This window comes from Pocillopora verrucosa, chromosome 13 (genome assembly GCF_036669915.1).
Source record: "Pocillopora verrucosa isolate sample1 chromosome 13, ASM3666991v2, whole genome shotgun sequence".
In the NCBI taxonomy this organism is placed as follows: domain Eukaryota; kingdom Metazoa; phylum Cnidaria; class Anthozoa; order Scleractinia; family Pocilloporidae; genus Pocillopora; species Pocillopora verrucosa.
The window spans coordinates 1,385,227-1,446,573 of NC_089324.1; the positions used below are offsets into that span (position 1 = coordinate 1,385,227).

A 61,347-nucleotide genomic window follows, 5' to 3' on the forward strand; every position below is an offset into this window, starting at 1 on the left:
AAAACAGTGGATTTTTTGCGGATTCAAACTTACAAATTGTTAAGTTTCACTTGTATTCAAAATGTGCCCAAATGTCATAGTTTGTGAACAGCGAAGGATAACGGTCAACAAAATTGTTACGTCTGTTTTCATTGCGTAATTTGACCAAGTTATGGAAAATGCTAATCGTGAGTTGGGATTTATTATTGGGTTATCAAGACTAAATTTGAACGAACGTGTGTAAGTTATTTGGGAAAACAAGAGTATGAAGTTGGCTATAAATAATTTGAATGAATCGTGATCACCACTCCAAGGGAAATAGAAGTGCATGATAGACAAAGGATTTAAAAGAGCCCCTGTCAAGCATATTGACATAGTTATCAATCTTAATTCCGTTAGCAATTATTTCTTTTGTATGTTAACATGTTTGTTTACTAATTGTGCTATCTTGTATTTCCATTGTCGATGCTGATCATAAGCATGGAGAGTCGAGAGACTTGGTTAACGTTGGGGATTTTTTTTCGTCCCGCCTAGATACTTACCTATTACTGTTAATTTGACTACAACTTTTATATTGTTGTAAACACAGATTGTAATAGGTAATAAAAACTTGCAGACAAATAAAATACTTTATTTCTACTTTTGTATTATTTATTCCCTTTATTGAATAAACAAATTTAAAAAAATCCGCACTTTCAAAAGGACCTGGAAACTAGTCAAAATATAGGCTATCTCTTTTACTTTTATTTGCGTATGGAGGGTTGCCGAAAGGAAAAAAATTCTGCGAATTTGAACGGGTGTCTGGCATTAAAACAAACCATATACTGGAATTTTGATTGGAGAAAATCTTTTGCATGATGCAAGATTTTTCCCGCCAAAAGACTTAGTATATTTTTTGTTCAATACTAGACACTATTCAAAAGGGCAGACCTTTTTTCCATCGACAAATTTCCCGCCAAAAGACTTGGTTTTTTTTACTGATTATTTCATCTTAACTTCTTAGTCTTTCTGAGAAAACTTTCCTGCAATAAAACTTTTCTTTTCGATATTGAGATGGCCCTTTTAAAAGCCATTGTGCGAAATTTCTTGTTACGCAGAAGTTGCTCTTCATCACCAAGTGCGAGTGACCTTTTCTCAGTGACTATTTCTCATGAACAATGAATCAACTTTATTTCGTTCAACGAAATGCATCTAGTCTTGTATCTTCATCCTTTAAACCTGAAAGAAAAAGAAGTGATCAATGGCAATGGTTTCGAGTGTCCTCTCAACTGAGGGAGTCACATCCTTAAACCTAAGACATTAAAGACAGCGAGACTCTGGGATGAGTTCGATCACAAGCACAAGATTTGATTTCAAGTTCTCAACGGAATTTATTGGATTTAATTGAAAGCTTTCGTGATTGAAAACTAGAAAATTTCTCTATCGTTACAGCTTTTTTTTGATACCGAGCTCTTTTTGCAAAGACGCGTAATCAAATTCAGTGCATTTTCCCCCCAAAGTGAGGCTGACAGAGCGTGCCTGCTATTTGACTATTTGGAAATCTTGCACGCCCTTATTCTTCTTTAAATCTAAAGGTTTACTCTTTCTTGCAAATCAGTTTCACCTTTGGATGAATGATATCTCCTAAAAGCCTGATTACGTAACGAAGCTCTTTCAGTATGCTCATAAAATACGAATTTTTGTTTCATCTGAGAAAGTTAAGGTAATATATTACGGTGGCTCGTAATTTTTTACATCTTTATCGCGTAAGAATTTTGTGACAAATTCACGATTCGTGTTGTCCAGATATGTTTAAGTATAAAAGTTATGTTGCATCTACTAAATTAAGATCCACGAGAAGCAACTTCAAGAGAAGCCAGACTGCCCTTATTTCGACCTTTTAGAAAATTAACGAACATTTTTTCTTGAATTTTTGGAAGCACCCATTTTTTCAAATGCAAAAAAAGTCTTTGAATAAGATTTAGAGACAACATGAAAAGCTATAAAATCGTGTATTTTGTTTTTGTCGCCGGTAGCCATCAAATATTAAAAAAAAGTTTAATTTTACAGAAGGCTATCAAGTTATTTTCGTAAAATAATCGACATTTGGACATATTAATTCACTTTCTGTGTTTCCACGGAGACAAATTTTGAAGTTTTTCTTCATACGGTTTTTTGATATATGTTTTATAGCTTCCGCGAAAGGGTTTTGAAAAATCATCACCTACTCGATGCAAAACAAAGCCAAATACAAGAGCGCTTTTCGATTTAATGTCGTAGAACCAAACCCAAAGTAATCACGACGGCCTGTACCAAATACCTTTGAGAGCCAATGAACAACTTAAAGTAAAAACAGCGAAACTGCCTAAAGCGCGGGAAAACGTTAGTGACGAAGCCGCGATTGGTCGAGAAAGCGGCGCAAGTTTTCAATCACAGTCACCCAATCACGGAGCGAAGTAAACCAGAAACAAATCAATCCCGGATTAGTTTCGATACCCAAATGCAAATTGACCCTTCAACTCCCAGAAGTGATTAACATGTAACTTCTCCCTATAACATCCAGACATTATCCTGATGGAACACTAAAATCTCGTGACCAATTTACGAGGAAATGTATAGCAGCTATGGGAGAGAATTAACAATCAGATCTTGGGAGTTCAAGGGTTAAAGGGTTCAGTGATTGATCACCAGCCACCCATGTTCTTACTCGGGTCGTTTAAAGTAGGATTCTGTTAACAAAGATTACGCGTTGTTTTTGTTTGTTTGTTTTTTCTAACATCATCATCACCATCAGTTTAAACTAAAACTCGTACAGCGAATTCCATTTAGGGTCTAAATCTTCTTAAAATCTAAATCTTTCGTTCTGACTAAGAAGAATCTTCCACCTCAGGAAGCTTTGGTAGATGGAGGTGTGTTGCACTTGTGTACAAAAAATTCGGGAGCATTCATAGATTGACGCTCGCTGGTCCACAACGGCCAAGACATATTATTCAGATTATTCAGGGGAATAGTCTTCATTTATCACCGGGGTAAAGGGGATGGGGCTCGAAGGAATCGAGGGGGGGGGGATCTTTTGATTCTCAGGGGGAACGGGGCGGAATCTTTCGTAGCCAACAAAGCGTAAAAGGGGGAATATGGAAACTTTATTGCCAATTAACTGCCAAGAGAGGTGCTGGTGGTGGTGGGGGGGGGGGGGGGGGGGTCATAGGTATATTTTAGAGCCTTACTGGAGGTTAAAAAAGATATTTTCGTGACACGACCAAAATCTCCTGATCCCTTCCCCACCTTTGCCAAAATAATGACATGGTTTAAAACGTTCAATCATTAACTGACCTGTATTGACAGAATTTGTCCTTATGACGTTGATCTTGTTCCTGATCCACAGTCGTTCCTCCCTTTGGGATGTAAGATTGATGGATAAAGGACACACAAACCATTAGCTCAAGCGCAGATTATGATAAGTGGTAAAAAAGTGATCATGAGAAAATTGGGTTTACTACCGGCGCAAGAACAAAGTTTCATTGAGGGGGGAGGAGGTTTCTCGCATTAAATTGACGGAGGGTGATATATCATTTCAGTAAAATTCTTCTGCGACATTTTAACCCCTTGACAGCTGAGAGTGACTAGTATCCGATCTCTTCTCACAATATTACCCCTGAATCATACAGTAAAGCCACGAGAAAATGAAATGATCAACAGCTAAAGAGGCTCTTGATTGTTAAACAAATTCTCCCTGTCAGCACCTTAGGAAATGTATAGAGAACAGTATGGAGAATATGCATACTGATGTTAGGGTGTAAAGTGTTGGTCTGTCTGGACATGCATGAAGATGAATCAGAGTAGCTCCAGTTGGTGGGACAATTTAAAATCAAACCTTTCTAGTGTCTCTAAATTTCTAACTGGCTTGCCTCCTTGCGTCCCTCAGGGGGGGAGGGAAGGGTGAAGAGGAATAAAGAGGGTTTAGTGAGTGAGACGTATCTTAACATTCTAACTCCCATGAGTGACCAAGACAGAATTTCTCCTTACAATATCAATACAGTATCAAGCAGACAAGTGATGAGAATAAATAAAAAAGTAAATTAGGGGATTATTAGTTGTTCCAATACCTAATTCTCCGAACTAACATCTTAAGAATTGTATGGCAGACAGTAAGGAGAAGAACTGATGAGATCTTGGGAGTGAAAGGGTTAATCCTAGTCCGTACATGAAACGCACCGTGTCTTCTACACGGAGAATTATTGATGAGAACGTAAACTTGTGTCGTTTAGTGTTTCGTTGTATAATTCATTCCGGTACCAAGATTTGAAAGTTCCGCTTAATGTAATCAATGCAATTCAGTCCTCATAGTTTTCCTTAAACTAGCGGTGGCTTTCACAGGATGCAGAAAATTATTGATAACTAAAATAAAGATGCTGGAGATTGAAGTTGATGACTTACATAAACTCAAAGAAGACAAAACTGTTCTCAATTCACGACACGACTTCGTTGGCTTAACGATGACGGTTCCAAACCATTTGAGAGGTCCGCGTTGCACCAAAAACCGACATTTGAAACCATTCAGCGCTTCAGCTTCATCTCTCAGTTATTACGAATGTCTAGTAAATGGAGGACAACGTCTCAGACCAAAAACTGTGATTTAAAGCAGGGAGTTTTAAACTACACAACCAAGTGAAATTCTAAGCTCCACGTGTAAAGTTGACTGAAGAAAAATGAATACTAAATGAGAGTTCTTATATTTGCATTTCAAATCACACATTTCACTTGCCTCTCAATATACCATGCGGGAGGGGGACGGGGGAGGATAGGGTACGAATGGGAGAGGAGAGGTATGAGAAATCACCTTTCTTAGTGTAAGTGTGGTCAGGAGTCACATTTTGAAAATAAAAAGATATATATTAAATTTTCTCCTCTTTTTTTTTAACCACATGGCTTTAATTGGCGGTCGTGGACTTTTTCGAATGGATTAAACGAGCGTAACCACGCACACACGCGTATGCGTGCGTAAGAGTAGTTTGCGTGTGAGCGTGTACGGAAGGGTGGCACTACTTTACAAGCGCACCTCTGGGGAGGGGGGGTAGTCACGGTTGATTTATTTATATGCCCCCATTGGAAACTGGAATCGAAGTTTTTTTAGAAATGAATAGGTGAGTAACTTGAGGCTTATAAGCGGGGGTTAGGAAGGGGGAGGTGATTTTTCCTTGAACACGACACCGAGGCCAGCGTTACAAGGTACTGCTGGTAACGCATTGTGGGAAGGCAATGATAGATAGCAATGCACTCTTTTATGAATACCATCCTCTTCCCGAATCGACGGCTAAGAACGTATGGTCTGCAATGCGTACAAACATGAACTGATTCACCGAGAACTGTACGCTCTGATAAGATATTTATTTAAATACATCAATATACATGTATAATATACACTCTTGTCACTCTATTTAACCGCCATGGGCGGATTTTTCACACACATATAACAATATACATGATCATGGTGAATTATCTCATTGTCATATTTTATTGATACCAATCAGGGAGAGCTTTGATGAATCAGACTAATTAATACGTAGACGATGGTTTTCTTACTCAATTGAAAAACGCGATCTTATGTTTCAGGGATCAAAGTTTCACTAAATTGGATTTACCTCCTGTGTAATGCTACTGCAAAATAATCCGTATTGGACATATCAGGATCTCGAATGAAATTTCAAAGGAAATCTCTAATCACCACGTATCAGATATCGGGAAAACTTATTCTAGAATGGGCACAAATATGAATAATTTCCGACAGACGGATTAACATGTGCCAAATAGCATTTCATCAGTGTTTAATAATACCATAAAACCCCACGAAACGGACAATTTCTTTTTGCAATCAATTCCACAGTACTGTGATTGTAAAAGCCCTCTAAAAACCTGATGCACAATTTCTCAATGAACGTTGAACAGACCATAAGTTTACGCATATATGATAAATTCACTTAAAAGTGTTGGGTATTTTTAGTGCAATGATCACCGATAGATGAATAACAGGCTTGTGTAATTTTGAATGCGCACAAGACAACTTGCGGGGGTACAGAAATAGAGAATAGGACCCATTCCCCTCGCAGCGCCGACAATCAAGTTCTTTTTTTTCTAACTGATTACTCAGCTAGACACAAGTACATAATTTATTTAATCATACGTTCAACCATTCCGTAACAGTTTCTATAATTTGCGTCTTACCACGTGTCGCCTATGCTCGCCCAGCCGAGCCCATTTTTTTCAGAGTTCGTAACAACCGTTTGGTGTTGATCCATAGAAAATTCCCTCAATGCTCTAGATAAAAACTGCACCTTTGCCATGTGATTGTAGTAACGTAGAAATGGCCTTGCTTCTCAGTTTTTTCCACATGTCTTTGAACGCCGCTTTAAAGTGTTTGTCATGGAACGGGTACAGAAATGGATTAAGGGCTGAGTTGAGGAAACCAAGAGCTAGGAATACTTCGTAGAGAACAGGAGGAACGCGCGCCATGCATGATACACAGATGTTGCCTATAACACTTAAGCTGACGTACGGAAGCCAGCAGAAATAGAACAGTACAACGATAAAGCCAATGAAGCGAGATCCGCGAACGTTACGCCGCAAACGTTTTTCCTCCGTCTTTTCATTTCGCGCCGTAAGCTGAGTCATTGCATGGACTTCTCCGTTTGTGTTGTTGCTCGAATTCGAGGAGTCGTTAGTGTTACGCGAAAGGCTTCTCTCTATTTTCAGAACTCTCTTGCGATGCTTGCGAACTATTGAATAGATTAACACCCAGAAGATAGCCATGAAAACCATGGGAAATAAGAAGTTTATAACATTCATTAAATTATTGTATAAGTTTGTGGACGAATGGTAACAATACCCGTTTTGCAACACAGATGCTCCGTTCGTAACATTCCAGCCCAAAATAGGCAGGCAAGACCACACTATAGCGTAAATCCACAGAAAACAGATGATGCCAACGGCTCTTCTTGGCGGCATAAGGGTCGTGTAACGTAGGGGCATCCTCAAGACTAGGTATCTATCCACTGTGACGGCGCACAAGTTGATTACAGAGCTTGGTAAGGCTAGTAAAAACATTGTTGTATAGAGATGGCACATGAACAAACCATGTGTCCAAAGGTAACGTTTAGAGTTCATGTCCGCTTTGAACGCAGTGACCAGCCCTGAGGTTAAGATGTCTGATATTGCCAGCGATATGACAAAATAGTTCGTAACGCTCGTCCGAAGTTTTTTGTAGGCAACAAAAGCGTACACGACGAGGAAGTTGCTGACCAACGATACAATTGCTATGATAATCTCGGCTGTAACCAGGAATATCATAAAATATCGATTCCCGTATTCTTCTGGAGTCGCAGTCTGCAAGGGGTCAGTTGCATTCGAAGAATTTGTGTAGTTTGCCATGTCTCCTTCCTCGTAGGTTTGTCAGCTTCCCTCACCTGAAAAAAAGCGTTCAAAAAGACTAGTGTTAAATTATGATCTTTCTGATCTAAAAATTGCTCTTTAATTCTCTATCAAAACATGACTAGCTGCGGTTAGCTTTCCCTGTAAAAGAGATTAATACAAATCTGATTATCAGATTAACATATATTGCGATATTTGCGAGTTGTTGCCTATTTTGTTTACCGATAGCATTGGTGTTGTTCCTGCCGCAGCGGTCGAACATGACGCGATGAAAGGAATTTTTTTTTCCTTCAAGAAAAAACCGTGAGGGAACCCTTGGAATTTTCGTCTTAAGATGTCGTCATTCGTAAATTGTCAGCTACTTGAAATCATGTTCACTTGATTATTGACGGAAAGGATCAGCAGATCTCTTAAAAAGAACTATTCTAAGTAATCAGTTTAGTAAGATTTCCACAGAAATTCTCGGCAAGAAATAAAACGCATTAGCGCGCTGTTAGCGGCGTTCCCAGCATCCAAAAAGTCTTTTTTTAAGCAAATCTAATTTGGGCCAGTTATTCACGGCATTTAAAAAGTGTTACCGCACTGTCAAAGGCGCGACAGGTCGAATACAGTAATTTGTCTCTCTGCCAGTTATTGATTGACATAAAATTTAAGTTTTTGCAACAAAATTTTGGCCTTATGAGAATATCAAAGGTCTCAAATTTGAACTTTTTCTCATTTCCTAGCACTCAGTTGGTCATTTTTGTAATATTACGTTTGAGGAAAGTGCTTTAGAATCATAGATATATGTATTACATTATGCATAAAAGCCCCGGAAACACCTTGAGAGGTTGACAGATGCAAATAAAAATATTAACATTTTTAAAATCTCTATTTTCGTCATTCTGTTTGGTATCTTTGAGGATAACAACTCCCAGAAAAATCAGTTATTTCGATAGAGTATTTCTCGCTTTTTCGAATTATTCCAGAAATGCTCTTTCCATCGCTGTCAACATTCGCTAAAGCAGATGGATTTCCAACGGAAATATATTTCCAATGCAAATGGATTGCATGATGTCGATTATAAGAAGCAGTTGACCGTGATTAATAATGTATTTATCTTAATATATTTTAGCTTTCTATATCTAACAATCTGGCTGATGTACATGTTATCACAGTTTGCTTTCATTAACGGACATTATTCCTAGCCAGTTTTTATTTCGAAGTGAAACTTCGCTGCCAAAATGACTAAAAACACAACAGGTGAATTCATTCATACTTATTTTTGAGATGACAAAGTCTTAGCCTGCTAAAAACAATTTTTATCATAACTAATATAATCAAATCACAACGAAAGCTGAGAAAGCTTGAGACAGAATAAAAAACTAAACCGCGTTTTGTCCCACTTAAAAAACCACACAACTAGTAAGTAAGAAACATTTTTAGAGGTTACGTCCCGTTGCCGCAGAAACGCTGAGAGCAGTTGAATGTCGCTAGTAATCTAGGTGCTTTGTTTTTTTTTTAGTTCGCTCTGTGAATGGTTAAGAAAACAAGCGCTGCTCTCTTAATGTAACCAATCAGAGGTAAAACTAAAACCAATCAAGACTTGGTCGCCCGCGTTTTCCCGCGCTTTAAGCAGTTTGGTTGTTTTTACTTCAAGTTTTCGTTGACTCTTAACGGTATTTTCCTTTGCAGTTGTGATTATTTTGGTTTTTTTTTTATACGGCACTCCATCGAAAAGTGCCATACTAACGTTCGCGCTTTTTTTTTTGCTGTTCGATCTTGGAACTTAGAAAATAACCAACCACGACTTAGCCATGTGCGCCTTCCCGCGCTTGACGCAGATCATGTAAATTTTCACACGAATTTCCGTTAAGTTATCATTGGTCACAATTGTTCCGAATAACCACCAAGTTATATTCAGCTAATGACGTCAGCAAAAACCGTGTCACGTGGTACAAACATGTAACTAGCAGAGTATATAGGGGAAACTATGAGGGAACTATGAAAAATTGACGGGGGGGGGGGGGGAGGAGGAGAAGGGATGGATAAGTAGAATATTACAGATCCTTAAGAATGGGGGGGAGGAAATCAGGTTTATTTTAAAATATATTTTCGTTACACGCCACGAGCTGAAATTATTCAAAATTATCCTCAGTTTTCTATGGGCTTTCGTACAAGGTAACAATGAAATTAACACCTCTGGCCACGAGAATTGATGAACAAAATAATTGAACAAATGTAAGGTAGCTTTGAGATTACGCCTTCCAAAAGCTTTTATATCAATAGGGCACTTAAGAGCTAATTTACACGAACATGAAAAAAAAAAGAGGAAAAAAATTGCTCGCTAAAATGACATGGATAATCACGACGTACAGCTAAGCTTACTAAAAGAGCGACATGAACGCGCTGCTTGATCGCTGTAGTTAAGAATTACACATTAAGCCATGAGTTTTTTTCACAAACTGTGAAATCAGAATCAACCTGTACATAATAACAGTCAAAATAAAATGACCAACTGTTCAGAATAAAGGGGGTAAGTTTCTAAAGAAACTGTGATGCTGTGTCGGTGGGAGAGTATAACAGGGTAATTTGGTATTATCAACTGAGGTTGATAACTTAAATTGGCTACAGTAAAGAGTTTCATAGTTGACGTTTCGAGCATTAGCCCTTCGTCAGAGCGAATAGCAAAGAAGAAGTTTAGGTAGATTTTGTCACAAATAAAATTCAACTTTTTAGAAGTTTTCCTTTGAATAGTCACACGCTAGAATTTTTTCCTAATGCTGGAAAGCCCACGGTAACCGAGTGATTTAAAATGACATCATAGAGTTCGAAGTTCACGGGCTTTCACAATGGATAGAAAATGTCAATCTGACCTTACCCTTTTTGTCGACAAGTTCTTCACCAAAGTTTTTCAAACACGCAGTTTCTTGTGGAATGAAAAGTGTTGCCTCGAAGGTGGAATAAACGCATAGCATTTGACAATTTAATCCGATGTGATGTATGGTAGGCGTCTGAGCACTTTCTATTTTGAAGCGATTCGACCAACAATAACAGCTGGAAGCAATAACGAAAGGAAATAACATGCCTTGATGACAACACTCAATTGGCCGCAAAACATCGCCTTTGACTCACTCGGAGGTAATGATGGGCGAAAACAAAGAAAGCTAAAAAGCATGTTATCAGTGCGTTTAATTGTAAAAACCACAGAATATATTCATTGCCGCTGAGGTTTCATTCAATGTACAAAATGCAAAAAGGCAGGTTCAGCTCAAGGGTAAAGGAATAGAGAGATCTTTGCAAAACATTTATTAATGGTTCGTTGATTTCAGACACGCTCAATACAAATCAGTCTGACTTTCTTTCCGAGTATCTACCTTTGTGGGCGTCCTGTAACACAAACAACGACACGCGATTAGGGCATGCAAATATCAAATTATTTCATGAGATTGCTTATTTTCGGCTGTTATCTTCCTGGTGGCAAAAGATATGAATATGTGACGATCAGAGAAGCTAATCCTAGTCTTCGGAGCAACTCCAACCACGATTTTGCATTTCATCTGTCTAAAGCTTAACTCTGGTAAAAAAAAAAAAAAAGAACAAACGACGAAAAAAATAAATTTCCAAAACTTCTCTACGATGACTTTTAACCGCTAGTAAAAATAAAAAAAAAACTTTGAACCACGTAGATAAGAATTTATCAAGAACGTGATCAAAAGCTACGTTATCCAGTTTTTGCTGAATAATTTGTAATCGGCTTTATCTTGCGAATTTCTGGCGAAGTTGAGTTGACATTTCCATTCATAAGTAGAATGTAATCTGTTGTGCTGACAAAATCCATTTTTTAAAATAAAAAACAGAACTTGGGCTTCTCTAATTTCCACGTTTATACAGGAAGATTTGGCCATTTTAATAAAATCGTCCACAGTATTTTTACAAGAATCAAGTATAATTACAGCTGTTCGTTTTCCTGTTTATCTACTCCGTTCAAACACCGACAATTTCGAAATTTCTAAAGCTCCAGTTTTTTTGCCCGTGTTGTGGTAATTCTGAGATGCTGAAAACAAAAAAGCCCCCCAAAAAAGATTCTGCTCACGCAAATGTCTGTATTATAGAACAATGCAACTGCGTCTGTAGTGTATTTGTTTTTGCGAAACCACAGCAGCGTTCAGGTTTCATAAAAGATCCACCAAAGTTTCTCTTACACCTTTGATACTCTGTTTCCGGCAGTGCCATTAGTCATTGTAAAATTTTTAATCGTGTAATCTCCGGCAAACGACTGAACAAAACACAACAAACATGAAAAGTTTGTCAGGAGTGATCAAATTATTGCACCTCGTTCGCACTTATGAGTTTCATCCACAGAATTGATGGAAGAACCACCTTTTACGTCGCAATAAACAGCACCAAATGCAAAGACAGCTTAGTATACTTCATTTAACTGGGTCTACCATTAAATGGTAGAACTACCATGTATGTCGTAACAAACAGATCAACGCTAAATTAAAGCTCGGTTACTTTCATTTTAAAGGTATAATCCGGAAACTTTTAAGTTAGAAACACCTTATACAGCATGATAACCAGTACCACATAAAAGAGGATCTGGATGAGTTTAACGGTTATCGCTAAAAAATTAGCCGTTACGCATAAAAACTGACAAGTTTTAAACGTTAGATGAAAAGAAAGTTAACCGTGAATGGTTTTCCTTTAAACCGCAACAGAGAGAAATTAACCGTTAGGCGTTCTATGTTTACTATGGAAACTTTCACGGTGAGAATGAAAAAGAGGAATTATTTTTTGTTTTAAGTTCAAGTTCACAGGAAGTTCAAGCTATTGCCTGACAGTTTTTAACTTTAAGTCATCTCTACGGGATGTGTCACTTCGTAATAGAACCCGAACCTGAAGTCTAAATATGCACACTATTCCGGCTTCGAAAAAAACTTAATGCATTGCAAAAAAATAAGGAAAAAAAAGTAAAGAAAAAAAGTGGCAGATGTTTCTTACCTGAGCTGATTCAACACGTTTTTGCCTCAGGAAATGGAAGCCCTTGATTACATTTGATATTATTAATAAGTCCGAGGATTTCGCTCGAGCAACATTCCTAATACAGCGCGAATTCTCTTCATGATTCTTCTCTAGGGTAGAAAATTTCAAAATGTCAATTTATCAGCTTAGAGACAAGTTACGACTGCTACTTTTGGAGGCAACCGAAAGTTCTGATTGGCTACTAGTCACAGGTTTTAGCTACTTCAAGACCGAAAAAGAATCCTTTATATTGATAACATTATCACATTGAGAAGGTATCATATATTTTTTTCGGTTTTCATATCACTCTAAGCACAGCTGTAAACATGGCGATCGACTTCTGTATTTTATCAACCTAAAAGTTCTCAGTTCCCTTCACGTGCAACGCTCTAAGGGCGCGTTCTTTTTGAAACGCATGACAGAGACATGAGAAGCCAGAGGCAAGTCACGTGGACATTCCGCGAGGGGACATGTGACAGGTTTGCGTGTTCGTCCCCATTACTAACCCTGAGACATTGACCCGTGTCCAGGGCTCTTCTCCCTAAGGATTTAGAGTGACTTGGGGGACGATACTGTGGAGAAGTTGTTTTCTAAGTTAAGTTAAATTTGCTTATTTTTTACAATAAATGCTTTATTCAAACTTCGAGCTAGAACACATGATCTGATTAGCAAGATCTGTGCCCATTATCTCATTTAAAAGCCTGACACGACCTTAACTCCCGTGTTTTGATCGGCTTAAGTTTTTTATCGGCTTAAAAATAATTTTTTTTCGTCGAGTTTTAGTGTTTTTTTTTTAATGTGGTAGGATTTTTGCGGAGCATTAAATCGGAGATAGAATGGACTAGAAAAGCAGATTCCTCGAGGAATTTGGAAAATCGCAAAGCATTTGAAAGGGCGTGTTTTCGAGTTCTTAGTTTTCCCTTTTTTTAGCCTTTTTGGCAATGGATGGATATGCCCATAGGAAAATATAGTAATTTTCTCCTGTCATATGGGGTTATCGTTCGATCAGTAAACATGTAGAAATATCTACCTCAAAAACGTGTCAAATATTTCCAAGTGTATGATATCCATCACTGCAATTTTTTGAAAACAGACCCCAAATCACAATGTACGTAAATCAAAAAATATCACAATGTCGATTTGTCACATATCTGTAAGTTTTATCGCATTGAGGTTGATATGGGATTTATTGACTGGTTGTGGATAATTTACACAGGCATATACACCGCAAGAATAAAACAAAACACCTACCATATTATGGTTTGAATTTCTCACACGTTTTGTTCTGAATCGGCTCAGAAACATTTCCATTAGAAAAATGTCCGTCAAAGTTTGTTGAGTTTGAATAAACATGATTGACACCAGCTATATATGTATACGAATAAAGTTGTCAAATTAAGCCCTCATGTGACATGTCAGTCTAGATACGCATGCTTGTAAGGAAAGTAAGTGAAATTCGGTACTTATTGAGGAGACACAAATGATTTTGATAAAAAAAATACATGCAAAAATCTGAGCATCTGAGAGCGCCCCCATAAATCCCAGAATAAAGTGATTCCCTACAGGATATTTTCTTAAAAAAACACTCGTAATTCAGTTTCTCAGATTTAAAGATTTGTTTGTGCTTGTGTAAATAAAATTCCTATCGAAATCTTTCGATTGCATACACTAATAACTTAAAAAAACTGGTGAAATTAGCCAATCAGTTCTAGTCATTGTAAATTAAAAACTCAAATGTGGCCTTTGGATATGTTTCTACTCTATACTGATGTTTTTTGCAACAATTTAGAACAGATTAAGTTTCGCGTTTGAGTTCTTTTGCTACGTTACCATCAAGTTTATATCTGTAAAATCTAAAATGGCAAAATGTAAACGAGTTCTTGCAGTTTTTTCCTATATAATTCGTGCTTCCGTATTTAAGAGACTGACAGCAATTTCATTTTTCCCCGACAGATTTTGGGTGTGTGCGTTTAAACTCTTATAATTTGCCAGGTATTTCAGATATTTACTCTTCATTTGTGGTAAATTACGAAACTGTTTAGTGTTCGCTCTAAATTTGAAACTACAAGCACGACGTACACAGATTAACGAAGAAATGTTTGCTTTAATCAAAATTAGGAGTTCATGATGTGTATTCGATTTCCGTAACTGACAACTTCAGAGCAGAGATTGAAGTTTACCACGTTAACTGGGCCACAGGTAGCCCAAGCTCGCAAAATGAGCCTTCGTAATGGTGGTTGAATTATAAGGATTGGAATGGTAATAAATGTTTACAACCTCAACCTAAAAATTTGAGCTCTTTTTGATCCTGAACGGAGCAGGATATCAGAGCAAGGTAGAAAAGTTAAAATCATTCGCGAATGGCAAGGGTCGCACAGGCCCGTCAACACTTTTTAAATGACCACGAAAGTATTATATAAAGGGCAAAGCAGATGAACTGTAATCGAGCTAAACAGCCCTAAATCAGCCCAAAAAATTCACACGATGCAAATGAACAATGCTTAAGCGAGGCAAGTTTGTTTTTATTCAAGAGTACTAGTATTAGTACAGATTTTTAGTTCAAGTTGGAAGTGCGATCTTTCATACAAATTCTCATCTTTTGCTTATTGCGCAAAGCACACATATTTGCATATTTACGGAATCTCGTTTTGCGAGCTTGGGCTGCCAGTGTTGTCACGCTTATAATTCAGGATAATTAATTTTCACTTAAATTTCAGTTTCAGTGAGAGTTTAACGAATCAGTTTGGCACTGATGCAAGGTAGGATTTGGAGAAGCGGGCAACACAGCCCTATTATGAATTCTAGAACAACACTCCCCCGGATTTGTTATGAAGCCAGAAAACCTCATCCGTACCCTATATCATGTCACAATCTGAAAACAACTTTTATCGAAGTACTGGATGTTATTTTTACACAGGTAAAACAACAAACATAAGTACCTGAAGCGTGCGTCAAGGCGAGAAGTCACTCGTTTAACATCAGCTAATCACGCAAATAGCTGCCAAAAAGCTTACCATTAATTTGGATCGCCCTCAAGAACAAGTCCATCAACAGACAGTGTATTAGATTTTCTACGTAAGGTAAGGTAACTTCAGTAGTAAAAAAACAACTTGCATTCCGTACGTTAGCTGTTCAAGAGGATAAATACGTGTTCCGTGCGTCAGCAAAGAGGCTGAATGTTTGAGGTGCTGTCATTGCAAAGTTATGCCTGATTAAGATCACCTGCACTTTCAGGAATATTTAGTAAGGAAATCTGTCAACCGATAACGATATGAATGTAGAGACACCGTTTTACATAAAACAGAAACAACTTATTTTTGGTAACAATGACGATGGGGGCAAAAACGCTGTATTGTATTTTTACCTGAAATAAGAAAAAGACTCGAATTTAATTAGCTAATCCTCAAAAATTAACGCCCCGAAATTTTGACAGAGAAACTACTGAAGAATAAAAAAGATACTATTTTAAAAGACCGTTGAGAAAATGAATTGGACGATCGACCCTTTCCGGTCGGCTTTGCTCTTTGCCCTTTGGCCGATCAGATTTGAGAGGATGTAAGAGGATGCAATTTCCGTCTGACAAAGTCATTTGCAACATTAAATGAGAAAGGGAAACGGCACTTGTGCTCGTTCCAATATCAGCAGGAACAAAGCCGGGACAAGATTGCGAATCCGGAAATTCTCCTCGATTCCAAAGCAACATGGTAGCAGATTAGGGTCGTTTTCAAAAGTTGGAAAATAACATTTGTTTTTACTGTCGCACACAGCGACTGAGGAAAGAACCTCATTGAAAAAGAATCTACAACTCAACGAGCTTCGATGAAAGCCATGTGTGCTAGAAAAGAGCGCAATTACCAACCTTTACAATATTGCACAGTCATATAACAGCTGTCCGTTATGGAAGTACAATGTCACAACTGGCTGGCTAGGTGAATGTGCCCCTAGCCTTAGCGATTCAGAAAATTAGCATTTTCGACATTGCTGCAGGAAGACTGGTCTCGAAAACACACCCCATTCTCTCTAACAATTAGATGCAAATTTTTAAGCCAATCTCGGCTTCGTGTCTGACGTTCTCCCGCGCTTCTGGCAGTTCAGTTGTCGTTTCAAGTTGGCTTCTAATGATCCCCTGTGGTATTCTCATTGTTCCGTTTGCCGTTGTGATTACACGAAATGCTTTTCGAGAAAAACAAACATGCAAAAAAAACAACAAAAACACAAAACAAAAGTGTACCGTTTTAAAGGGTGTTTTCCCCGTTCCATTGAGAACATTTTATCGAATCTAACAACATGCGTACTTCGTGATGTTTTACAAAATAAATTAATACAACTATTTACGGTGTACCTTTTCTTAATTTTTATCCAAAATGGGTCAGACAGGATTAATGTTCTTAACGGCGGAGAGAGCCCTCTAAATAAAGAGATAGTATTTGTCTAAGATATGTTTATTAAAGGAAGAAAAAATGAAGTCTGCCGAAGTTGTTGAAGAGAGATATGGACTATAAAGAGCCGATTCTAAAGCGACTTTTACCTGAATAGCTATTCCACTTTTTTCGAAAAACAAACGTATTTAAAATTACGATTTTCGAGAGAAGGAAGTATTTAAGCTCGTCAAAGTTGAAAAATGGTAACACTTCCTGCTTGGCGCGATTGACAGCAGATCTAAAGATCTAACGATACAGGATAACTTTCCATAGTATGTCATCAGACAAGAAAGAAATTCCGGCAATCGGAAAACGGGGTTAAAAATTTTAACTGCGCGGCGATTTTCGCTGTAAGAATGACATATAGATTATCAAAAACTTAGATACGGCTTCAAGCAAGAACTAGGCGACGCCACAAGGGATTCATGTGTCATTGTTAAAACTTCATGCCATAATTATTTCACCCTAAAGTCACCGAATGTTATAGGCTATGTTGCTCACTATCATCAGAGATGGGCTTCCACCATACTTCGAAAACCTCCTCTAAACGAGGAAAACTTCTTCGACAAGCAGAGTTTAAAATACTGCATTTGGTGTTGCGATTTTAGCAACAGCTTTCACGACGCAAATCAATCAATATCATGTCAAATATCTAGAGCATGAATCACTTTTGTTGCATATAAGTTTCAGAAAGATAATACGTTATTTTAAGGTAAATTAAACGCAGTAAAGTATTACTAAATTAAGCTTACTTACGGCTGAAAACTGAAATAGCTCCCGTGTAAATTTTCTAAGTAGTGCAGGTTAGGAAAATAGAAATTCTCAACCTCCGCCCACAATATAGTGCCTCAGTTGGGCATGTGTTCTGACTGAGTTTTCACTCTTGTAATGTTAATATAATGCTTCACGCTGGGCGATCGATTTGTCGTACTCGCTAAACAATTGACAAAGAAGGGTGGTCGTGTTTTTTATCTGTCAGACGAAGGTCGCTTGGCTAGACCAAAATTTGGCGGAAAGCTCAAAGTCTAACATCAAACGAAAACTTTTGATGTCGTGAACAACTAGTCCTAAAGTTTCCCACAGTCCAACGTACAACATTTATGAGGATCGTTCATTTCGTACCGGTATCGTTTGGTGACGATTATACCTTAACTGTTAGAGAGGATAATGGCAGACTATTGAATACAGAACAAAATTTAAAAAAACTTATCGTTCTGTCCATACATAAACCACCGACAATTATAACCTTTGATTTCTGAAAATAACTTGTCTGATAGCAAGTCCAAGGTCATCTGATTGTTCCACTGAGGTTTACAAATGATATCTGGGCCTTGCCAATTTTTTAGGCATCGATTGTCTATACAAAGGGTACTTCAATTTCCTAATAAAGATATTTTTACACGTTTTCGAGCACAGCAGGGAATGATAAAGACAAAAAAAATAATAGTAAAATAGGATATAAAGATTATTTTTTATTTTTAGCTATGTGGTTGATAAATAAAGAGTTAGGTTAACTAACGGCAAGTTCAGAAGTCTGGAATCATTGTCATCAACATACAGGCAATCAATCATAGTCACAAAACTACCAGGGTGCTCTAAGGGCTCTTCTCTAAGCTATTGTGTCTAAAAAATTGTTACCCAACCACTGTGTCAATATCTTGTTGATATGGCCCTCACAGAAGCGGTTCTTTTTAACTCTCTTGTATGGAATAATTGTCTAGAAAACCAATTTATAACATTCAATTAATTGGGTCTGCCCTGGTTACCGTTTGTCGAAAGTTATTTAATTGAAATAAACCATCACTTTTCACATATTCACATCTAGCCAAACAAAGAACGTATTGTTAAATTCTCATCTTGATCGATAACGCTCGAAGATGGCTTCGAGATGCTAAGATTTTAAAGTACTGTTTTGTTGCCAGGAACCACTTGTAACATTTGGGAGTGTAACGTTGAATCAGTGATCAGTGTACTTGATTTCAGCAAGTACAATTTTCAGGTACACTGTTTGACAAAGGAAAAAAATCAAATGTGTTGTTATAATGATGAATAAATAAGGAAAAAATTTAAGGCTGAAACGTTGAAGATTTTAATACTTCGCTGAGTTTTATAGTCCATAGACCAACCACATCTTACAAGTACGATAGGAGTCTGGCAAAAATATCAATGGAGAGCGAAGATCTGTACTATTTTAATTCACTCGTAACCTGTATGTTAATTAATTTGGTTTTATGAAAGTAAAACAGAAACAGCTCTGTTTAAACCTAGAGGCAGAGTCATGCCCTCAAGCGTTTTGCAAAAATGTGTCTCTTTCTTGACAGTAAGTCTGTTACCACAGATTTCAAAACCCATAAGTAACTCGCCTTTGTTTTACTTAATTCATAAGTAAAATCGCGTGATTTTTATTTACTTTTTCCAGTTTTAAAGACATGTACAAACGGTATGTCATGCAAGCGCATGATAAAAGATTTGCACCGATTCCTGACACGAACTTTGTACGCCCTAATTAAAGTTATCTAACTATGAATATTCAAAATACCGAGTTTCAGTTTTTATCTCTAAGATCAAAACTGAACTTCTGACGCAAAGGCTGATTTTTGCTTGAAATTTTTTTCCAGCTTCGAAGACTAAGGAAAATTATGGAGTATTTTTAGGAAAAACAGTTATAACTGCATTTGATTGTTCGAAAAGTGTGAAAATCACGAGAATTCGCTGTCGTTCAAAAATCTATTTCAGAACAAAAATAACATCTGGGTTAGTTTACTAAAATAGCTCGCTAATCGGTGAAGCACAACTGGAAGATTGCAGAGGGTATCGTGTGTTCTTCGTAATCGAGACAGTGCTACATTTATTTCACATGGGGACGTTTCTGAATCGCGTGAGGTTCTGTGTAGAGAGTTTGGGAGATGACAGAAACACACTTTATAAAGATATACTTGGTGACGAGCTAATCGGATCAGATTTTCATTAAACAGGCTTCTGCTAGCAGCCTTTAACAATTGATGCATAGTTGTATTGTTTACATGTGATAACGATAGCCCGGACTAAATAGGAAAGGTTTGAGATTTCAGATTGATGGCATCTCTCATGACAAGTAGAAGGGGCATATTTTAACATAAATATTGATTAGATAAACACAATTGAAGAAATGATATTATTTTATCGCATCTTAATCAAGAAGTTACTGGAAATTAATATGAAAGAAATCATAAGCTTATTTAAGTTGGTTAAATTTTGAGAACAAACCCCAAATTGGTTCCTCGCAGCGCAAAAACGCAAACTAAACATTCCTTAACGTCAACCTGTATTCGACATAAGAACACCACACCGCCATCTAAACTGACTTCGAATGTCCGCCCCCTAATTTAACACATGCAAATGAATTGGTAAGTGGTTTTGCGGTCGAAATGCCTAGAACAGATGGAGGAGTCTTTGCTTTAGGGGGGCTATTTTAAGTAACGGCGCTATTGAACTTCTAGAAGGCCGACCTCGAGTGCGTTGTTTTGAAAGCTTTTAATTGTTATTGTATCACAGAGTCAAACACAGCACGTAAAATAATTTGCCTTTTAATGAGTCGACGGGTGAATAGATAAATTAGAGCTTGGCTCTTAAAATAACCTAAAATTTGGTGGCTTGCCCGAATGCTCGTATTTTTGAATTCCAGCGCTGTATGTCAAGACAATACACAAACTCTGGTTCGTTTACACAGCTTAATTTTAGTCCTGTAATTATATTTACACGGACCCATGATCTATCAACAACAATTACCCAGACAGAAAAAAAGTGTGCGTTCTGCATACATGGGCCCTGTCTACAGGTTCTCGATGCTGCGCTTTTCCAAGCTGCCTCTATCTTCAAGCGTTCAATCAAAACAATGTACAACGCCTTTAATCATAACGTCAAAATACATTCTCCACCGGACTCAAACGATGGTTGCAGTCTAAGTTTCAAATGAACCATGCAGAGAACAAAACACCTTTCTAATGATGCATTATTATTATTAATAGAAGACTGGTTCATATACACCTTCAACTGTTACACTGTAGCTCACAAATTTCTGCCTTATTTTTGTTTGATTCCATCTTAAAGCTTTTTATTTTCCATTTATGTGATATTTGTTGCCGAAATAGTTCTTCCAACATCTAAATTAATGCGATTTGAAATAAGTATTTTGTTAGGCAGCGGAACAGGCACAGCAATAGGATAATGTTGTTGTAACTGACGGAAGTCTAGAGTACATAACAAAAACTCTTTATAGACAAACTTGATACTAGCAAGCTCTTGAACGAAAGTCAAAAAACGAGTTATTACACAAAGAAACAAACATACCTCTTTGGAAGTACTTCAAATCAATTCTTGCGGTAAAACTCGTGTTCTTGTCACAGAGCAGAAGTCACTAACGCAATATCGCCAAGATGTTGAAGCTTGGCTAGAGAAACACCAAGCACAGAAAGGCATTAACACTACACTGAAGTTATCGCAGAACAGGAAAAAAGAAAATTTCATGCACTTCTGACAACAATGTGATAGCTGGTTGCTGCTAAGTCATCTCGTATAATCTCATTAAACCGACGGTTAGTCATGCGAGGATTTTTGACATCCTGTTTCCCTCAGGCGAAAGGTCACGGCGCATTTGTGACGTTCGAATTCACAACGAGGTTTGCTGGTGCAGCAAGCACGTTTCACAATGGATCTGAATACCAAATACTAACATTACCAATGAGTTATTACAGCATGGCTTAACTCCATCCATAATGACTGTGATTGTCGCATAATTTGCAGTAAATTGTATGCAAATGTGACCCTGTTAATAGCTTATCACCTTGGCCAATGCTAAAATATCATTTTGTCACTTGTTTAAGAAACGCGACTGATAGGCCTCATCTGTTTTGAGCATCAAAAGCGAAATATTACGTTTCAGAAGCCTGCATCGATAAAATCAGATGTGGTTTTCAGAAAATGAGGCGATAACATTTTTCTTTTCTCTCTTTTCATGCATGATAATTCAGTGATTGCGAAAAATGTACCGAACGCTCCAATATCAGACTTATCCGGCACGGAGACAAACAGAAAGCCATCAAAAAGTTCGATTAAAAATATTGAACGGGTCTGAAAGCCGTAGATGTGAACACCGGAAATGTAACGGTCAAATAGTTATTATTAAAGGCATTTTGGCCATTAGATGAGCTAGCCAATACCTCTCTTCAAATTTCCTGAGAAAAAAAACCTTGCGTTAGATGCCGAAAGTTCAAAAGTTTTCTTCAGTGTTAATGTTAACATTTTTTCGTAGTTAAGAATTTATTCATGTTTAGTGTGCGTATATCGAGTTATGGTGCACGTGGGAAGTTCGGAGAGCACGAAAAATGCGTAAGAGTAGCTCGAGGCGCAGCCGAGAGCAACTCTAGCTTTTTGAGTGCTCTCCAAACTTCCCCGCGTGCATTCATAACTCGATATACGCACAGCTAAAAGCATGAGCAAATTCTTTTATAACAGAGCGACAACAAGGATCTGCGCGAAAAAGCCTTTTATTGTGATAGAGTGCAGTTGTGATTGTTTTGGTTTTGGTAAATTCCCAATTAACAACTGTGTACTTTATTCCCCAGGTTGAACAAATTTAAAAAAAACAATAAAAGCGGAAATTTTACCTCTACATGTTATTAATGACCAATTGGTGACTTTTTTTGTTCCCAGTGAATGTCTTTCGGCCAAAATTTGCTGCAGCTGGTCTTCCGACAAATTTGCGAAACGTGCAACTTACGAGTTTTTTTCGGCTTTATTTTTGTTGCTTGTTGGATCAGGACCTAAGATTTCAAAGAGAAGGAAAACTGCACTGCAGCCTAATAGGACGGAAACTCTTAAGCCAGGTAAAAAAAAAAAAAAAATGTTCACGTCATCTTATTTACACGCAGGCGTGCGTAAATAAAGATTTTGTTCATTGCACGCGCGCTATGTTATAAAGTTGAATTTAAAATAATGAAAGAAATTCTTATTAGGAAAATTCAAATTCTCTTAGCTAATAGTAAAAAAAAAACCGGCTCACTGTTACTGCAACCAGACTGAAGAATTTTTTGCGTGATGAATTGCAACATCAATATAATTTGTAAGAAGTTTAGTCGTTATACCGGGATATCCGCTCGATGCTCTGATTATAGCAATATGTCCAAAATTATGCAGGCATAATTTATGTGACCCTTGTATACATTCCTTTGAGTATTTGTCTCGATAAGGGAAGAAGTAACATTTCGCGATCTTAGTTTTTCCATAGAATAATGGATATAGATGAGGATAGAATAATACTGACAGCAAGATGCATAAAGCTTTGCCAAAGTTGCGATTATTTTATTGAGACTAAATCATTCTCGTCGCTGGGCAACAGGTTGGAAATGAACACATGCTTGGTGAAGTGGAGCACGTTGTCTTTTGATCTGTTTTTAGACTAATTTTCTATTCGTTGTGCTAAAACATAGATGTACTCGAAACCAAATATTGCTCTTTTTGAAATTAAAAATAAATGATTTTATTTTGAGCTGTCGGCGGAAAACGCAAGATTCTAAAGAACTATAGGATAATTTTCGGATTGCCTTATGATTAAATACAAGAAAAGATTGCAAACAATGCAAAGGATGTAGAAAAAATATGCAACACATAGCTTTGACGAATTCGTCAAATTTTTATTTTGTGAAGGGCTCTCTGTGTCTAAAAATAGAGGAATTTGGGAGTCAGCTTTCACGAGCTTGTTCGGAAAACGGAGAGAAATGAAGTTCTACTGTCTGACTTTCAGTTGACTGCACAACATTTGCATTTGTATTTAAATAAGACGTATTTTTCAGCTGCATTTAAAGCTATTTGAGGATTTGAAATTCTTTATCATTAACTTTGTTGAAAGAATCTAAATTTAGATGTTCTAGACTCAATAGATTCTAAGTCAGGTGTTGAGTAGCGCTTTGTGCAATTGAAATAATTTTCTGGTTCCCTGATTGAGCGCCGAGGGAAAAATTAAAAATAAATCTTGTTGCTCAGTATGGCGCCTACGCTGCCTGTGTTTTTAGCAGGAAAAAATCGGACACGTACTGTGAATCCTTGTTGCTTAAACAAAACAGTTTCAGCTTTCGCAAAGCTGAAAGTAAGCTGTTATTTTTCAGTCTGTATGTACTTCTGCTGTCGTGCAGTTTACATGACAATCATTTACAAGTCGCATTAGATAGCGACACAAAAGGATTGTAGAAAACACTGCGCGTTTCGTGTTCGGACCAGGCATACGCCTTTCTCTACCAAGACCTTATTAGTAATTCTCCCATACAATTATAATGATGTGAGTTTTGAGAATTTGGTATCGGATCAACTAATAATACCCCTAATTGATATTTTTCTTTATTCTCATGACTTGTCTGCTTGACAATGTATTGATATTGTAAGGAGAAATTCTTTCTTGGTCATCAATGAGGCATCTCTCCGCGCATGACACTATACCTCCCAAGATCTGAGTCCTAATTCTCCCTATTAACTACTGCACATTTCCCGGCTGTTAACTTTAAAGAGTTAGAAGGAGGGGGGTTAAGGCTCGGGTAAGAAGGGAATGGGGGGGGTCAGAAGATTTTGCTTGTGGCACGATAAAATTTAAGTTATCCCTTCATGAGGTTCTGTAATATTGCGATGATTCCCGTCCCCGCCCCCCTTCATTGGCGGTCAATTTTAGCAACCCCCCCTTATGCTCTGTTAGTGACATCTGATCCCCCTCCACTCCCCCTAAAAACCATGTGACCCCACAAAATCCCCCCCCCCCCACCCGCCCCCCTTAGGCTATAAATACTGCGACTGATCCCGATCCTTTACCAAAACTTGAAAAAGTTTCGGCAGCAACTGATTGTTTACTAGCCATCAGTGAACTTAACCTTCCAACAATTAAAGGAGTTTAATTTATTATTTGGGCGGAAGTTGACAAGAAATACCGACTGACTGATCACAGTGGTATTTATCTCATCCTCTGCGAAGACTTGTTAAAACTTGACAACTTAAAAGTTGGCTCGACTGATTCTATGCCGAAATACTTGTTTTTTGCGGACTGAAAGTTTTGCGCTTTTACGTCTAAAAATTTGGTTTTGGCTATATCCTTTTCGTTTCGCTATCGTAAAGTAGAATAACTGCTTTGCTCACGCATGCGAGCTACAGCCCGCACTTGGGTCACGTAATCTGATGTGAAGCGAATTTTAATAGTTCTTTCGTGCGCGGTTGCTGCGCTATACCGGGGAAGCTTTGTTACATCACATCTCAAATTTTTAATCAGAATTATTTCTTGGTGGGTAAACGTGGTGTATGTACACTTTGACAACACCGCAAATACTGGAATTTCGGAGCAATTTTATGTTGAAATGCTATCATGATGCGCATTGGATGCGCAATTAAGATCGATCGGGTTATCGTAAGAGCTCATTGTTCACTTACAGTCAACACCCTAGGAAACCCTGACATACTTCTTCCCTATCCCAACTGCTAAGACTAGAAACCATCCAATAATGTAGTCGGGTCCTTGAATTTGGCAGTGCGTAGAAATGCGTAGAAATGCGTCGGTAAGGTAATATGCCTTTTGCTAGTATCTTGAATTACTGATAATATTCTCTTAAAAGGAAGGCGTTGTGAACAATTTGAACTGAAAGCAGGTTAAATGCATAAAGTAAGCATTTGGCTAAAAGATTAGCATCCTACGTTGGAGACATATTGTCTGTCCATAAGTAATGAATTCAAGACTAGTTCAATCTGTCACATTTAAACATCTGTTGTGTACGATTACACGAGGACATCAAAGTTCTGTTTCATCAAGTTCAGTAGAGATCCAGGAAAGCTAAGAGACAAACTCGCAAAAAAAATTACGCCTGTTCTGGAGGTTATGTTTAATGCAACAAACAAAATTGAGCAAAGTATAAGCTTCGTAATATAATGTTAGACCTTGGTCGATGGGCAAGTTACAAAAATATTAGTTTCTCATAGACTGCAGATTTGATAAAGATTGACAACCTCGATAAATCATCTTGACAAATTCAATTTAACGAACTCGCGTTTATTCAAGGTTTTACACTTAGTCGCAGCAAAGTGTGCAACATAAAGAACTACCTTTTACACTGGCGACAAGAAGTCGTCTCCTGTTTCAAAACAAACTTTCTTTAGTTCAATGGCCACCATTCTTTTACGGCGTGCCATGAGACACGTTGGTTACCCAATTAACTGTCCACAAGTAGGCAAAAATACGTGCCGTGCCTAAGGCCACGCTAACTAAATATTAACTTATATCATTCCATCACTAATCTCAATTTGTTTGACAGCAGACTTTTAACTAATTCGAACGGCGATCAGTGGAATGTTAGATATTCACATCGCTAACCAAAAATGTATTTTAAAATTATGCGACTGAATCAAGAGGCACGAATTTACGCACGCACGCTTCGGGTACTCGAGGGAGCCATGCAGCTCCGTGAATTATCCCAGATGCATGTGAAGGGCAAGTGTCATCTCTCCCAAATGCCGATTCTATATTCTTTTGAGCTAAAATTAATCTTTTCGTTTCACAGATTCACACTGTAGGTACAAGAATTGTCGGAACTCGCTTTGACTCCAGAGTTATCGAACAAGCGCAACATTCGTCGTAAAATAAAATAGATATCTATTTGATTTTCCTATGCTTAGCTCCTGGGATTTCGAATTCTAGAAATCATAAAATGGTAACGTTTTGTTTGTGATACTTGGCACAGTACTGTTGGGGCCTGCTTTCTTTTCCTCACTCAACCCTCACCAATGTATTCAACTGTTGTTCCTTGGAAATTTCAAGTTTACTCTTTTAATGTTCAAAATTTTGTGAGAAAATATCAGATAGTTTTAAATTAAAAAGAAAATGAGATGAATACACATCATTTTAAGAAGTAAGGATTTGACAGTAACTCGCAAAATTCCCAGCAAATGTTTCGATTGACTACTGAACTAAACGAGAACAACAGAAAGTTACGTTAGGCGTACTTTACGCATCAAGAGGAATATTTTCATGTTTTAGTCTCTGCAGGTCTTGACATCAAATCTAGGAAATGTATCTATTCATGCTCAAGTGAAATAAACATTTAAAGCTTACTACTGACATCTTAAAGATCTCCATAGCAGAAAGAAAAGAAGCAAATTTGGATGATATGATTCTTACCTGATATTTTCCTTTTGTGCAAAACTTCTAGGGAGAGTTCCGCTTTGTAAGTCACTCACTTAGCCTTGAAAGACAGAGGTTAATATAAATGACAGATAGATTTCCACAAACTAAGTCTGTTAACTAAGGTACTTTGTCTTAATATGATTTGGGATATGTTTGGCTTTCAATCGTGACTCATCTTAGATTCTGTGGTGTCTAATATCTGAAGATATTTTAAAAAATTGAGTATCGAAAGTACCACGGCGGTAATTCTGAACTGTTTTGGTTTACAACCGCGCTGATTGGTTCCAAAACTTCGTTTTATTATCCCGACCAATCAGGTGCAAATGCGAACACCGCATGCGACATTGTCACGTGAGTTTTTCCGGGCCAAGCGCTGATGCCACACATTTTTCTTTGATGTCATTGGCTAGTTGTCTTGCTGATGTTCTATGTGATGGACCTCTACAATGGCTTTATTTTGGATCAGAATTCTCCTTGTCGTTCTTTCCATAAAGGCATAAAATTACATCAATTCTTTTTTAGCATGGAGCCTCGCAGAAAAGATGAATCCTTAACATTTCGTGTAACCGAGTGCAAAGATTGTGTGTAATTGACTGTTTCATAATGTTTTAACAGCTTCTGTAACTACACATGTTGATACAGATCACCAAAGGAGAAAGTTTGAGAGCATAAGTATACACAGATAACGAAAATGAGAGCTATTTGTCAAATTTTAACGAATATTGAACATAGCAGGCTTCAAAGTAGTTCACGAATGTCTCCACAGCATTCTGCTTATTTGTAAATGTTTTTGAATGTCTGATTTACCGAACCCAAAAATACTGAATGACTTCCTGAGATGAAAGAAAAAGAAAGATTAGTCTCAAAGGATATATAGATTAAGGACACTTCTGCGAAAAATGATACAAATCATGAATAGCTAAAAGGCTATTTTGCTTCGCAGCGTTCCCAATGAATCGCTTTTGACCGGCTTTATCGACGCTTTTGTTTTTTATAATTCTACAAATTCCCACGAAGTGTTGTTTAGTCGAAACACGCATCAAAATTGCAGGACAAAATAAGCACATTTGTTCCAAAAAGCGACATCTTCTATTGTTGGAAATTTTCTTGAATTCATGAAACTATCATCTTAAAATTCTTTGTCGCGTTTTGTAACGAAAGGAGAATTAAAACATCAGCTGCTGAAAAACTTTTTATATCTGTTTCTTATATGTAGGAAAAGTAAACTTCAGCGGTGAAATCTATGTTTGTAAACCAACTCGTAATAAAACTGCAAGTAAAATGCAAAACTGACTCTAGCGCGAGATTTGGGATAAGGTCACTAGTCAAAATTCGAGAGATGAGGCATTGAAAAATAGAATCAAAGACCTCCAACCTAAAAAATAATTCAGTTGTTATCTAGAGTGTGGGAAATTTCGTTATATGTCTTACCCCAACTTTCAGAAGCCTTTGATAGGCCGTGGTATCTCATATAAACCGGCGACAGAGATCGAGTTTTACCTCCATTGGTGAAGAGTTTGCTGAAACATCTAGCTGTAAGGGGGAAGTGGAATTTTCATGAAAATTGCTCGATGTTTCTCAGCAGAGAGCTCACTCTCTCAAGGAAAGAAAAATTCTAGAAAGGTCTTAATATAATGCAATTTCTCATGGAACAAAAAGCGACTCTTAATATATACGAACACAATGTGAGGGTCGCTACAAGGGAGGTCATTTTTTTAATTTACTGATTTTTACTTGATCTTAATTGCCGTGATGCGGAATCAGTAAATAATACCAAAGAAAACATTGTGAATTTTAGACATTGAAAATATTGTATTAGAAGCGGACTTGAATTTTGGCTAATAACATCCTTATTTCGTTTTTATTCAGACACTCTAAAAAGAGTAGTGATGTCTTCAAACTGGCTTGGATAAGCTCATCTGTAATTTGTTGGTAAGAAAGATCACAGTTTTTTTAATGCTACTTCATTTTAACCCAGATAGGCAATTTGTTGTGTGTGTTTGTTTGTTTTTTTTTCTAGGGGGAGGGAAATGTTTTGTTTTCGCCTTTCCTTTGTTCAGTTCTTGTTGCTTTCAAGTAACATGTTTAAATATTTAAAAGCATATGGCCTATGAAAAACTAAAAGACTTAACTGCAAATATAAAACACATAATGGTGTTATCGTTGTCCAATCAAATTTTGAAAAAGAACTCATTTTTGGTAAACATATGGTGATACGTTTGGGTTTTCAGTCTTCACAATCTTAGCTACTTCGATCCGACCGATTGTTGAAGGAAATGGTCTGAGCGCAGCAGATAAACTAAAAGTCATTCGGAAATCAAGGCGGGAGATTGATGATAATTAATGTTTGCAAGCGCTGGAATAGAATGTTTTATTAATTCAATTTTCTCTCAAAAATGTACACAATAGACTATTTGGAAGACTGTTACAAACGTTCTCGAAGGTTAAATAAAGGAACATTCATTCAGAGCTCATTTTAAATTTCCACAGATTTAATGGAGTTCAGAAGAATGAAAATATATTTTGCTATTCTTCAGAAATTCGCCCGTTTATGTTTGGCGCAACCCCAAAACACTTCTAATAAGTGGAAATAGGCAGTTACAAAAGATACAAGATTTAATACTTCTAGATAAATGATAGGTAATTTCAAATTATGACATGTGAAAGGACATGCAAATGCTTTTGTGTTCCCTTTCGTCTTGAATCACGCAATAGAGAGAGACTGTGAAACGAATTTAGTGCATTCTAGCGTTCGCGTTATGTTGTAAAAGTACACAAATTGGTGTTGGTGTCTCAAAAAATAGCTATTAATCGCGTGCAGTAACAAAATTATGACGCAGCGATTATGAACCAATTTAATTTTTAACCTTAACTGAAAAATTGAAGAAATAACGAAATAAAACAGTTCTCTTGTTGCGCGAGTAACAACGCATCCCTTTGAGTTGACTAGGACTATGAAACCTGTCATTTTATTTTCTGATTGTGTTGGGTTTTAAAGGTGAAGAGGGGAATTGATATTACATAAGTTTGAGCTTCGACTGGCTTATGCGAAAATCTTGAAAACGGGACTGTCTTAGATCTGGAGTAATCTTTGTATTTCATGTATAACTGTGAAAGCCTAGTCATTACGAAGATTTGACGTTGAATAAAGTTGCGAAAGCAGTCAGCTTACCTTAGAGAGCTGCAACACCGGCTTCGAGTCCGAATATTCTGGTTGTTTTGAAAATTCAATTTTCAAGCAGTGAACCGGATGAGGGGTGAATCATTTCCGTAAGCTCGGAATAATTGAATTAGCCGCAATCGATTTGGTACAGTACAAGGTCAGCAATGAGCAAATATTACAGGCAATTTTTTCTTAGAGATTCAGCGATGCAGATCCGAATCCAAATTAAAAACATATGCTGAAAATACCACAGATAGTGCCTCTTTATCCAGACTGAGTATAATTGAAGCAAGAAATACGATCACTACTCATTGAAAATCCATCGGAGCCTTTCAATTGTCGATCAAATTAATTGAAATAGGTGGATATGTAACTCAGTCCGTTCTCGAACGCCTGTGTGGAAAGCGCGAAAACGGCGTGGAAGTCTTAGAGAATATCTTTTATTTCTCTCTTTTTTTACCCAAAAGTTGCATCATGCAATCATAATCATTTTCTTTCTTGAGATTTATAAATACGCAAATGTTTAAGGCGCAACTAACACCTTCTGAAAAGCTCTAAGAATTAATTGCAGTCTCCGGTGTTTTCTTTAAGTATCCGACGCGCCGTTGTGGCTGGAAAATCAATTAAGAAAGTCGTAAGTTGCCATAAAATAAATAACTCATTGAACAACTGGAGTTTTCACCACACCAGTCACTACTGAAGAGATGGTTTTCATTAGCACTGCCAATCATCTCATACATACTGCAATAGCAGCAGATCATTCAAGGAAACGTACTCACTTTTATGTAACCCTGGGGAGGGGGGGATTTTGGTTGTCACAAAGAGATTCATTTGACCCCCCCCCCCCAATGTTTGGCTCTCTAGTATTCTGTTGCTCCCCCTCGTTGAAATTATATAGTCCCCCCTTTAGACTATGAATTTTCCTCACCACCCCCCCCCCTCCCCACTCCATACAGGCGATTAATGGATTTCCGTCATCTCGAGCCGCCTAAAAACCCTCAAAATTGCAAAATTAATTCTTGCACGATTATCGCGTATGGTATTAAAGCCTTTCGAAAGTTTTCATAATTTGAATTATCTCCAAAAATATAATTTTGTAGAGATCTTTAAACGCGGATCGGGTGGATAATTAAAAAATTCTCGGACGATCCGATCGTTTTGCAGTTAATGTGATTACTAGCTTTTCTGAGCAGTTTCCGAAGATTTCTTGATTCCAGACCTCAATGAGAGATGCGACACATAGGGTAAACCATTCTTTCTGCTGTTTTGCTATCCAACTGCACAAAGAAGAGTACAGATAACGCGTAAATAGAGTACAAATATCCTGCGATATTGTACGGTTATTTGGACAGTTGGTTATTTTGTAATGTAAAAAATACCTGTTTAACCAGTCGGCTGCGCGCGCTACGCTTCTCCATCTGCTTTGCTTTTCCCGCCTTATAAGAAATGAGCCCCCCCCCCCCCCCAGCGAAAGATAACGACTGTTCCTAAGGGGTCAAATTGTTCATGAAAGGAACTTGATTTTTTCAGTTGACAGGCGCACCGGCTTACCTCTTTGATACTGTTCATAAAATTTTCTCTTTCATGTTTGCGTTGCAACAGCTATGCGGGTTATTCCGGGAAATACCAAAATACTGTTAGATATGCAGTTTTCTTTCTGTTGCTTGATGTTCATCTCACCCTTCCGATGACTTTTGTTGTCGGCATGAACTGCACGTGCTGTGTGCGTGTTGAGTTTGTGCTGTGTGCGCGCTGCGTGCTGCGCTTCAACTTTGGCTTGGGAAATTTGCATACCTTGACATTTCAATTCAACAATAGTGGTGCTTACTTAAAACACAGTAAGGGTTATATTACTTTGAATCCAGAGGCTCTCTCGATCTTCATTTTTCCTAACCATATATATATTAAAATTATTGTATTTCAATACATTCCAGCGTACGCACAACTACCCCGACTGGTTCTGATGTGCTACTCTAACTGCTGACTCTTGAATAATTAGAGTTTATGAACTCGCGCATGAAAGAGTTTTACATATATTTTTCCAAGTCACCGATTGATTTGAACGTGATACCCTCCGCCCCTCCTATCACCATGCGCCAATCTACCATGAAGACCTTGCAATTAAAATTGTGTGGCCAACCTTGAGTTATCTCTGGGTTTTATGTTTACAGAGGTCTGTGATGCAAGGAACAGTCGGTCTGTATAATCTCGTATGGCCTGTATCTCGTTTCCGAGGTTGCTGTCTTTAATGAAAAACATGCCCTTCAATACTCTCGTGAGACTAGTTAAACACCCGCTTCTCTCCTTGTAAAATACTGCTTCTTTTATTAAATTGATATCTTCCATCGTATAACGCATTATTCTTTTGAGTTAAATTCATACGTGCAATTTCTGGATAAGACTTGAATTTATTGGTGAGATCTTTTGACCTGTCTACTCTCAAGATCTAAGAAGGGCTCTGTACTCTGTTTGTCACTCGTCATATACAATTGTAAATCTAAGAACTTGGTGGTCAATCACAGAATTTTCCTCTGGCTGATCCGATTGGCAATTTTCACTTCTCATCACCTTTCTGCTTAAAAAATATACGGGTGATGTGAGGAGAAATTCATTCTTGGTCTCTCCCGGGAGCTAAAGGGTTAAATTAGAGGGCCTTTGTCAAATTGCCTTGCGAAATACTTTTCACTCAAGGTTTGCAGGTGTTCAATTAAACTAAATTTATAATGAAACTTTTATCTCCAAAATGAAAACATTATGACTTATTAAACATCTCAAGTCTCTTTTTCACATCGAAAGGTGAAAAAGAGTACAACAGAATCCACGCGATGTTTTTTCAAATCCAAAAAAAGGATTGTTCTTAACTCCAGGATGTTCCTGAAACATTATTTCATTGCTGAGAATGACTCCTAGGGTGTGGTATATAGTATTGCAATTCCCAGTTTAATTTGCAATTTATATGCGCAACGTGTCTTTGAACTTAGTAATGAAATCCAAATTTTTCGCTGTCTTGTTGTCTTGAATTAGTTGTGTTTATGAAAATGTTCTGAACAGTTAGAGAATTTTTTAACAGTCTGTAACTTAAGTCGCGGCATTCAGTGGGCCATGTTTTTTTAAAAAGTCGTTTTACATCAAAATTTTTTTTATAATTTGAATATCGATCGATATTATGTTCTTTCACGATTAAAGTATTATTGTTAGATGCTGGGAATAAGAAGTGCTTTTGCAATGTCGAAATGTGAAAAAACTACTTCTCGCTCTTAACAAAAATCGATTTCACATGCAAAATTACAGAACCGACAAAAAGCTGTATTTCTTCTTTTGTAAACGCAAGACTAACTGGATAACGATAAAACAAAACTGATCTAGCTCCAATGCTCCAAGTTTAGTTACGTAACAAATTAACCATGACTTTAAATTGTGGTTTCTATATCATGGCGGTCTTGCAGTAGTCAATTGTCCCTGCACATGTATAAGATTGGCGAGGAAAAGAACACTCGCACAACACGAATTTCAGTGCTTAAAAATTTGTTTAAGAAAAACTAGAGGTGAGATAGGATCAGTAGAGTAATACCGATAAGGTAAAAGCCTTTTAAGAGTCAATTTTTGCAAATATCAAGCGCAAAAAAAAAACTTCTACGAGCAATCCTTGAAAACACCGCGAGTTCAGCCGACAAGAACGCGTTCAAAAGGTGTCTATAACAACTCTCCTGAAGGTTTCATAGACATATCAGCTTGGCTACAAAAGGAATGATCGTTACTTCAATGAAAACAGTCACTTCAACCTTTAGAAAAGCCGGTCATTCACAAAGGCAACAAATTATTAAAGCAGTTACCTGTAAGGAAAGCCAGTGCGCGGAAAGCAGATTGTCCAACTGCTTAAAACGAAGAGTGTAATTTTGTGTTCATCAGGCTTGGCTGGAACGAAGATCCTGGCAAATTGATGCAATGTTTCAAGGATGACCCACTCACCTGCAAGTTGATGTGACATTATCATTTAAATTAACAGCTTCTTTCAATACGTTCTGTTCGCCCGCGGCGAAAAAAAAAGCTGTCACTATCGGATACTATCCAAATTTTTACTAGCAATTCAAACTCCAGTGTTTGAAGATTGTTGAATTGTTTTAAATTAACCTAAATTTATTCACAATACAAGGCTATGCCACATAGTCGGCTATTTTCTCACGATGTCTAAATAAAAAAAAATGAGTAATAAAATTTTATAGATTTTCGAACAAAGATCTCAAATATATACCTGCCAAAAGATTAAACATCTAGAGACATACTACATATATAACTAGCATTGGTTCGCGAATTCGCCGGAGGCTTCCATTGTTAAAAAACAAAACAAAACAAAAAACACGTACACCATTTCAAAAAGGGCGAAGGTTGCCTAAAATGTTTAAATTCACAAGTGGCATTATCGATTTGATTAATCCGGCAACATAAAAGCCGGAATATTTCAGTAACCGCTCTTTTTTGCATTTCCTGAAAATGGCGCTTTTAAATCTAAATCAACATTCTTTGATCGAAACTAAAATAGCTTTTTTTTTATGAATTTCCCGACAATTGTGCTTGCTTTATGCTTTTTAATCTTGGGTTTATTCTTGATTAAAAAATTAAAGCCAATCAACATTGATATGAAAGCTTTTCTTATATCACAGCCTTGTTACCAGATGTCGGTAAGCCTCCACCTTACGTCAGGAGCCCATGGGCTCCTGCTTACGTATAACACTTCTGTGAGTTGATCACTCCGTCCCCACTCCCCTGGGGTGCTCCTGGGAAAATGTGGGAGGGACTGTTGCAGCTGCTGATTGAAACTCTAATTCAGACCTTTGCTTTGCTTTGGCCCTGCTTTCGCCCGAGAGAAGTATGCGCGCATTTGATTAGACACATTCTCAACTGAATTACTTACTTCAGAAATGTACAGTAACTAAAACTAAATATTCAAAACGAATCATTTTGAATTTTCGTACGCGTTATAATAGATAGATAGACACAATTACCTAACAAGCCTCGTCTGTCAAGCTCCGTTTAAAGGGGCGCACGAGATGCATCAGCCTACCTGATGATAAAAATCCAATCAATTATATAGATCTTTGTGCGCAATTTCCCTCTTTGGAAATTTATTTTCTTCACATAAATTTATAGGGAGTTTTTCTACGGTGCAGGACTCAAGGTGTTGACATATGTCTTCTGATTACTATTGTAAATGTTATTCCCTTTATAGTCAAATTAAATAGTAATTCTTGCAATCCATTTTCTGCGAGCTCATGCCCGCGGAAAATAGACAAAGGGACAGTCAAAACGTCATGCCAGTGTTAGTGGATAGAACGCGTCGTTCGCGCGCTGTTGTCTCGCATTTCACTGAGTTAACTATTGTTGTTGTTTTTGTTAACCGATTTCTAGTTTCTCTCTCAAATTTTGTCATAGTTTTGATTAATTGGTAACGGGACTTCGTGTTGTCCAATCCTGTCTGAAATCATACTCGTGATTAACCAAAATCGGACTCCTGCACTTGTATAATAACGAACCGAATTGGACTCCACTCGGTCCTATTACCATTAATAATTATACGCATGTAAAGCTGGCAAGATTCACCTCGTTCCTCGGACCTCGTTTGCCTTTTACATTACATCTGCAAATTACTGTATGACTCTAATAACAGCATGAGTTTACCAAGGCTGATATTTTTATCAGGCCATATTTTTCCGTGCGGAAGTAAAACCTGCTCCAATTTCTAAAGTAAAACGGCCATTGTCTCTTCATTTCTGCGGAGAAAAACACACCTGTTGGACAGCAACGGGTAGCGCATGGCAGCACATTTTACGGATATTTATGGTAAAGGAAAATTATTTCCACTTTTCTGTCATGCCTTATCAATCTTCAAAGCCCAGACTAAACATCGAGTTTCTCGCTGTTGATTTAGTAAATTCAAACATTACATGATTTTTATTGAATTCACTGTGATTTTTCACTTTTTTCTCTTTCGAAACAATTTCTCTAAAGTTGCCGATAAAAAGCTCCGATGGAATGTTTCCGATCTGTGATGTTTTAAGCGGTATCTATGAACTCTGATCGTAAACAACCGACCATCACGAGATAAACAACAAACAAACTGAATCGTCCTTTGCAAATACCGATTATTCACACTTCAATCGGTGTCTTTGAGAAAAACTTTACAGCGTGTTGGCGGGTTTATCAAAGCAAACAGCGAAGTGGGCGGCAAATTTAAAACAGTCTGCTTCGAAAGCAACAAGCTAAAAGCAAATTAGCTTTCGATCGAGCAACTCATATTGGCGAGGTGAACGTCAATGTTAAGCAGTATGAAAGACAAACAAGATGGCTCTCTTTGGAAGGAGAATCCTGAAGAAATCAAAGATTCTTTACTGTCTGTTAACGTGTCTGGGAACAAAGCAAAAGTGTTAGGTAAACCATATTTGGACGCGAGTGATTCACCTCAGCAGAATGTTGACGAAAATTCTCAAGTTGAAATGTGTTACAACGACAAGAAAGGTGCGTTTTCCTGGTTAAACTTTTCTTTCTTGATTTCCTACACCCTAAAATACTGAAACAATCATGAGTGTCCGTCACAGGAACTCTGAACGATTTGAAATAGTTTCATCTAAGAGGATTTGGGATCTAAAAGAAGAGGAAAAATTGCCGTACAATTGTTTCGTTTCAAATTCGCATGAACAAAACTTGTGTATTCAAAAGAAGATAAACTCAAGCATGACTCTTTGCGCTTGATCAAGGTGTTTTTTCTAAGTGATCAACAATTCCACTTACTTATCAATGAAATGAAACTTTTTTGATAGTTTTCCTTTCTGAGAGAGAATACAATTATAAGCTGGAAGTCTTCAAATGCAAACTTGTTAGGAACGAACATTTGAGGCCAAATGTATTTTTTTGCGAGATATTTCAATGGATTAAAGACTTGCTATAATTCAAGTTTTATTTTTAGTGACATTTGTTATAGTTTGTCATTTGCAATTGTCAGTTGAATCACGAACGTGTTTGGCTCCTTCTTGCAAGTGTGCGTAATTTTAGCTAATCGTGAACACACCAATTTTGCAGGTTTACAGGGGGTAAGTTTCTACAGAAACTGCGGTGATCGTTGAAGGACCAACGCTCTAAAGTCAAATTATCTTGTGAGATTTAAAATTTGCTGTTTTTATTTGTTCAGATGCTGCTGAAGAATTCAAAGATAAATACCCAGCGCAATCCAGCAAGTCCCGCTCTTCATTCTCAGTGGAGCAGGTGTTGCAATTAGAACGAGTTTTTGAACGACAGAAATACCTGGGCTCCAGAGACAGGCAAAGGCTTGCAGAGCAGCTTCAGATGACTGAGACACAGGTATGATATTGGGTCTTATTCTCTGCTTAAAATACCAATCAAGGGATCACCTTGCGCAAGTAGTGGAAAATCTATTTCATTTCTTGGACGCAACAGTTTCCATACAAATTGTCCAAGGTCGAGTATGAAGTGCTGTTAAATTCTCGCGCACAAGAAAACACCAATTCATCACGATTAGCCCAATTCTCAAATGAGTTTCAAAGTAATCCTGAATTGCTTAGTTTTGCTTTACTCCGTATTAGGGTTGGTCGGTAAACCTTGCACTAAGTTGGTAGCAGAGTCTGATTATTTCCACGCTCTTATTCTGTGACGTTCAAACAACAAAATTGTTTTTCCTCTCAAAATACAGGTAAAAACCTGGTTCCAAAACAGACGAATGAAACAAAAGAGAAAACGAGCTGAGGACGTCGAACGCAGAACCAAACTATCATTCCTGAGTAACCTTGCATATTCCATGCAGCACGGTTTCCATAGTTACCCACCTGACTGCGACTGTCGTCCTCCCACCTATCCCGACACTCCTCTGGTGTTGAGAACTGAGCTGCCGTCAAAGTACGCGTGTTCCTCAGTCTCGCCTTGGAGTACTCTGCCTTATTATCCACCACCACCATATTGGGGAAGGTACCCAGTACCATATTGATCATCATCAGGAGCCCCCGGGCAATTTAGTTCCTTTGCTTAGGGTGCAATTGTTTTCTAGGCGGGCTATAATTGTGGGACTGATTTAATCGAAGAAGGTTTTGAGTTTTTTCGTGACAAAATTTTTTTTTCAAATATTGTTTGCTTTGTTTTTGGTTAGCCATTTACAGTATTGACAATGTCATCAGCTAAGAATTGCATTGATATAGACTACTGCTTAGTAAAGAGTGCTGCAAACGAAATTAAATTTAAGCGTAAGGATAGTAGAACAGTGAAAAAATTTAAAAAGTTAAGCAAGGTTCTGCCACTTTTCTGGAGGGGTTTCGCTACTTCTTTCGGAATTGCTGTCATACCATTGCATTTATCACTTCAGCTTGCGAAGAAAAAAAAAGCATATCTCATAAATTTTCTGTCGTTATTTAATGCCAGGTAATATGGCTTGTTATTGACCAGTCCATAAATAAACCTTATTGTTCATGTAAACTACATTCACTTGCCTGTTTACTGCCTGAAAACAAAACTCACGATTAGGGCGTAGGCCAAAGAAAATATCTGAGTCCCCCATAATAAATCGAACCCCATGCATTCGAATGCGGTCCGATGTTGTCTCACAAGGCTGGGGAGAAATCGATGGTGGGCTAAGACATTAACTGATACCTCTGCCACGAGCACGCGTACATTCGGGATCGACTTTGAGGAAAGTGATGGTTAACTGAGTGAGGGTCCACAAATGAACTTGGAATGCGAGCGTTGTGACAAGTTTCAGAAATAAGAATTTTTCTCCCAGTGTTCATCTTTGACTCGCTAAATACGGCCATTTTGAAGGTACTCCCTCCGTTCAGGTTATTTGCGAATCTAACTACCTTGAAAATGCCAATTTCAATAGAATATTTAATTACATTTTACGAGAGGATAGTCGTGCAACACATGTGAAACACCCTCAATCTCCTTTTATTCAACATTCATACGGTAAATATTTCTATTTTTAAAAATTATCTGTTACTAAACATACTCTGTGACGCCACAGCTCAAATGATTGGTAACGAAACATCTAACAAAGGATATTGCGTGACAACCAAGCTGTTTTTCTTTGACGTGACATGAATTCTTATTGTAACTTTTGGGTACATTTTCATTTCTGGTAGTGACTTAAACATTAGATCATTATCTCTGAGTAAATTATTTTAACTCTCTTTAACGGCATCAAGTGATCTAAGTACTAATCTAGAGGTCAAGTGCGGACAAACGCACGTGACCAACACGTGATTGGTTTTGGTTTTGTAGCTGATTGACTACATGATTAGCCAATCAGAGCAAAGCTACGGCAACATTGCTTGATTATCGATTCAATTGTGAAATTCCAATTTTTTTTCCTTGGATAAATATTCTGTGAAGATTTTGAATGTTTGATTACGAAATACTTGTTGATTTGTTATGCATCACGTGAAATACACGTGGTATAACACCTCAGCGTACATCTGCACTTCCTAACTTGTCACGTGTTTTATGCATGATGCGCACGTGATGACGAACTGCATCGCATTTGATCAGTATCTTTGTAACATATTATCTTCGGGGGTTGGGCTACCCCGGGGGGTTGTGTGCTCACTGTTTGGGGGGGAGGTAAGGTTCTTGCAGCAGTAGTAGTGGAGTATTTCGCCCGTGGGGTAATATGCAAAGGCACTGGAAAAAAAGAAACAAATGAGAAGCAGCGTTAACCGTGAGCGATGTAAAGAAAAAGACAAAATAGGACTGTAAATGTTTCCCACCTTGTTCCGATCTTCTTGTGACACACACGACAAGCTCTTTCATCGGTCAGGAGTATTTTACCCCCCTGATAATGCATACGTTGTTCTTGAACCTGTCGGGAAAGATCGTGCAGTTAGATTGTAAACTCTGACCCCTTAACAAAGAAGAGGTAGTGTTCCTCAGCCTACCTGTAGATGCTCGGCAAACAGAAGGCTCTTTAACACTTGAGAATTCTTCCGTTTCCTTTCTTTGTCTTCCAGAACATTGAGCAAAAACGCGTAAACCTCCCTCACTTGAATAGATGGAGGAAGTAGTTCAAGAGCCTGAAGATTCAAAACACCAGCGATCAGTAAACGGAACCGTCTGACATTAGACCGAGCCATCCCAAAACGGACAAGATCGTCCTGAAATAGTCGCGGGTGCCCGAAAGAAGGGGCCGTCCGAATTTATACGTCCAAAAAAAAAACGTCCGATGTGAAACGGATTCGTATCAAATCGGAAGAAATCCTTCAAAATGGGAGGGCATTTCTACGTATGTGAAATACACCTCTGCCTTTCAGGTACGTTGGAGTATTGGTCTCAGCCAGTAATGCTCACTTTTTTGTTATAAATTGCGCTGTGCATGTAAGATCTGAGTAGCACAAAGCAATCAAAACTGCAGAGTCAGTGACTCACACATAAACCGTACGACACAATTGTTACACATAATGTGCGACAAAATGGTCATACACACGTGCGAAACAATGGTTACACGCTCCTGCGACACAAGGTTACACGTACGAGCAAAACGATGGTTGCATGCACATGCGACACAATGGCTGCACGCATGTGCTGCACAATGGTTAAAACACGTGCGACACGACAGTTATACGCACCTTAGCAGTACTTATCTTTAAGTGATGTTCCTGAAGTACGTCTAGCGCCTTAGCAATGTTCGGTTTCATATTTTCCTTGCCGCTTATCTCAGGAGGCGCCAGGTACATGCGCAATAAGGACACGTACACCTACCAATCACAGATAGTCGTTGTTTAGACAACCTAAACTCAGAAAACCTAATCTAACTTCTAGTCTTTTTACGAAACAAATACGTGTATTTCATCGGGAAAAAAAAAACAGTAATGCGGGGATCAGAGTTGCAATGGCTGACCAGTACAAAGTCAAGTTATCAAAATCAAGTCAATACACCTACATCTTTACTGCCCTCCCGGCCTTCGTTATAATTTCGGTGACAATACCTAAAGGGAAAAAAGATCACAACGCTGTATTAAAAGTGTCCTGACATGCGTTAAATAGTGCGAAATTCACGCGAGGTTAATTTGCATAATTCTTGTGGCGATTTCAAGCGGAACAGACGGAAGCCTTTATATTACAATTTATTGAGCTTGTGAGGCCCATAAATTATGCTTACCCGGCCATTTTTTATAATTACAGTATGAGTGTCCCAAGTAATCCTGAACTGCATTGTTTTGCATCTCTATGGTCTGTGATTGGTCCAGAAAAATCAGGCCACTTTCTTCGCCAATCAGATGCAAAACTTACACAAAGTGCGACTTGGTCAGTCACGTATTCCCGCGCTTCAGGTAGTAAAAATTAGACCACATTTCGCTTGAACATCGTTAAACTGAAAGCCTCGCTTGAATATCGTAAAAACTAAAGGCAAAGTAATCACGACAGCTAATAAACAAGTCAACTGCCAGCCCGAGACAACGCAAGTGTACGAATCGCGATTAGTTTTAGTTACAAAACTAATTTAAGAGTGCTGCGAGTTTTGAAGCTATCATCCATCAAAGTAAAACGAATCCAAAGCAGTCACGGATTACTGTCGACACTATTTTTTAAGCCGTTGTGATTACTTTACCTCTGGTGTGACGAAACTTAATTAAAAGGCACTGGCAACAGGGGACTTACTCTTCAGCAAGTTTGATGTCATGTAAAATGTGGATGTATATAGCCAGAGCTTCCTCATGCCTTCCTACTCGTCCAAGCAAAAGAGCTCGTTCGTGATAAAAACCTGCGAGAAAGAAGGGAACACGAAAAAAAATGCGTCTTTAGAACATTTGGGGACACTTCTGGCAGAAAATCGAAAAGCAACACACAAACATCGCGCCTTTTACTTGACCACTGCGTCAGTTTTGGCGGGAAAACAAACGTTGAGTCACTTTTGGCGGGAACGCAAACGCTGTTTCAGTTTTGACGGGAACGTAAACGCTGCGTCAGTTTGGCGGGAACGCAAACTCTGCATCAGTTTTGGCGCGAACTATTTGTTTGGAGCTATGCTTGTAAGATTATTATTTCTCGCACAATAAGTCTTTGAAAAAAGGCTCCAAATTCTCAATGGTAAGAAAAATGAGACGACTCACTCTCTGGGAAGTGCGTTAATAGATGCTGCGCTTGATAATGTTTTGAAGTCTCTAACAAGAAGAGCAATCTTCCTCTCAGTTCTCCGAGTTCACCTGGTTCACTTCCGGGATGAACAGGCTTGTCACCTGACAAATAAACCACGTGACCATTATCAAGAATGTTTCTTAAAAGGCTTCTCCTTTTCTCTATTATTAAGAGTGATTAGCATCTAATCTCTCCTTATATTATCACCCCTGAATCACACACTAAGGTCACGAGAATAAAGGAAATGATCACCAACCAAATAAGCTTTGATATTTTAAACGAGTTCTCCTTGTCAGCATCAAAGGAAGTGCAGAGAAAACGGCATGAGGAACATAGATACCGATGTTAGGGTGTACAGGGTTAAGAAGGATGGTAAATTTTGGGGTCGATTGTTGACTAAAGAAAATAACCCGAGGGTCTGAGGATTGATTTGTTGAGTGGGAACTGGGACCTCCTCTTTCTACCAGGGTTGTGATAAGTGAACCACACCCTTCTGGGTCATCGTGCTGTGTTCTTGTGCGAGACAATTTACCTAGGAAACACCTCTAACCAGCCTGGAGGGTAAATGGCTACCGGCGAACTCGATGAACCTGATGATGTGCTAAGAGGGAGGGGGAGGGGGGTAACATAAACCTGAATCCCACCCGGAGGGTAGAGGCAATACTCCTAGTCGATTCATGGTAGAGCAACCGTGATCGGCTTCGGCTCCTTGTTGGGCATAAACTTTACAGACTTTCCCTTTTCTTTCGCCAACCGACGAAAAAAGAATAACTGCCTTCAAAGCAGATACGAACCTGTCGGTAACGAATCTAAATACTCTCTCATCAACACCTGCACTCTTTCACGGTAGCAGTTGATCAACTTGTTGTGAAAATCTGGCTTTGATTCATTCCAAAGGAAGATTATGTGTTCCTAAAAAGGGAGAAACTTCGTGAATTCACACCTTACGTAACCCTTTAACCCCTAAGAATGACTGGCATCTAATTTATCCCTACAATATCACCCTTGAATCAAACATTAAGGTCATGAAAATAAGGAAATGATCACGAACTCACGGAGACCTTGATTTCATGACAAATTCTCATTGTCAACTCTTCGGATATATATCGAGAACAGTATGGAGAATATGCGAACTGATGTAAAGGTTGTGAAGGGTTAAGTACAAGTTAGACTTCACTGTACACACCAAATATCTGATGGTCAACTGTTTCGCGCACTGTTCTATGTGAGCCAGTACTTTATCGCGTGGTAGGCCTTCGACTTCTGGTAAGTCTTCTGTAAATATCTAGGAAGACAAAGGAGGAAAGGTTCTTGAGCTTGATCTTGGGGAAAATATGAGTTTTTATACGGTTTTTGCTCATTATAAAACTTATAAAACCATGTATTTATCAACGTGTGTTTAAGTGTTTGAGCAAATAATAATAATAATAATAATACGGTCTGACTAATTGATCAGAGAGAGTTTCTTGTGGAAATTCAAACATTTGCTGAAAACCCCTAAGAAATTTCCACAACGAAAATCGAGTCCAGCGCGTTTACTTACGTTAAATTTCCAAGCATTTCAACACTTTCCAACGTTGTTCGCCTTCTATTTACAATAGGCGTGTGTTATTTGGACAAAACTTGCGCAAAATCCTACACATTAATCAGTTATTTACTTATTTTTGGCTTATGAGAGTTCTGGTAAAGATTTCCATAAGTAAACCAAATTGAAAATAAGAAAGTTTCCTAAAGTCGACTCAGAATTTTTTCTTTGCCCCACGCTCGTGGCGAGACGAAAAAAACACATTTCCTTTAACTGAAATCTTTAGAAGTTACCTTTAATCCGTCATCAGGGTGTGCCTTTAAAACCCAGACGGAAAAATCAAATATAAGCTTTAAGTGTTCATGACCTGAAAAAAGGAACACATTTGAGAACGATAAAACTATACATTGATCTCTTCTTTTTCTTCTCTATGTTGCGATGTGTCTGTTCAGCAACAAATCACAGATAAAGTGAAAACAAAAACGTGGTACACGAGGCGCAGCCAAGTGTGTTATTGATGTTCCCACCATATTTTGTCGTCTTTCGTTACCTAACACTTTATATACACACGGAAAAATGAAGTCTGTTTGTTTTATTGCTGACGATTACCTAAACGCTGGAGATATTGCACTGTTTTCTGGTGGCCTTTGAGTGGACCGCTGCTTCTCTGAGCCTGTCTCAATAAAAGGTCTAGGGCTGAAAGTAAAATGTGATAGGTTATAAAAATATCTCGACATCTGTGGACTAAACACGATCGAAACTCTCTCAACAGACACTAACAAGCCAAAAGAGGTCAAATATCTATAAAAACCATCAGGGCAGTTTCAGTTGACCATTTTTTACTTTTCTTGTTCACTGCCTGCTTAACTCTTTCACTCCCTCTTGTGATCAATACGGAGCTTTTTCATATAACATAAATTTCATTGTCCAGGGATGAGGAATCACAAAAACATTTTTTTTAAACTTATACTCCATTCAAGCAACAGCTTAAAGAAGTCTTAAAGCTGTTTTGTTAAACACAGTTTAAATTTGTTTCCTTCATAGAAGCTGCTTAAAGCGATGTTGGTCGGCTTCAAATTTAGCCCGTTGAAAATACAAGTCAGTGGCTATTTGAGACCAATGGAGGATTCAGTCTTTCCGTTTCCTATTTCTGATTTTCATTCAGTAAAACGCGGTTGAAGTAAACATGTTATGCTGATGTGAATGGGGCATAAGACACAAAAAAGGCATTTGGCACTGACTACGGAGAATAACCACTTCACTCACAGGAGCAAACAGAAACATATCAATATGTGGGTTACCATTTTGCTGAAGCCGAAGAGGCAAAAATTATCACTCTTGCAATACATCACTCACAGTAATAACCAATGTACCACAGCACAACCAACCTTTTTTATGAAGACCTTTAGCCTGGTAGAGTATCACCAATTCATTGTATTTTTTACTTTTCGTTAGAACTCTTTCACACTCCTCTACATGACAGAAGTTTTCTTTCAACCTCAGCAGTGGCGCTACGAGGGCATCGTTTGTCTGAAGGGGAAACGAACACAAAGTGGTTCACGTCATTTCAGCAGAAGGAGAAATTTACATTGTCTAGTTGTCTTTCTATTTAAAACTGTGTGTTTTTTGTTATAGAAAACGTTTATTTGCCATTTAATAAGGTACATGAAAAAATTACTCAATTCTGACTGCGGCAGTTTTCAGGTAATTCAATGCAGAAGAAGGTGATCCAGTGCAAAGAAGTACCAAACTAGACTGATTAATTACTTGAACTGTTCAGCCACACGTTGAGCTTCTTTGCGCCTTAAAGATGTGAAAATATCATTGTATATTATTGTTTTGATCGTACGCGGTTGTTTTGACCGAAGGCACCATGTCACTTGCTGGGTTTGAATAAATTATTTTTGCACTTGATGCGCGCGCTTTACTTTTGCATAATTATGATAAGTTATCTCGTATTTTTCATGGATATTATTAATATGTCATCACATGATTTTTCGAGTGCAATTTGGAATAAATAAGCACTTGCAAATTTTTTAAAAGACCACAAATTACAATCGGCATACGGACTCGTGCAATTTTGTTACTCTTTGAAAACATTTACTCGTGCTTATTTATTCCAAATCGAAATCATGTGATTACCTATACTAATTTCAATAGACCTAGAGTGTCCCTAGTTTTGTGCACACTGCGCTCGAAGTACCTAACACTTAACTAAACATTCTTCCTTTTTTTACTTACTTTAAGGTCTGGTTTAGCGCCCAGCTTCCAACAGGCGCCCCTCCTCCCTCAGGTAAAGTACAGGAAGACCTCAGAGGGGTAGACCTAGTGTGCCCTAGTTCAGCGGCTATTCATTTCATATCATGCGAAGCAGCAGTAAACTAGGCCAGCGCTCATCCCTTCTATACGAAATGTGACATGCAGGGGGAGGTTGGGGAGTGAATAACCCGGTTTCCTACCAGTGGAGGGAGGGGGTCGTTGGGCGAGAGGAAGGTGGGCGATCTCTGCGAATTTTCTTAAAAGGAACCGATCATAACCGAAGACTTCCGAGGATATTACGAAACTTTCCATAGACATTCAGTAGAGTTCGGACTCTACTTTCTCTCCAGTTCTTTCCTCTCTTAAATTAGGTGTTTTACAGAAACAAAGTTCACTGTTCACGAATAATTTTCACCCTCTGGATCAGTTTAGTCACTCATTTTTCCGTTAAGCGTAAGGAATTCGTTAGTAGGCGTGAGCTGGCTTAAGATCGACTTATCTATTTGCCTCTTCAATAATCTATTTAAATACCAACAGTACCAACCTGCAAGTAACATTTCAGTAGAGAAGTATCAATGACTTGTCTTCTGTGCTCTAAGTTCTTTTGAGCCTTTATATCAGCTACAAAGATTAAGAAAGAAGATAAAAAGAAAAGATGTTAAGCATACCTCTTAAACGAGGGACAACGAAAAATGGGAAGTTAATAATCACTTTGTTTACCCCACAACATGGATCAGCTAGTACCGTAGTAAAAACTAGTATCAGCCCATGTGTAGTTCTACCAAGTTCTACTAACTGAGCTACAAATGGTCACAAAGGTGGTAAGCGTAATCCAGGACTGCTTTAGTTTTGCAGTTGGTCACCCGCGTTTTTCCCGCGCAATGCTCAGTTTGCTTGGTTTTACTTTGAATTCTCATTGGCTCGTTGTGATATTTCCTCTTCTCTCATTGGCTAAAGCGATTACTTCGTATTTAATCGAAGTATTCAATTGCTCTGACGAAGGGCTACCACTCGAAACGTCAGCTTTTTTTTTTTTAATTTTTAATTTTTTCATTTATTTTTATTTAAACACGGTCAATTCATCAGCCTAAAAAATACATATCACACACACTAGAATATTTAAAACTCAAACTATATACTATAACACTAAAAGTTGTTTTCCGTGAGTGCCGTGCGTTAGAATGTCATTGATCTTACGTTTAAATACCCCAAGAGACTCTGTGTTCCTTATATTGCATGGTAGACTGTTCCATAATGTGGCGCCATTGTAGCTAAAGCTTTTTCGGTAATAATTAGTGCGCGGTAAGGGAACATTGAGCTTATTTTCAGAGTCCCTGAGGTCATAAGCAGAGTCACGCCACGTAAACTTTGAACACAGATACTCTGGAGCTAGCCCGTGCAGACATCTAAACATCATGGTGGCTTTGTGAATTTCCTGCTGGCGTGTAAGATTTTTCCACCTTAAAAACTCGAGTAGCTCAGTTGCATCAGCATCATAGTTAGAGAATGTCAACACACGGGCTGCTCTATTCTGCAATTTCTGCAGTTTGTCTTGTAGCGTTTTCCCACAGTTACCCCAAACAATGTCACAGTAATCAAAGTGAGGTTTTACTAAGGCTTGATAAATGAGATGTAAGGTTGATGCTGGGATCAGGTGCCTAATTCGCTTTAGGGCCCCGATACCAGAGGCGATCTTTTTGGTTAATTTTTCGATGTGACTATGCCAATCGAGTTTATCGTCTATTATTACACCAAGCGATTTCGTAGCTGTAACCTGGCTCACTTGAGTATTGTTCATTGTAATTGTTGGTGAAGCTGTGAGAGTATTCAGTCTCTGCCTCGACCCTATTAGCATGAATTCGGTTTTGGTCATGTTCAATGTAAGTTTGTTTGCTTTACGGTAGCCAATTTAAGACATTAACTCAGTTGATATTACAAAATTACCCTGCTAGAAACTAACCCCCTTTACTTGGTATTTAGTTTCGCGACACTCAGTCGTAGTGCACTCTGAAGCAAAAGCTTGTCTCTTCATTTCTTTACGTAATGCTTGAGTAATAAGAGTGAAATACCTTTACTGGGTTCTTTGGTAGAATCTTTATTTCTTCCCCTCTGCAAGCTTTCTGTCTTATCCTATTTTTGATCATCTCATTTCGTTTCTAGTGAGGAAAACATTTATATTGTACCAAGAGTTGTATAAGTGAGAGTAGGGCACAGTTTAACCCTTTAACTCCCAAGATCGAATTGTCAATTCTCCCCTCTGGCTACGACACATTTCTTTGTTAGTTAGTTACAAGAATTTGGTGTTCGATCAAGATAGCAATTGCTATCTGATAAGTTTGAGGTTTCTCATCACCTGTTTGCTGAATAATGTACGTGTGTTGTAGGGAGAAGTTACATGCTAATCACTTGTGGGATTCAAAGGGCTAACATAGCAAACTGAGCGATGAATAACAAAAACAATCAACTTTCTGTTTCATTGGTAACCAGCTGGTTATAATTTTGAAATATGGAGAATGCAACTATCTGGACTCTACCTGAGTCAAATATTCAACAAGCGCAACACAGCCTTTCTCCAGCTCCCCCGGAGTCAACTGGGGTGGTGGAGCAGGGTACTCAAGAAGCTTTCGAAATTCACTTGGGAGAAGATCAGGAAACAGGCCAATAACTTGTGCTGGGTCTGCGGACAGACAAACAAAGAGGCATTGTTATAAAAAGAATCTTGCAAAAGAAGAGTTCAGTTGCTTCCAATTGGAAGGAAGCTCGTGGATATTTCATTCGTAGACTTTTAAGTCAGAACCACCTTATACAGCATAATACGATTAAAATTGTACTACATGAAAGAACTGTTCAGTCACTTTCATCTGAATAATCACACCCTAGAGCTCCATTCACATACTTAAAAATTGGAGCTTTTCTTCTGCAACTTAAAAGCCACCTAAATTACAACATCACCACAAAGATCGTTTCATCATTTGGCTAAATTTCTGCATTTCAAACACATACTTTCATAAACTTTCATTTCAAACTGCACCATTGTTGATGATGCAGGAACCAAACTTGTGCAAATAGGAAATAACTAACCTGTCTCTAACTGGGCAAAGAGCTGCAACGAATCATCAAACTTCTTCTGACAGAACAAATCAAATGCATAAAGATTCTGAATACTCTCTTTTCGGGCAGCTTTCTCCTGCTCAGGTTCCACCACCATGTCCTGTTCATTAAAAAAAAAATACAAAAGTCTGTATACAAGACTAACTTCCATGCCTTCTACTACTTATATAGTTTGTTTACTTTAAAGTGAATTTTAGCACTGATTCTTCTGTTAAGGTAAGGGGGGGTCCCTGAGAGTGCCTTTGGCAGGGGGGTGGGGGGTGGGTCAGCTCTTTCTGATCCTCTTGTTAAGGCCGGGAGGTGCCTTCAGGTGCCCTAAAGGGGTGGGTCCTGGAGTGACTGTAACCCTTTCCCCCCTTGGTGGGATAAGTCTTTCTTGTTAAGTCAACAACATACAAATCATACAATTCAGGACGTGTAATCACACAAATTAGAGAAATCTGTATAGTATAAATCCCTTGCTTCAGTAGATAATGTACTCGGATGCCAGTCATTTCCTGACTGTATGGTGGCGGGATAAGCCACTTCACGTCAGGTGTGCGGAAATTCCTAACTGAGACCTCCCCTATGAAAATTCTTGGCTACGCCCATGAAAGGACGCTTTTCTTTCTTCAGATTTCCATGCCAGTTTCCCAGCACTCACTTGGGCTTGCTAGTAGAAAGAGGTACTACTGTGGTAGCTAGTGGAACCTTCAGTGGTACCTATCAACATTAGGGAGTATAACACCTTACCAGTTTTATGCAAGAAATTGTTCAATTATTTTTTTTAATCATAATTATCTCATTTCTATTATGAGTTTGGAGCAATTTTCAATTTTTTTGTAATGAGTCATTGACACTGATTTTTTAACTATGTAATCATTAATCATATACTAATTCTAACCAGCATCATAAGAATTGAATGATTGACAGTAAGGAGAATTACAAATTTGATCTGGGAGTTAAGGGGTCACCTGCCAAATAACACATTTTAGGGCTCAAACCATCCAATGCTGAGTTCTTGGTGCAAACCAGGACACCTTGATGTCTTCCAACAGTTAACTGCAGGTCTATGTTAAGAGCTCAAGGAAAAGAATGTCAGATTACTTACCGCTAACATAAGAGCAAGGCTGAATTGCTTGTCATGCAATAGCTGTTGTATTTGCATGGGGATAGATACAGGGATGAGTCTCCACACATAGCTTGGTGATGCTATATACAAGTGCTTTCCATGAGCAATAAATCTGGATTTAGGCAAATCAATGCTCTGGATAAGTGCACGAGGACTGATGGTTCGTATCTCTACATAGCGAGGAAGAAGGGCGATTACATAAGGTTCAGCATAATCTGCAAAGGAACAATGACAATCTTTAAAATTTAATGAATTACTGAACACACTGACAAAAAGTGGAAGGAAGTCTGAAAGCTTTTGGTTACTTGGTTTAACCCTTTACCTCTCATGATTAACCAAGAGAGAATTTCTCCTTACAATATTAGTACAATATCAACCAGATAAGCAATGAGATTAAAGAAAAATATCAATTTGGAGGATCCAATACTAAATTCTCTGAACCAACATTACGAGAATTGTATGGTTGATAGTAAGGAGAATTACAAATTTGATCTGGGAGTTAAAGGGTTAAGACCAGCTTGCCAAACGCTGATGCTTCCTTCAATAATCAATACAGGTAACTTTGCTTCCTTTACTGATCAATTTTTAAATCATTTTTTTTGGATATATCTAAATCCCTTTGATTACGTATTGAGAACAGGAATAAAAGGGGCTTAACTTTTTAGCTGCAAGATGTGGTCATAGGTGTAACAGTGACAATTTCCTTCACATAACATTCTTGGATAATTTTGGTGAAACTTTTTGTCCCTCAGGCAAACTTCTTAAAAAATTCAAACAAGTTTGACAGTGTGGAAATAAGTCATAGTAACTCACTTTTGAAGCAGTACACATAGAGAACATTGCCAAAGAGATCTGTTATATCAAATTACCAATCACTGTCTAATAACAATAATAATAATAGTGTTTAATATTTAGTAAGCAAACTTGCCATGGCTGTTTCAGTGGGGCTGTCAAGATTGCCTTGTTGGTTAGGGCAATGTTAAAATTTTGATTAAAATGTAGAATAAGTTCCTAAAATTGAAAAGAGTCAAAACCTTAAAATATGTAAATAAATTAAATATCAAAGTAAAAATTGCTTAAAATTTGTTGAAATTGTTTAAGAAAGTTTTGATGTTTGCTTCAAAATCAGATACATGTAAAAAAAATTTTGTATGGACTTGTGAAAAAGAGTCGATATTTCACCTAGCTCTGTTGGTGTATCTGACCATGTCAGGGTCTGTTTCTGTGTCTTCTTTCCATCACTGTCAGTTATAATGCTGATATCATCGCGACAAAGAATTAGTTCTCCACTTGGCAAAGAAGCTATTGTGGGCTCCAAATGACGACCAGTGGAAAACAGCTCTGTTGCAGCACCAGTGCCAGTCTACAAAAGAAAAAGAGATTGTTGTTTTGTTTCAGCCATTTACTACCCAAGGGAAATGCCAAATTTTCTAAAATGAGAACCATGAACCATTAGACCAAGTAAAAAATATCTTTTTAAAGGCATTTTCTGGGGTATGCTATAAAGGACACCAACAGGTATGGAGGAGGTGACTGTGGAGACTGAGACATGTGCAAAGTTTAAAGTAAAGAAAAGTTGAAAGTTTTTGTTTGCCTCATACATCAAGGGTACAGCACTAAACTATGGCTTAAATTGCAGCTCTCGGAGCATTGATTATTGTGAGATATCACCATGACCAAAACAGTACAATGAAAAAAAGTTCCCAAAAGTTGCAGGGGTGCAAATCAAGTCTTCTATTGAAGGGGAGCATGATTTTATGCCTTCAAAATGAAGATCTTGCAATGACCTTTCCATGGTGAAAATTTTCAGAAAAAATTATCTAATAATCAGCATGTAATGGTGCCTAATGCCATATGGCACTCTTGGTCATTAATAGGCAATTATTTTTACAGTAGGTAAGTGTTTTGAACCCAGGGATATCATGTGATCATGTAGTCTGATAGTCTGTATGAAGGTAGTCCTGAGTCAATACTACCAATAATTATAAGTCCTTCTTTGAAATGCTCTCACCTGAATGATCAAACTGCATAATCAAAACTCATTTGAAAAGACGTATCTACTATGACAACCATGGTGGCCACTATGGTTATTGCATGACAAGCACTAGAGTTGTTAGTGTGTGAAATGATTTGAATTGACTCACTCTGTTGTATATAGCCAATATTAAAATGATCAAAGAAAAATTTATGCCTTTATTCAACACTCCTTTATGGCAAAGCAACCACAATTTGGATATTCTAAAATGCCTCCTTCAGAATCTAACTTGGAAAGTTTACTTCTTCACAGCAATTCCTGCATGGTTTTGTTATACACAGCTGTATCTTTGGAAGTTATGAATGTAGGCTGAATGATGCAATCCCCTGACCCTTTCATTGCAAAAGTGATTACCATGTAACTTCTCCTTACAACATCCATACATTATCCAGCAAACAGGAAATGAGAATACTCAAACCTATCAGGTGAAAGTTCTTATCTTGATCTAACATTAAATTCTTGTAACTAATTTACAAGGAAATGTCTAGCAGCTAGAGGGGAGAATAACATTGTAGCACCTTTATGAGAGAGTATTCTTTTTTGAAGCCAACACAGAGAGAGTCCTCGGACCAAACTAATGCCTTTGCTGCATCTGGAACCAGAAGATCTTCTCGCTCTTGGAATTCTCCATTCCTCCAACTAAATAACTAAAGGATTGAAATTTCAGTTGAATTAAGGAAACATTACATAACAAACCAGTTTTTATAGCTAGAAAAATTAAGCAGGCAACATTTTGATAAGTTGGAAATTTTTGCTCAGAATCAGACAAATGCCCTTCACCCCTTACACCCTAACATAATTATGCATATTCTCCAAACTGTTCTCTATACATTTCCTAAGTTCTAACAAGGAGAATTTGTAAAACCATCAAGAGCTGTGTTAGTTGCTGATCATTTCTTTTATTCTTGTGAGTTAAACATTTGATTCAAGGGATCGATTGTAAAGAGGAATTAGAATCTTGTCACTCTTAGGGATTAAAGGGTTAAAGGACTTTTTTTCTAACTAGCTTGAACAGGAGAGCCATCAGACAGAGTTCCCTCCCCTTCCATCATTCCCTCACCCACTCCTTTTTCCTTCAGTAGGATGAACCAAGAACCCTTCCTTTATATCTCTCTTGAAACATTAACAGTGCTTCCCTGCACTAAATTTTTCACTATGTTAAATACTTTCATGTGCATTGTTTACTCACCTGTAGTTTTCGTTTCACCGAAACACATAGCTTTAGTTCAAGAGCTGGTGAAGGATCTAAATAAATAATAATAAAAATATAATTATTTCCCAATTAAGAACTGGTAGGGAAACATCTCATGCCAATGAAACTGGAGTAGGCTCTGGTGATGAGGTGTCAGGAGTGACCAAGAGAACAGGAGCTGGATTGAAACATACATCTCAGGCTGGTTTTCTTAAGTTCACTCATAACTCCCAAAATCTGATTGTTAATTCTCCCCTGTAGCTGCTACACATTTCCTGTAAATTAGTTATGAGAACTTGGTGCTAGAGCAAGATAGCAGCTTCTACAAGTACCTGAGAAGTCTGAATATTCTCATTACCTGTTTGCTGAATAATGTATGGATATTATAGAGAGAAGTTTCATGTTAATCATGTCTATGAGTTCAAGGGTTAACAAAGTAACAGTGTACATGGAAAACCTGAACAGATATTTGGAAAATCTTTAAACTTACCAAACACTGAGGATTGTTTCCTTTCCTGTTAAAATAAAGGAAAAATAGAAGTTTGAAACCAAACATACTGACAACTTAATTTCTTCAAAGTAGTTTACTTATGGAAGAGGTGATTCCATGAAATCAAATTTCTTTACTGAAGAAATTTGTCAGTCAGAGTGACTTGGTATCTTCCAGGGAGAGTTGCAATTGTCATGTCAGTGTAAAGATCCAAAAAAAATAAAAAATTTTTAAAAAAAATTAAAAAAAAAATATATATATATGTAATCCACTCAAAGTGGAATTTTGTCCAAACAAGATACTTCAAAAATAGCCTCCAAAACTCTGCTTAGGCAACAATATGGTTTAAGTGCAGGAGTTACCACAATTTTTACACACTGTTAAAATCTTTGAAAAACTCTTTACAGTGGCCAATTTACATTTTATTTTATCAACTCAGTTGATAAAACGAACTTATTACTAAATCTAACCTTTATATCCACAGCAAAAACACTGGCTCCTTTTGTTTTGTGCAAGGTAAACTTGTGAGCAAAGGTCTCCAAGTTATGTACACTAACAACAGAATCTGAGCGAAAAAAAATACCAGAATTAGTAAATTTCCAAATTACATGTACGGTAATAATCACTAATAAGTACTATCAAAATGAGATCGTACTGTTGAAATTATTAAACGACAAACTAACGTATAAAATAATCCAAAAGTATGACACAGAAACCCTGTCACTTGCAGAAGGCTCAATTTAACCCCTTACACCCTAACATCAGTATGCATATTCTCCCTACTGTTCTCTATACATTTCCAAAGAGGCTGACAAGGAGAATTTCTCTCACAATCAAGGCTGCTTTAGTTGGTGATCATCTCCTCTACTCTCATAACTTTCATGTTTGATTCAGGGATGATATTGTAAGGAGAAATTAGATGCTAGTCACTCTTAGGAGCTAAAGGGTTAATACAACATATGACATGAATTTGTAAAGTTAAAAAATTTATTTCACTCTCCTCGCATTACCTGACAAACTTATCAGTAGATTCAGTTGCTCAACTACTGCTAACTGCAAGAAAATATTAAAAAAAATGATTATAAGTTTGAATTCAAAACAATTATTTTAGTCAGACTTGAATGCTCTCAGGCAGCAACAGAATCAAAGTTGGAGAGCTGTCAGAGTTGTAAGGATCCTAACATCCCATTCATTGGCTACGTTACAAAAGTTTGTACACTGTCTTCCAGACTGTTCCAGCTATTAGTAATTAGAGAAAAGCAGGGGAAAAAAACAGTGGTTGGCTGGAAAACACAATCACTTTTTTCTGTTACCCTATTTTCCATCAACCCAACCAACCTTAAACCTTTAACTCCCATGAGTGACCAAGACAGAATTTCTCCTTACAATATCAATACAATGTCAAGCAGACAAGTGATGAGAATAAAGAGAAAAAATATCAATTATGGATTATAGGTTGATCCAATACCAAATTCTCCATACTAAGATCACAAGAACTGTATGACAGATTCATTAAGGAGAACTACTAATGAGATATTGGGAGGTAAAGGTTAAATGATGATGATGATGATGATGATGATGATGATGATGATGATGAGACATTTTCATAAAGCACATTATCTATACTACTATGCTATGATGCACTTAACAATACTGCAGGAGGACTTTCCATATTGCACTGAGCGGTTATTAATTTAAGAAAGGGAAATTAGTAGATACCCCCAAATGTGAAAATTTTGGAAACAAGGCTAGACCAGAAAATATGTTCCCTAATCTGTAAGAACTGCATGGGTTTCTTTCACAAGTCCCCTTCCAACCAGAACAAACAGGAAGCAAGAGATGGAACCAACAGCTTTCATTGATTAAGACTAGAATGTCTACACTTGCAGACGCCATAACAAAGGCAGCACATTCTCCTCACTAGTTTGAGGATCCTAAGTGTTGGTCTGGTCAAGGCTTGAACCCTCAACTTCCCACATGGCAGGACCAACGTTCTACCACCTGAGGTAGCCAGGCAATGGTTAAGACCTTACAGCAAGAGCAATAAGTTGACTTATTATAAAAAGGAATTGAGTTGCAAAATAATTCAATGAATCAGTGAATATCTTTGTCAATAAAACCGCTCAGAGAATTAGCCATTACAGCATCATAGTGGTGTATGTTATTTGTATAATTTACCTGTGATATAGGCTTCTTTGAGAAACAATTTGTTGGAGCTTCGTAGCTCCACGTCAAACCTGTTGTCACCTATTTTAACAGAAACAAAATTAAAGATGAGAAAGAATGAATTATTATCAGTCCCTTTAGAGTCTATAACTGCACAGGGCTCCCACAGGATTCCACCAAGGCAACTGGTCCAACACTTCCTTTCAGAGCCACACCCCATGGACAAGAAAACTGCTGTAACCTTTCTTTCAGGAAGAACAGCAGTCAGCCAATTTAGGAAATAACAACAAAGACAATATTTCTTATCAGCGCAAAAGGCAGTGTTCTTCACAGATTTTTAAGCCCTTGAAATGCTTGTGACCAGCATCTAATTTCTCCCTATAGTAATACAGCTGAATCATTTATAAAGTTCACAAGAATAAAGGGCAGAGTATGGAGAATATCAATACTGATGCTTAGGTGTAAGAGGTTAAGTAGCCAGACATGAAAAAGCAACAGTTGGCAGTAAACAAGTGAGTGTGTAGCATCAATTCTGCTAGAACCTGATCCTCTTATTTTTACTCACTGTTTCCTTTCCAGTTTTATTTAATCCTCTGCGATACATTTGAAACCAAAGCAAGGGTTATAATCTATTTCAGATCAAGACAAGTCTTTTACATTTTCTCCTTATTAGAGTAGACAGTTGTTTGGAAACAAAAAGCTGATGAAATCACTGGTGGCAGTTGCTTCAGGGGAACACTAAAAAGCCTAAAAAACTTGTTGTGTGTGTAGCAGAATTTTATTACCTGTGCCCATCTAAAACACCATACAAAAGCAAGTGCCCCTGTCTTGTTCCAACAAGAAGATTGTCACCTGAAACAAATAGTAATAACATATCCTGAGAGGGTGAATTGCTAAAACACATCTCCCCAGTTGTTATTCTGCAACCCAGTTGACCCATTTAACAAATAAAGTCCACATTGATAGAAGCCTATTCACTAAGAGCGAAGACAACATCAAGACTGGTAAGAACAAAAGAAATGCGTCAATGATGTTCTACCACATTTTGAAATTTGTTTGTTGCGTACTATTACTATACAGAACCACAGCAACATGGATTCTGTACAAAACCAGTCCCCCTCCTAGCCCCAATCTGTGTGGCTATCCATATAAGTTTGACTTTTGCGCAGATCATGCAAATAAAAGGTGTAAGCGTGAGTTGTAATGTAATTGCAGGGAACATTCTTATGCCAGTCATATTCCAAAATCGTCAGAAATTATAACCACCCCTCTGGCAATGATTTGTAAGTAAGAGAGTTTGGTTGAGTCAACAGCAAGTTAAATTCCCCTTAAATTTATAGATGGTGTGTTGGTTCTAGATTCTATCTGTTTTATTTGATACAAAAACAAAATGTCATCAATAGTAAAATCATCCATGCATCTGTACTGTTATAGATCATTGGTAAAAACTAATCACAGTGAGTGTAAAATTAACAATTATTCATTATTGGAGGTGAATATTTACCAAGCTGTGAAGTAGTGAGGTAAATATCCACCATTTCACTGACACTGAGGTGAAAATTTTTTTATATGTACCACACAGAAACCAAAAAAGTTGTGTATTTCTGTCAATATACCAAAAATGATAGGGAATAAATTGGTGGCCTGCACTTTGTCTCTTAGGTTGCTCAGAGGTAAATAGTATGGTCCTTGCTGATCACTTCAATCAATCAATGCATGCCAAAAGCACTACTCATCTGTGTGGTACATACTGACTCAGCTTATCATATAAAGAATGAGTGATTCCATTTCTAGATTATACTAAGTGCTTTGAGGCAATGTTTGTCACGTCACAAATAAGAAAATTATAGATTAGAATTTAAACGTGTTCTCTGAAACACATAACACAGAATCCAGATTTTATAAGACTGCTCATTAAAACATTACCCGTCAAGTTTGACCAACAGCTGATGGCTAAAAGATGTACAAGCGTTGTTTTAGTTTCAAGAGAAATTTTTGCTTTTATTTTTTCACGGAGTATTCCGTTTTTTACGATATTACCACAAGTAGCTATGCAATCTATTTGCAATGGCAGCTTCTCCATGATTACTGCATTTTCAAATGCATCGTGCATGTTTGCATACCACTCTGATTTCAGGAGCTTTTAGACCAGTACTGTTTCATGATTACATATCGCTTGCTATCATGTTTCCGCTGAGTGTCCTCGGATGAAAGCCATTATTCTGAGCCTGCGGTTCATTCGCAACCATAGCGGTTTCATCTCTTTAAACGATCGCCAATTTTCAAATTAAAACGAAGGGAAAACGAAACCAAAAGTACTAAGATGGCTTGAAACCGCTCAAAAATTCTCAAGTAATAAGTATTATTGGTTTAATGGCAGCAATTCAGGGTTTTTTTCCCTACGCATTGACTGAGCAAAACAGAAATAAAAACCTGTCTGAATGTCACATGACTGATGACGTTTGAATGACATCAGTTCCGTTGTAGCGCTCGGTCTGTGCTCTGCCATCAAACTTCCCCCACAGTTACAACTGACGCGGAAACTGTTAAGACAAATCTTCACGAAATCGTGAACATCCACCTTCATTTCAACGATTATTTCCAGCAGGTTGGTTTTCAAGAAATTCGCCATGTCCAATATCCAGAATCCTCCAAACTTACGGGTAATTTCTCTTTTATTTTCTTTTTTTTATTGGGGCAGTTTTTTTTCGCCTTATTAGGTTCAAGCTTCAACTGCTGTTTTAAACAGATAATTTATCTCTCTGCTGTCTCTCATTTTCCCGGGATCCCTTCTCGGATGCGTTCTAAGGGTACCGATGAAATATCAGCTCAAACCCAACCAATTCACATCCGCCATTAACAACAGAGAAATGGTCGTAAACTTTGACCACGGTACAAGGAATCGAAGAATGCTATGACAAGAAGAAACAACTTGTGAACGCTTTCAAAAGGTTTGTTCAAAACGCTCATGATCATGGCGAGTGTAAAAGCATTTCAACGCTACATTCTTAGAGAAATTGGCCGTACTGCCAAATGGCGTGTCGATACACTGGCAATCAAGATCTTATTATGACAAGCATTACTTTTACTTTCTAGCACAACAATATCGACAAGAAAATCAACGTAGGACTTTGGTCTGAAGTAAAATATTGTCAAATTTCCGAACTAAATTGAGGGCCTAATAGACCCAAAGCTAGTCCTAAGCCGCAAGTTGAAGCATGGAAATATGTGCTACTTAGTACATTTCATTTATTTCGTAGCTCTATTACCGGTCGCTATGAAAGGTCAGGGACAGGAATGCGATTCTATACAAAAATCTATAACTAAACCTCTTCCTTGATTTTCGTGAAATGTTTCTGCACAGTAGCAACCTGTTGTATGAATATTTAATTGCCTTTCCATATACGTTTGATTTTTGTTTAAAAAAAGAGAAGGTTTTCCTTTAAAGTCTTTCTGCGGTAAACTACGGTCAATGGTCCAAAACGAACTGGGTTCGAAAGCTGGTGCAGATTTTGGTGACAAATGATTGGTGCAAAGGGCCAGTAATGCATAGATCTTTCATAGAAAAAATGATTAATGAGATACCCGTAGGGAATGATGCAATCCAATTGTTTACCAGAAACTTGTCAATTTTTTTAAAGTCTGGTTCAACAAAAGCAATTTTATTTTATGTTCCAAATTGTACTGTATTTTTGCTTGTTTCAGAGAAAGACAATGAATTGAAAATCAAGTTTCAAATTTATGTACCCACATTACAAGTGAATAATTTGTGATGGTAATAGGACTGAGTGGAGTCCAATTCGGTCTGTACTCATACAAGTGATAACAAAACAGGACAGCCACTTAGTGGGAGGTCCAAGTTTTTTCATCACAAGTATAATAATTCTGACAATAAGGTCATAATATGGCTTAGTGGTGTCCAATTCGGTCCATCAGTACACGATAATTGCATTTCCAGAAAGTAAGAGAGCCAAGTTATGAAAGAAGGGGCAACTTTGCATTAAAAGATTGACAGAGTTGGCCTAAAATGTTTAATGATTTGATTTTTTGATGTATAATACAACTTAGAATGTGAGTAGTTGATTTAAATGAAACTTTGAATGTGATTGGTTGATTGAAACTACAACTTTCAATGTGAGTGGCCTAGTAAACGCTTCAAAATAACAAACTCTTATTAAAAACTGTCTGAAAATCTCTTGGCACAGGAATCAAAGGGAAAAAAATAGGAGTTTTTTTTAAACCACGTGCAAGCAAGGAGAATGGACTTTAGGGTCAATTTGAGAATAGCATTGGAACTTGTAAATGTTTGTGAAGTACTTACAAAGTGCCTAACCTGATTGGTTATAAACCTCGTTTTATTAAGTTTATTTTATAGAGCAAGAGACCATAATTACTATTGGCTAACTGGTATAATAACCCACTTGGGGAGTTTCAAGAACTGCAGTAAAGTGCAAAATCACTCACCCCATGTACATGCTTTACAATTGTGTATGAATTGTGACCATTTCAAATGCTATATGGCAGTCTTTGTTACCTGCTGAGGTTGAAATTTGTAGTTGTCCAATATTTTAGGACACCTTGGTTTGATGTTATTGGGTTGGTTATGGCACGCTGTCATTAGTGCATTTGATCCTCATTGTTATTCTGAGCAGTAGACATTGTTCCCCTATAGGTTCACTTTGTTACTGATCAGCTGCTCATGCTTTCTTGATAGTAGGCATTCATTGTGTAAGGAATTTCAATTAGGTTATCTCTATTGATGTTATTAGGAATAAAATCTAATGTGGTTGGATTCTCTAACCCTTCCTGTGTTACAGGGAGAGTACGTAATCTATATACCTAACTTGGTCCTACACAGGAACCTGTCCGGTTTCATTGGGTGTGTTCTAAAACCACCAGATTCTGAATGCAAGGCAAGCTGTAGCATGAAAAAAGTGCAGTAGATAGTGGTAACTACCCTTGTAAACAATGAGGGCTATGTGTTAAATATTTTTCCTTTTTTTGCCTTTGCAGGAATGCAAATGCAATGGAACAGTTGTTGAAAAACTCAGAATATGGGGAGGTGATACAGCTACAAGGTGACCAGCGTTCAGAATATCAGTGATATTCTGAGGACAGCTGAACCTGGCCTAAAACAGACCAGATACATATGCATGGTTTCTAGAACTTACTCCT

General features: G+C 37.7%; 3 protein-coding genes and 1 long non-coding RNA gene across 10 annotated transcripts; 1 reads left to right on the top strand and 3 right to left on the bottom strand.

Moving 5' to 3' along the window:
- Positions 1-650: 650 nt before the first annotated feature.
- Positions 651-4,631, bottom strand: LOC131789449 (uncharacterized). Its single transcript, XR_009340611.2, has 3 exons — positions 4,396-4,631; positions 3,292-3,353; positions 651-1,197 (listed from the first exon to the last, which is right to left on the bottom strand). It is a non-coding gene; the product is annotated as an uncharacterized lncRNA (long non-coding RNA).
- A 700-nt stretch (positions 4,632-5,331) lies between these two features.
- Positions 5,332-27,098, bottom strand: LOC131789485 (D(1A) dopamine receptor). 7 transcript variants are annotated; one of them, XM_059106605.2, is made up of 3 exons: positions 21,526-21,560; positions 21,138-21,237; positions 5,332-7,418 (listed from the first exon to the last, which is right to left on the bottom strand). In XM_059106605.2, exon 3 carries the CDS (start codon positions 7,381-7,383, stop codon positions 6,274-6,276), a length of 1,110 nt encoding a protein of 369 aa, XP_058962588.2. In that variant the 5' UTR covers positions 7,384-7,418; positions 21,138-21,237; positions 21,526-21,560; the 3' UTR covers positions 5,332-6,273. The 7 variants fall into 7 exon arrangements, with proteins under 7 accessions (XP_058962588.2, XP_058962592.2, XP_058962594.2 ...); XM_059106609.2 differs by lacking the exons at positions 21,138-21,237; positions 21,526-21,560 and adding an exon at positions 26,989-27,098; XM_059106611.2 differs by lacking the exons at positions 21,138-21,237; positions 21,526-21,560 and adding an exon at positions 17,565-17,665.
- A 9,372-nt stretch (positions 27,099-36,470) lies between these two features.
- Positions 36,471-38,588, top strand: LOC131789570 (T-cell leukemia homeobox protein 2-like). Its single transcript, XM_059106724.2, has 3 exons — positions 36,471-36,670; positions 37,341-37,510; positions 37,860-38,588. Exons 1-3 carry the CDS (start codon positions 36,481-36,483, stop codon positions 38,148-38,150), a joined length of 651 nt encoding a protein of 216 aa, XP_058962707.1. The 5' UTR covers positions 36,471-36,480; the 3' UTR covers positions 38,151-38,588.
- Positions 38,589-39,079: 491 nt separating this feature from the next.
- LOC131789455 (vam6/Vps39-like protein) lies at positions 39,080-58,348 on the bottom strand. The gene is given in 28 exon segments (XM_066160520.1): positions 39,080-39,832; positions 39,919-40,010; positions 40,087-40,221; positions 40,774-40,902; positions 41,088-41,133; positions 41,807-41,909; positions 42,259-42,384; positions 43,078-43,195; positions 43,470-43,568; positions 44,102-44,175; positions 44,418-44,504; positions 45,197-45,338; positions 46,612-46,688; positions 47,265-47,760; positions 48,137-48,223; positions 48,602-48,744; positions 49,149-49,278; positions 50,269-50,504; positions 51,472-51,652; positions 52,843-52,971; positions 53,514-53,569; positions 54,007-54,031; positions 54,477-54,571; positions 55,017-55,059; positions 56,185-56,208; positions 56,210-56,243; positions 56,958-57,024; positions 58,213-58,348. Coding segments are annotated over 28 exon segments (3,183 nt in total). The 5' UTR covers positions 58,286-58,348; the 3' UTR covers positions 39,080-39,696.
- Between the last annotated feature and the right edge of the window lie 2,999 nt (positions 58,349-61,347).

Excerpts from the sequence above, each read along its gene's own strand:
- LOC131789570 (XM_059106724.2), top strand. The coding sequence starts at position 36,481 with ATGAAAGACAAACAAGATGGCTCTCTTTGGAAGGAGAATCCTGAAGAA. Across the intron at positions 36,671-37,340 it reads GTGTTACAACGACAAGAAAG|ATGCTGCTGAAGAATTCAAA; the intron begins GTGCGTTTTCCT and ends TTATTTGTTCAG. Across the intron at positions 37,511-37,859 it reads TTCAGATGACTGAGACACAG|GTAAAAACCTGGTTCCAAAA; the intron begins GTATGATATTGG and ends CTCAAAATACAG.
- LOC131789485 (XM_059106609.2), bottom strand. The coding sequence starts at position 7,383 with ATGGCAAACTACACAAATTCTTCGAATGCAACTGACCCCTTGCAGACT.